Below are 72,089 nucleotides of genomic sequence, written 5' to 3'. Positions count from 1 at the left end.
TTTCTAAGTTCCGGGCAACCTAGGCTTCACCCTAGGGCGTCGCTCCAACAGATTGAATAGTTAGGGCCTTAGAAGTCAACGCCCGACACATAGAATGCAATAAAAATGCAACAGTTTTTCCATCGTATAAAAGGATTAATTGCAACCAGTTTGAAAGTGATGGTCATTTTTACGTTCCGGGCAACCTAGGCTTCACCCTAGGGCGTTGTTCCACCAGATGGAATAGTCAGGGCATAAGAAGTCAACGCCAGAAGCATAAAATACGGTATAAATACAACAGCTTTTCCATCGCATAAAACGAATAATAGCAACCAGTGTGAAAGTTATGGGCATTTCTGCGTTCCGGGCAACCTAGGCTTCACTCTACGGCGTTGTTCCACCAGATCGAATAGTTAGGGCCTAAGAAGTCAGCGCCAGAAGCATAAAATACAATATAAATATAACAGTTTTTCCATCGTAAAAATCGAATAATTGCTACCGATGTGAAGGTTGTGGTCATTTCTACGTTCCGGGCAACCTGGGCTTCAGCATATGGCGCTGTTCCACCGGATGGAATAGTTAGGGCATAAGAAGTCAATGCCAGAAGCATAAAATACAATATAAATACAACAGTTTTTCAATCGTATAAAACGAGTAATTGCAACCAGTACGAAAGTTAACGTCATTTCTATGTTCCGGGCAACCTAGGCTTCACCCTAGGGCGTTGCTCCAACAGATTGAATAGTTAGCGCCTTAGAAGTCAACGCCGGAAGCATAAAATGCAATAAAAATACATCAGTTTTTCCATCGTATAAAAGGATTAATTGCAACCAGTTTGAAAGTGATGGTCACTTCTACGTTCCGGGCATCCTAGGCTTTACTCTAGGGCGTTGTTCCACCAGATCGAATTGTTATGGCCTAAGAAGTCAACGCCAGAAGCATAAGATACAATATAAATATAACAGTTTTTCCATCGTATAGAACGAATAATAGCAACCAGTGTGAAAGTTATGGTCACTTCTACGTTCCAGGCAACCTAGGCTTCACTCTAGGTCGTTGCTCCACCAGATCAAACAGTGAGGGCCTTAGAAGTCAACGCCCGAAGAATAAAATACAAAATAAATAGAACAGTTTTTCCATTGTATAAAACGTATAATTGCTACCGGTGTGAAAGTTATGGTCATTTCTACGATCCGGGCAACCTAGGCTTCACCCTAGGTCGTTGTTCCACCAGATGGAATAGTTAGGGCCTTAGAAGTCAACGCCCGAAGTATAAAATACAGTATAAATACAACAGTTTTTCCATTGTATAGCATAACCAATTGCAACCAGTGCGAAAGTAACGATCATTTCGACGTTTCGGGCGTCCTAGACTCAACTCTGAGGCGTTGCTCCACCAGATCGAAGAGTTAGGGTCTAAGAAGTCAACACCGGAAGCATAAAATACAATATAAAAACAACAGCTTTTCCATCGTATAAAACGAATAATAGCAGCCAGTGTGAAAGTTATGCTCATTTCTACGTTCCGGGCAACCTAGGCTTCACTGTAGGGCGTTGCTCCACCAGATCAAACAGTTAGGGCCTTAGAAGCCAACGCCCGAAGCATTAAATACAAAATAAATAGAACAGTTTTTCCATCGTATAAAACGAATAATTGCAACCAGTGTGAAAGTTATGGTTATTTCTACGTTCCGGGCAACCTAGGCTTCACCCCAGGTCGTTGCTCCACCAGGTCGAATAGTTAGGGCCCAAGAAGTGAACGCCAGCAGCATAAAATACAATATAAATACAACAGTTCTTCAATCCTATAACAGGAATAATTGCAACCAGTTTGAAAGTGATAGTCATTTCTACGTTCCGGGCAAGCTTTGCTTCACTCTAGGGCGTTGCTCCACCACATCGAATAGCTACGGCCTCAGAAGTCAGCGCCAGAAGCATAAAATACAGTATAAACACAACTGTTGTTCCATCGTATAAAACGAATAATTGCTACCAGTATGGAAGTGATGGTCATTTCTACGTTCCGGGCAACCTAGGCCTCACTCTAGGGCGTTGTTCCACCAGATTGAGAAGTTAGGGCCTAAGAAATCAACGCCAGAAGCATAAAATACAATATAAATATAACAGTTTTTGCATCGTATAAAACGAATAATTTCAACCAGTGTGAATGTTATGGTCATTTCTACATTCCGAGCAACCTAGGCTTCACTCCAGGGCGTTGATCCACCAGATAGAATAGTTAGGGCCTTAGAAGTCAACGCCAGAAGCATAAAATTCAATAAAGATGCAACAGTTTTTCCATCGTATAGCAGGAATAACTGCAAACAGTGTGAAAGTACTGGTCATTTCTACGTTCCGGGTAACCTAGGCTTCACCCCAGGTCGTTGTTCCACCAGATCGAATAGTTAGTGCCTTAGAAGTCAACAGCCGAAGCATAAAATACAAAATAAATAGAACTGTTTTTCCATCGTATAAAAAGTATAATTGCAACCAGTATGAAAGTTAACGTCATTTCTACGTTTCGGGCAACCTAGGCTTCACTCTAGGGCGTTGTTCCACCAGATCGAATTGCTAGGGCCTAAGAAGTCAACGCCAGAAGCATAAGATACAATATAAATATAACAGTTTTTCCATCGTATAGAACGAATAATAGCAACCAGTGTGAAAGTTATGGTCACTTCTACGTTCCGGGCAACCTAGGCTTCACACTAGGGCGTTGATCCACCTGATAGAATAGTTAGGGCCTTAGAAGTCAACGCCAGAAGCATAAAATTCAATAAAGATGCAACAGTTTTTCCATCGTATAGCAGGACTAACTGCAAACAGTGAGAAAGTACTGGACATCTCTAACGTTCCGGGTAACCTAGGCTTCACTCTAGGGCGTTGTTCCACCAGATCGAACAGTTAGGGCCTAAGAAGGCAACGCCAGAAGCATAAAATACGATATAAATACAACAGTTTTTCAATCGTATAAAACGAGTAATTGCAACCAGTACGAAAGTTAACGTCATTTCTACGTTCCGGACAACCTAGGCTTCACCCTAGGGCGTTGCTCCAACAGATTGAATAGCTAGGGCCTTAGAAGTCAACGCCGGAAGCATAAAATGCAATAAAAATACATCAGTTTTTCCATCGTATAAAAGGATTAATTGCAACCAGTTTGAAAGTGATGGTCACTTCTACGTTCCGGGCAACCTAGGCTTTACTCTAGGGCGTTGCTCCATCAGATCGAATAGTTAGTGCCTTAGAAGTCAACGCCAGAAGCATAAAATACAATATAAACACAACAGTTTTTCCATCGTATAAAACGAATAATTGCAACCAGTTTGAAAGTGATGGTCACTTCTACGTTCCGGGCAACCTAGGCTTTACTCTAGGGCGTTGCTCTACCAGATCGAATCGTTAGGGCCTTAGAAGTCAACGCCAGAAACATAAAATACAATGAAGATGCAACAGCTTTTCTATCGTATTAAACGAATAATTTCAACCAGTGTGAATGTTATGGTCATTTCTACATTCCGAGCAACCTAGGCTTCACTCTAGGGCGTTGATCCAACAGATTGAATCGTTAGGGCCTTAGCAGTCAACGCCAGAAGCATAAAATTCTATAAAGATGCAACAGTTTTTCCATCGTATAGCAGGAATAACTGCAAACAGTGTGAAAGTACTGGTCATTTCTACGTTCCGGGTAACCTAGGCTTCACTCTAGGGCGGTGTTCCACCAGATCGAACAGTTAGGGCCTAAGAAGGCAACGCCAGAAGCATAAAATACAATATAAATACAACAGTTCTTCCATCATATAAAACGAATAATTGCAACCAGTCTGATAGTAATGGTCATTTCTACGTTCCGGGCAAAATAGGCTACACTCTATGGCGTTGTTCCACCAGATCGAATTGTTAGGGCCTAAGAAGTCAACGCCAGAAGCATAAGATACAATATAAATATAACAGTTTTTCCATCATATAACCGGAATAATTGCAACCAGTTTGAATGTGATGGTCATTTCTACGTTCCGGGCAACCTTGGCTTCACTCTATGGCGTTGCTCCACCAGATCGAATAGTTAGTGCCTTAGAAGTCAACGCCAGAAGCATAACATACAATATAAATACAACAGTTTTTCCAACGTATAAACCGAATAATTGCAACCAGTATGTTAGTTATGGTCATTTCTACGTTCCGGGCAACCTAGGCTTCACTCTATGGCGTTCTTCCACTACATCGAATAGCAACGGCCTCAGAAGTCAACGCCTGAAGCATAAAATACAATAAAAATACAACAGTCTTTCCGTCCTATAACAGGAATAATTGCAACCCTTGTGAAAGTGATGGTCATTTGTACGTTCCAGGCAACCTAGGCTTCACTCTAGGGCGTTGTTCCACCAGATCGAATTGTTAGGGCCTAAGAAGTCAACGCCAGAAGCATAAGATACAATATAAATGTAACAGTTTTTCCATCGTATAGAACGAATAATAGCAACCAGTGCGAAAGTTATGGACACTTCTACGTTCCGGGCTGCCTAGGCTTCACTCTAGGGCGGTGCTCCACCAGATCGAATAGTTAGGGCCTTAGAAGTCAATGCCCGAAGCATAAAATGCAATAAAAATACAACAGTGTTTCCATCATATAACAGAAATAATTGTAACCAGTTTGAAAGTGATGTCCAATTCTACGTTCCGCGCAACCTAGGCTTTACTCCAGGGCGTTGCTCCACCAGATCGAAAAGTTACGGCCTAAGAAGTCAACGCCCGAAGCATAAAATACAAAATAAATAGAACAGTTTTTCCATCGTATAAAACAAATAATTGCTACCGGTGTGAAAGTTATGGACATTTCTACGTTCCGGGCAACCTAGGCTTTACCATAGGGCGTTGTTCCACCAGATGGAATAGTTAGGACATAAGAAGTCAACGCCAGAAGCATAAAATACGATATAAATACAACAGTTTTTCAATCGTATAAAACGAGTATTTGCAACCAGTACGAAAGTTAACGTCATTTCTACGTTCCGGACAACCTAGGCTTCACCCTAGGGCGTTGCTCCAACAGATTGAATAGTCAGGGCCTTAGAAGTCAACGCCGGAAGCATAAAATGCAATAAAAATACATCAGTTTTTCCATCGTATAAAAGGACTAATTGGAACCAGTTTGAAAGTGATGGTCACTTCTACGTTCCGGGCAACCTAGGCTTTACTCTAGGGCGTTGCTCCACCAGATCGAATAGTTAGTGCCTTAGAAGTCAACGCCAGAAGCATAAAATACAATATAAACACAACAGTTTTTCCATCGTATAAAACCAATAATTGCTACCAGTAAGGAAGTGATGGTCATTTCTACGTTCCGGGCAACCTAGGCCTCACTCTAGGGCGTCGTTCCACCAGATTGAATAGCTAGGGCCTAAGAAATCAACGCCAGAAGCATAAAATACAATATAAATATAACAGTTTTTCCATTGTATAAAACGAATAATTTCAACCAGTGTGAATGTTATGGTCATTTCTACATTCCGAGCAACCTAGGCTACACTCTAGAGCGTTGATCCACCACATCGAATGGCTACGGCCTCAGAAGTCAACGCCTGAAGCATAAAATACAATAAAAATACAACAGTCTTTCAATCCGATAACAGGAATAATTGCAACCCGTGTGGAAGTGATGGTCATTTGTACGTTCCAGGCAACCTAGGCTTCACTCTAGGGCGTTGTTCCACCAGATCGAGTTGCTAGGGCCTAAGAAATCAACGCCAGAAGCATAAGATACAATATAAATATAACAGTTTTTCCTCCGTATAGAACGAATAATAGCAACCAGTGTGGAAGTTAACGTCATTTCTACTTTCCGGGCAACCTAGGCTTCACCCTAGGGCGTTGCTCCAACAGATTGAGTAGTTAGGGCCTTAGAAGTCAACGCCCGATGCATAAAATACAAAATAAATAGAACAGTTTTTCCATCGTGTAAAACGAATAATTGCTACCGGTGTGAAAATTATGGTCATTTCTACTTTCCGGGCAACCTAGGCTTCACGCAGGGCGTTGCTTCAACAGATTGAATATTTAGGGCCGTAGAAGTCAACGCCCGAAGCATAAAATACAAAATAAACAGAACAGTTTTTCCATCGTATAAAACGAATAATTGCTACCGGTGTGAAAGTTATGGACATTTCTATGTTCCGGGCAACCTAGGCTTTACCATAGGGCGTTGTTCCACCAGATGGGATAGTTAGGGCATAAGAAGTCAACACCAGAAGCATAAAATACAATATAAATACAACAGTTTTTCAATCGTATAAAACGAGTAATTGCAATCAGTACGTAAGTTAACGTCATTTCTACGTTCCGGACAACCTAGGCTTCACCCTAGGGCGTTGCTCCAACAGATTGAGTAGTTAGGGCCTTAGAAGTCAACGCCCGATGCATAAAATACAAAATAAATAGAACAGTTTTTCCATCGTGTAAAACGAATAATTGCTACCGGTGTGAAAATTATGGTCATTTCGACGTTCCGGGCAACCTAGGCTTCACTCTATGGCGTTCTTCCACCACATCGAATAGCTACGGCCTCAGAAGTCAACGCCTGAAGCATAAAATACAATAAAAATACAACAGTCTTTCCATCCTGTAACAGGAATAATTGCAACCCGTGTGAAAGTGATGGTCATTTGTACGTTCCAGGCAACCTAGGCATCACTCTAGGGCGTTGTTCCACCAGATCGAATTGTTAGGGCCTAAGAAGTCAACGCCAGCAGCATAAGATACAATATAAATATAACAGTTTTTCCATCGTATAGAACGAATAATAGCATCCAGTGTGAAAGTTATGGTCATTTCTACGTTCCGGGCAACCTAGGCTTCACTCTAGGGCGTTGCTCCACCAGATCAAACAGATAGTTCCTTAGAAGTCAACGCCCGAAGCATAAAATACAAAATAAATAGAACAGTTTTTCCATCGTATAAAACGAATAATAGCAACCAGTGTGAAAGTTATGGCCATTTCTACGTTCCGGCAACATAGGCTTCACCCCAGGGCGTTGTTCCACCAGATCGAGTAGTTAGGGCCTAAGAAGTGAACGCCAGAAGCATAAAATACAATATAAATGCAGCAGTTTTTCTATCATATAAAACGAGTAATTGCAACCAGTATGAAAGTTGTGGTCATTTCTACTTTCCGGGCAACCTAGGCTACACCCTAGGGCGATGCTCCAACAGATTGAATAGTTAGGGCCTTAGAAGCCAATGCCCGAAGCATAAAATGCAATAAAAATACAACAGTTTTTCCATCGTATAAAAGGATTAATTGCAACCAGTTTGAAAGTGATGCTCACTTCTACGTTCCGGGCAACCTAGGCTCTACTCTAGGGCGTTGCTCCACCAGATAAAACAGTTAGGGCCTTGGAAGTCAACGCCCGAAGCATAAAATACAAAATAAATAGAACAGTTTTTCCATCTTATAAAACGAATAATAGCAACCAGTGTGAAAGTTATGGTCATTTCTACGTTCCGGCAACCTAGGCTTCACCCCAGGGCGTTGTTCCAACAGATCGAATAGTTAGGGCCAAAGAAGTGAACGCCAGAAGCATAAAATACAATATAAATACAACAGTTTTTCTATCATATAAAACGAGTAATTGCAACCCGTATGAAAGTTGTGGTCATTTCGACTTTCCGGGCAACGTAGGCTACACCCTAGGGCGTTGCTCCAACAGATTGAATAGTTAGGGCCTTAGAAGTCAATGGCCGAACCATAAAATGCAATAAAAATACAACAGTTTTTCCATCGTATAAAAGTATTAATTGCAACCAGCTTGAAAGTGATGGTCATTTCTACGTTCCGGGCAACCTAGGCTTTACCATAGGGCGTTGTTCCACCAGATGGAATAGTTAGGGCATAAGAAGTCAACGCCAGAGGCATAAAATACAATATAAATACAACAGTTTTTCCATCGTATAGAACGACTAATAGCAACCAGTGTGAAAGTTATGGTCACTTCTACGTTCCGGGCAACCTAGGCTTCACTTTAGGGCGTTGCTCCACCAGATAAAACAGTTAGGGCCTTGGAAGTCAACGCCCGAAGCATAAAATACAAAATAAATACAACAGTTTTTGCATTGTATAAAACGAATAATAGCAACCAGTGTGAGAGATATGGTCATTTCTACGTTCCGGCAACCTAGGCTTCACCCCAGGGCGTTGATCCAACAGATTGAATAGTTAGGGCCTTAGAAGTCAACACCCGAAGCATAAAATACAAAATAAATAGAACAGTTTTACCATCGTATAAAACGAATAATTGCTACCGGTGTGAAAGTTATGGTCATTTCTATGATCCGGGCAACCTAGACTTCACCCTAGGTCGTTGTTCCACCAGATCGAATTGTTAGGGCCTAAGAAGTCAACGCCAGAAGCATAAGATACAATATAAATAGAACAGTTTTTCCATCGTATGAAACGATTAATTGCTACCGTTGTGAAAGTTATGGTCATTTCTACGTGCCGGGCAACCTAGGCTTCACCATAGGGCGTTGTTCCACCAGATGGAATAGTTAGGGCATAAGAAGTCAACGCCAGAAGCATAAAATACAATACAAATACAACAGTTTTTCAATCGTATAAAACGAGTAATTGCAACCAGTATGAAAGTTAACGTCATTTCTACGTTCCGAGCAACCTAGGCTTCACCCTAGGGCGTCGCTCCAACAGATTGAATAGTTAGGGCCTTAGAAGTCAACCCCCGACGCATAAAATGCAAAAAAATGCAACAGCTTTTCCATCGTATAAAAGGATTAATTGCAACCAGTTTGAAAGTGATGGTCACTTCTACGTTCCGGGCAACCTAGGCTTCACTCTAGGGCGTTGCTCCACCAGATCGAATAGCTAGGGCCTTAGAAGTCAACGCCCGAAGCATAAAATACAAAGTAAATAGTACAGTTTTTCCATTGTATAAAACGTATAATTGCTACCGGTGTGAAAGTTATGGTCATTTCTACGTTCCGGCAACATAGGCTTCACCCCAGGGCGTTGTTCCACCAGATCGAGTAGTTAGGGCCTAAGAAGTGAACGCCAGAAGCATAAAATACAATATAAATGCAGCAGTTTTTCTATCATATAAAACGAGTAATTGCAACCAGTATGAAAGTTGTGGTCATTTCTACTTTCCGGGCAACCTAGGCTACACCCTAGGGCGATGCTCCAACAGATTGAATAGTTAGGGCCTTAGAAGCCAATGCCCGAAGCATAAAATGCAATAAAAATACAACAGTTTTTCCATCGTATAAAAGGATTAATTGCAACCAGTTTGAAAGTGATGCTCACTTCTACGTTCCGGGCAACCTAGGCTCTACTCTAGGGCGTTGCTCCACCAGATAAAACAGTTAGGGCCTTGGAAGTCAACGCCCGAAGCATAAAATACAAAATAAATAGAACAGTTTTTCCATCGTATAAAACGAATAATAGCAACCAGTGTGAAAGTTATGGTCATTTCTACGTTCCGGCAACCTAGGCTTCACCCCAGGGCGTTGTTCCAACAGATCGAATAGTTAGGGCCAAAGAAGTGAACGCCAGAAGCATAAAATACAATATAAATACAACAGTTTTTCTATCATATAAAACGAGTAATTGCAACCCGTATGAAAGTTGTGGTCATTTCGACTTTCCGGGCAACGTAGGCTACACCCTAGGGCGTTGCTCCAACAGATTGAATAGTTAGGGCCTTAGAAGTCAATGGCCGAACCATAAAATGCAATAAAAATACAACAGTTTTTCCATCGTATAAAAGTATTAATTGCAACCAGCTTGAAAGTGATGGTCATTTCTACGTTCCGGGCAACCTAGGCTTTACCATAGGGCGTTGTTCCACCAGATGGAATAGTTAGGGCATAAGAAGTCAACGCCAGAGGCATAAAATACAATATAAATACAACAGTTTTTCCATCGTATAGAACGACTAATAGCAACCAGTGTGAAAGTTATGGTCACTTCTACGTTCCGGGCAACCTAGGCTTCACTCTAGGGCGTTGCTCCACCAGATAAAACAGTTAGGGCCTTGGAAGTCAACGCCCGAAGCATAAAATACAAAATAAATACAACAGTTTTTGCATTGTATAAAACGAATAATAGCAACCAGTGTGAGAGATATGGTCATTTCTACGTTCCGGCAACCTAGGCTTCACCCCAGGGCGTTGATCCAACAGATTGAATAGTTAGGGCCTTAGAAGTCAACACCCGAAGCATAAAATACAAAATAAATAGAACAGTTTTACCATCGTATAAAACGAATAATTGCTACCGGTGTGAAAGTTATGGTCATTTCTATGATCCGGGCAACCTAGACTTCACCCTAGGTCGTTGTTCCACCAGATCGAATTGTTAGGGCCTAAGAAGTCAACGCCAGAAGCATAAGATACAATATAAATAGAACAGTTTTTCCATCGTATGAAACGATTAATTGCTACCGTTGTGAAAGTTATGGTCATTTCTACGTGCCGGGCAACCTAGGCTTCACCATAGGGCGTTGTTCCACCAGATGGAATAGTTAGGGCATAAGAAGTCAACGCCAGAAGCATAAAATACAATACAAATACAACAGTTTTTCAATCGTATAAAACGAGTAATTGCAACCAGTATGAAAGTTAACGTCATTTCTACGTTCCGAGCAACCTAGGCTTCACCCTAGGGCGTCGCTCCAACAGATTGAATAGTTAGGGCCTTAGAAGTCAACCCCCGACGCATAAAATGCAAAAAAATGCAACAGCTTTTCCATCGTATAAAAGGATTAATTGCAACCAGTTTGAAAGTGATGGTCACTTCTACGTTCCGGGCAACCTAGGCTTCACTCTAGGGCGTTGCTCCACCAGATCGAATAGCTAGGGCCTTAGAAGTCAACGCCCGAAGCATAAAATACAAAGTAAATAGTACAGTTTTTCCATTGTATAAAACGTATAATTGCTACCGGTGTGAAAGTTATGGTCATTTCTACGTTCCGGGCAACCTAGGCTTCACCCTAGGTCGTTGTTCCACCAGATGGAATAGTTAGGGCCTTAGAAGTCAACGCCCGAAGTATAAAATACAGTATAAATACAACAGTTTTTCCATTGTATAGCATAACCAATTGCAACCAGTGCGAAAGTAACGATCATTTCGACGTTTCGGGCGTCCTAGACTCAACTCTGAGGCGTTGCTCCACCAGATCGAAGAGTTAGGGTCTAAGAAGTCAACACCGGAAGCATAAAATACAATATAAAAACAACAGCTTTTCCATCGTATAAAACGAATAATAGCAGCCAGTGTGAAAGTTATGCTCATTTCTACGTTCCGCGCAACATAGGCTTCACTGTAGGGCGTTGCTCCACCAGATCAAACAGTTAGGGCCTTAGAAGCCAACGCCCGAAGCATTAAATACAAAATAAATAGAACAGTTTTTCCATCGTATAAAACGAATAATTGCAACCAGTGAGAAAGTTATGGTTATTTCTACGTTCCGGGCAACCTAGGCTTCACCCCAGGTCGTTGCTCCACCAGGTCGAATAGTTAGGGCCCAAGAAGTGAACGCCAGCAGCATAAAATACAATATAAATGCAACAGTTCTTCCATCCTATAACAGGAATAATTGCAACCAGTTTGAAAGTGATGGTCATTTCTACGTTCCGGGCAACCTTTGCTTCACTCTAGGGCGTTGCTCCACCACATCCAATAGCTACGGCCTCAGAAGTCAGCGCTAGAAGCATAAAATACAGTATAAACACAACTGTTTTTCCATCGTATAAATCGAATAATAGCAACCAGTGTGAAAGTTATGGTCATTTCTACGTTCCGGGCAACCTAGGCTTCACCCTAGGGCGTCGCTCCAACAGATTGAATAGTTAGGGCCTTAGAAGTCAACGCCCGACGCATAAAATGCAAAAAAATGCAACAGTTTTTCCATCGTATAAAAGGATTAATTGCAACCAGTTTGAAAGTGATGGTCACTTCTACGTTCCGGGCAACCTAGGCTTCACTCTAGGGCGTTGCTCCACCAGATCGAATAGCAAGTGCCTTAGAAGTCAACGCCCGAAGCATAAAATACAAAGTAAATAGTACAGTTTTTCCATTGTATAAAACGTATAATTGCTACCGGTGTGAAAGTTATGGTCATTTCTACGATCCGGGCAACCTAGGCTTCACCCTAGGCCGTTGTTCCACCAGATGGAATAGTTAGGGCCTTAGAAGTCAACGCCCGAAGTATAAAATACAGTATAAATACAACAGTTTTTCCATTGTATAGCATAACCAATTGCAACCAGTGCGAAAGTAACGATCATTTCGACGTTTCGGGCGTCCTAGACTCAACTCTGAGGCGTTGCTCCACCAGATCGAAGAGTTAGGGTCTAAGAAGTCAACACCGGAAGCATAAAATACAATATAAAAACAACAGCTTTTCCATCGTATAAAACGAATAATAGCAGCCAGTGTGAAAGTTATGCTCATTTCTACGTTCCGGGCAACCTAGGCTTCACTGTAGGGCGTTGCTCCACCAGATCAAACAGTTAGGGCCTTAGAAGCCAACGCCCGAAGCATTAAATACAAAATAAATAGAACAGTTTTTCCATCGTATAAAACGAATAATTGCAACCAGTGTGAAAGTTATGGTTATTTCTACGTTCCGGGCAACCCAGGCTTCACCCCAGGTCGTTGCTCCACCAGGTCGAATAGTTAGGGCCCAAGAAGTGAACGCCAGCAGCATAAAATACAATATAAATACAACAGTTCTTCCATCCTATAACAGGAATAATTGCAACCAGTTTGAAAGTGATGGTCATTTCTACGTTCCGGGCAAGCTTTGCTTCACTCTAGGGCGTTGCTCCACCACATCGAATAGCTACGGCCTCAGAAGTCAGCGCCAGAAGCATAAAATACAGTATAAACACAACTGTTGTTCCATCGTATAAAACGAATAATTGCTACCAGTATGGAAGTGATGGTCATTTCTACGTTCCGGGCAACCTAGGCCTCACTCTAGGGCGTTGTTCCACCAGATTGAGAAGTTAGGGCCTAAGAAATCAACGCCAGAAGCATAAAATACAATATAAATATAACAGTTTTTGCATCGTATAAAACGAATAATTTCAACCAGTGTGAATGTTATGGTCATTTCTACATTCCGAGCAACCTAGGCTTCACTCCAGGGCGTTGATCCACCAGGTAGAATAGTTAGGGCCTTAGAAGTCAACGCCAGAAGCATAAAATTCAATAAAGATGCAACAGTTTTTCCATCGTATAGCAGGAATAACTGCAAACAGTGTGAAAGTACTGGTCATTTCTACGTTCCGGGTAACCTAGGCTTCACTCTAGGGCGGTGTTCCACCAGATCGAACAGTTAGGGCCTAAGAAGGCAACGCCAGAAGCATAAAATACAATATAAATACAACAGTTCTTCCATCATATAAAACGAATAATTGCAACCAGTCTGATAGTAATGGTCATTTCTACGTTCCGGGCAAAATAGGCTACACTCTATGGCGTTGTTCCACCAGATCGAATTGTTAGGGCCTAAGAAGTCAACGCCAGAAGCATAAGATACAATATAAATATAACAGTTTTTCCATCATATAACCGGAATAATTGCAACCAGTTTGAATGTGATGGTCATTTCTACGTTCCGGGCAACCTTGGCTTCACTCTATGGCGTTGCTCCACCAGATCGAATAGTTAGTGCCTTAGAAGTCAACGCCAGAAGCATAACATACAATATAAATACAACAGTTTTTCCAACGTATAAAACGAATAATTGCAACCAGTATGTTAGTTATGGTCATTTCTACGTTCCGGGCAACCTAGGCTTCACTCTATGGCGTTCTTCCACTACATCGAATAGCAACGGCCTCAGAAGTCAACGCCTGAAGCATAAAATACAATAAAAATACAACAGTCTTTCCGTCCTATAACAGGAATAATTGCAACCCTTGTGAAAGTGATGGTCATTTGTACGTTCCAGGCAACCTAGGCTTGTCTCTAGGGCGTTGTTCCACCAGATCGAATTGTTAGGGCCTAAGAAGTCAACGCCAGAAGCATAAGATACAATATAAATATAACAGTTTTTCCATCGTATAGAACGAATAATAGCAACCAGTGCGAAAGTTATGGACACTTCTACGTTCCGGGCTGCCTAGGCTTCACTCTAGGGCGTTGCTCCACCAGATCGAATAGTTAGGGCCTTAGAAGTCAATGCCCGAAGCATAAAATGCAATAAAAATACAACAGTGTTTCCATCATATAACAGAAATAATTGTAACCAGTTTGAAAGTGATGTCCAATTCTACGTTCCGCGCAACCTAGGCTTTACTCCAGGGCGTTGCTCCACCAGATCGAAAAGTTACGGCCTAAGAAGTCAACGCCCGAAGCATAAAATACAAAATAAATAGAACAGTTTTTCCATCGTATAAAACAAATAATTGCTACCGGTGTGAAAGTTATGGACATTTCTACGTTCCGGGCAACCTAGGCTTTACCATAGGGCGTTGTTCCACCAGATGGAATAGTTAGGGCATAAGAAGTCAACGCCAGAAGCATAAAATACGATATAAATACAACAGTTTTTCAATCGTATAAAACGAGTATTTGCAACCAGTACGAAAGTTAACGTCATTTCTACGTTCCGGACAACCTAGGCTTCACCCTAGGGCGTTGCTCCAACAGATTGAATAGTCAGGGCCTTAGAAGTCAACGCCGGAAGCATAAAATGCAATAAAAATACATCAGTTTTTCCATCGTATAAAAGGACTAATTGGAACCAGTTTGAAAGTGATGGTCACTTCTACGTTCCGGGCAACCTAGGCTTTACTCTAGGGCGTTGCTCCACCAGATCGAATAGTTAGTGCCTTAGAAGTCAACGCCAGAAGCATAAAATACAATATAAACACAACAGTTTTTCCATCGTATAAAACCAATAATTGCTACCAGTAAGGAAGTGATGGTCATTTCTACGTTCCGGGCAACCTAGGCCTCACTCTAGGGCGTCGTTCCACCAGATTGAATAGCTAGGGCCTAAGAAATCAACGCCAGAAGCATAAAATACAATATAAATATAACAGTTTTTCCATCGTATAAAACGAATAATTTCAACCAATGTGAATGTTATGGTCATTTCTACATTCCGAGCAACCTAGGCTACACTCTAGAGCGTTGATCCACCACATCGAATGGCTACGGCCTCAGAAGTCAACGCCTGAAGCATAAAATACAATAAAAATACAACAGTCTTTCCATCCTATAACAGGAATAATTGCAACCCGTGTGGAAGTGATGGTCATTTGTACGTTCCAGGCAACCTAGGCTTCACTCTAGGGCGTTGTTCCACCAGATCGAGTTGCTAGGGCCTAAGAAATCAACGCCAGAAGCATAAGATACAATATAAATATAACAGTTTTTCCTCCGTATAGAACGAATAATAGCAAACAGTGTGGAAGTTAACGTCATTTCTACTTTCCGGGCAACCTAGGCTTCACCCTAGGGCGTTGCTCCAACAGATTGAGTAGTTAGGGCCTTAGAAGTCAACGCCCGATGCATAAAATACAAAATAAATAGAACAGTTTTTCCATCGTGTAAAACGAATAATTGCTACCGGTGTGAAAATTATGGTCATTTCTACTTTCCGGGCAACCTAGGCTTCACGCAGGGCGTTGCTTCAACAGATTGAATATTTAGGGCCGTAGAAGTCAACGCCCGAAGCATAAAATACAAAATAAACAGAACAGTTTTTCCATCGTATAAAACGAATAATTGCTACCGGTGTGAAAGTTATGGACATTTCTATGTTCCGGGCAACCTAGGCTTTACCATAGGGCGTTGTTCCACCAGATGGGATAGTTAGGGCATAAGAAGTCAACGCCAGAAGCATAAAATACAATATAAATACAACAGTTTTTCAATCGTATAAAACGAGTAATTGCAATCAGTACGTAAGTTAACGTCATTTCTACGTTCCGGACAACCTAGGCTTCACCCTAGGGCATTGCTCCAACAGATTGAATAGTTAGGGCCTTAGAAGTCAACGCCGGAAGCATAAAATGCAATAAAAATAAATCAGTTTTTCCATCGTATAAAACGAATAATTGCTACCGGTGTGAAAGTTATGGACATTTCTACGTTCCGGGCAACCTAGGCTTTACCATAGGGCGTTGTTCCACCAGATGGAATAGTTAGGGCATAAGAAGTCAACGCCAGAAGCATAAAATACAATATAAATACAACAGTTTTTCAATCGTATAAAACGAGTAATTGCAACCAGTACGAAAGTTAACGTCATTTCTACGTTCCGGACAACCTAGGTTTGACTCTAGGGCGTTGCTCCACCAGATCGAATAGTTAGTGCCTTAGAAGACAACGCCAGAAGCATAAAATACAATATAAATACAACAGTTTTTCCAACGTATAAAACGAATAATTGCAACCAGTATGAAGGTTATGGTCATTTCGACTTTCCGGGCAACCTAGGCTTCACTCTATGGCGTTCTTCCACCACATCGAATAGCTACGGCCTCAGAAGTCAACGCCTGAAGCATAAAATACAATAAAAATACAACAGTCTTTCCATCCTGTAACAGGAATAATTGCAACCCGTGTGAAAGTGATGGTCATTTGTACGTTCCAGGCAACCTAGGCATCACTCTAGGGCGTTGTTCCACCAGATCGAATTGTTAGGGCCTAAGAAGTCAACGCCAGCAGCATAAGATACAATATAAATATAACAGTTTTTCCATCGTATAGAACGAATAATAGCATCCAGTGTGAAAGTTATGGTCATTTCTACGTTCCGGGCAACCTAGGCTTCACTCTAGGGCGTTGCTCCACCAGATCAAACAGATAGTTCCTTAGAAGTCAACGCCCGAAGCATAAAATACAAAATAAATAGAACAGTTTTTCCATCGTATAAAACGAATAATAGCAACCAGTGTGAAAGTTATGGCCATTTCTACGTTCCGGCAACATAGGCTTCACCCCAGGGCGTTGTTCCACCAGATCGAATAGTTAGGGCCTAAGAAGTGAACGCCAGAAGCATAAAATACAATATAAATGCAGCAGTTTTTCTATCATATAAAACGAGTAATTGCAACCAGTATGAAAGTTGTGGTCATTTCTACTTTCCGGGCAACCTAGGCTACACCCTTGGGCGATGCTCCAACAGATTGAATAGTTAGGGCCTTAGAAGCCAATGCCCGAAGCATAAAATGCAATAAAAATACAACAGTTTTTCCATCGTATAAAAGGATTAATTGCAACCAGTTTGAAAGTGATGCTCACTTCTACGTTCCGGGCAACCTAGGCTCTACTCTAGGGCGTTGCTCCACCAGATAAAACAGTTAGGGCCTTGGAAGTCAACGCCCGAAGCATAAAATACAAAATAAATAGAACAGTTTTTCCATCGTGTAAAACGAATAATTGCTACCGGTGTGAAAATTATGGTCATTTCTACGTTCCGGTCAACCTAGGCTTCACCATAGGGCGTTACTCCACCAGATCGAATAGTTAGGGCCTAAGAAGTGAACGCCAGAAGCAAAAAATACAATATAAATACAACAGTTTTTCCATCATACAAAACGAATAATTGCAACCAGTATGAAAGCTAGGGTCATTTCTACTTTACGGGCAACCTGGGCGACACCATAGGGCGTTGCTCTTACAGATTAAATAGTTGGGGCCTTAGAAGTTAATGCCCGAAGCATAAAGTGCAATAAAAATACAACAGTTTTTCCATTATATAACAGGAATATTTGCAACCAGTTTGAAAGTGATGGTAATTGCTACGTTCCGGGCAACTTAGGCTTCACTCTAGGGCGTTGCTCCACCAGATCAAACAGTTAGTTCCTTAGAAGTCAACGCCCGAAGCATAAAATACAAAATAAATAGAACAGTTTTTCCATCGTATAAAACGAATAATAGCAACCAGTGTGAAAGTTATGGTCATTTCTACGTTCCGGCAACCTAGGCTTCACCCCAGGGCGTTGATCCAACAGATTGAATAGTTAGGGCCTTAGAAGTCAACACCCGAAGCATAAAATACAAAATAAATAGAACAGTTTTACCATCGTATAAAACGAATAATTGCTACCGGTGTGAAAGTTATGGTCATTTCTATGATCCGGGCAACCTAGACTTCACCCTAGGTCGTTGTTCCACCAGATCGAATTGTTAGGGCCTAAGAAGTCAACGCCAGAAGCATAAGATACAATATAAATAGAACAGTTTTTCCATCGTATGAAACGATTAATTGCTACCGTTGTGAAAGTTATGGTCATTTCTACGTGCCGGGCAACCTAGGCTTCACCATAGGGCGTTGTTCCACCAGATGGAATAGTTAGGGCATAAGAAGTCAACGCCAGAAGCATAAAATACAATACAAATACAACAGTTTTTCAATCGTATAAAACGAGTAATTGCAACCAGTATGAACGTTAACGTCATTTCTACGTTCCGAGCAACCTAGGCTTCACCCTAGGGCGTCGCTCCAACAGATTGAATAGTTAGGGCCTTAGAAGTCAACGCCCGACGCATAAAATGCAAAAAAATGCAACAGCTTTTCCATCGTATAAAAGGATTAATTGCAACCAGTTTGAAAGTGATGGTCACTTCTACGTTCCGGGCAACCTAGGCTTCACTCTAGGGCGTTGCTCCACCAGATCGAATAGCTAGGGCCTTAGAAGTCAACGCCCGAAGCATAAAATACAAAGTAAATAGTACAGTTTTTCCATTGTATAAAACGTATAATTGCTACCGGTGTGAAAGTTATGGTCATTTCTACGTTCCGGGCAACCTAGGCTTCACCCTAGGTCGTTGTTTCACCAGATGGAATAGTTAGGGCCTTAGAAGTCAACGCCCGAAGTATAAAATACAGTATAAATACAACAGTTTTTCCATTGTATAGCATAACCAATTGCAACCAGTGCGAAAGTAACGATCATTTCGACGTTTCGGGCGTCCTAGACTCAACTCTGAGGCGTTGCTCCACCAGATCGAAGAGTTAGGGTCTAAGAAGTCAACACCGGAAGCATAAAATACAATATAAAAACAACAGCTTTTCCATCGTATAAAACGAATAATAGCAGCCAGTGTGAAAGTTATGCTCATTTCTACGTTCCGGGCAACATAGGCTTCACTGTAGGGCGTTGCTCCACCAGATCAAACAGTTAGGGCCTTAGAAGCCAACGCCCGAAGCATTAAATACAAAATAAATAGAACAGTTTTTCCATCGTATAAAACGAATAATTGCAACCAGTGTGAAAGTTATGGTTATTTCTACGTTCCGGGCAACCTAGGCTTCACCCCAGGTCGTTGCTCCACCAGGTCGAATAGTTAGGGCCCAAGAAGTGAACGCCAGCAGCATAAAATACAATATAAATACAACAGTTCTTCCATCCTATAACAGGAATAATTGCAACCAGTTTGAAAGTGATGGTCATTTCTACGTTCCGGGCAACCTTTGCTTCACTCTAGGGCGTTGCTCCACCACATCCAATAGCTACGGCCTCAGAAGTCAGCGCCAGAAGCATAAAATACAGTATAAACACAACTGTTTTTCCATCGTATAAAACGAATAATTGCTACCAGTATGGAAGTGATGGTCATTTCTACGTTCCGGGCAACCTAGGCCTCACTCTAGGGCGTTGTTCCACCAGATTGAGTAGTTAGGGCCTAAGAAATCAACGCCAGAAGCATAAAATACAATATAAATATAACAGTTTTTGCATCGTATAAAACGAATAATTTCAACCAGTGTGAATGTTATGGTCATTTCTACATTCCGAGCAACCTAGGCTTCACTCCAGGGCGTTGTTCCACCAGATCGAATAGTTAGTGCCTTAGAAGTCAACGGCCGAGGCATAAAATACAAAATAAATAGAACTGTTTTTCCATCGTATAAAAAGAATAAAGGCAACCAGTATGAAAGTTAACGTCATTTCTACGTTTCGGGCAACCTAGGCTTCACTCTAGGGCGTTGTTCTACCAGATCGAATTGTTAGGGCCTAAGAAGTCAACGCCAGAAGCATAAGATACAATATAAATATAACAGTTTTTCCATCGTATAGAACGGATAATAGCAACCAGTGTGAAAGTTATGGTCACTTCTACGTTCCGGGCAACCTAGGCTTCACACTAGGGCGTTGATCCACCTGATAGAATAGTTAGGGCCTTAGAAGTCAACGCCAGAAGCATAAAATTCAATAAAGATGCAACAGTTTTTCCATCGTATAGCAGGACTAACTGCAAACAGTGAGAAAGTACTGGACATCTCTACGTTCCGGGTAACCTAGGCTTCACTCTAGGGCGTTGTTCCACCAGATCGAACAGTTAGGGCCTAAGAAGGCAACGCCAGAAGCATAAAATACGATATAAATACAACAGTTTTTCAATCGTATAAAACGAGTAATTGCAACCAGTACGAAAGTTAACGTCATTTCTACGTTCCGGACAACCTAGGCTTCACCCTAGGGCGTTGCTCCAACAGATTGAATAGTTAGGGCCTTAGAAGTCAACGCCGGAAGCATAAAATGCAATAAAAATACATCAGTTTTTCCATCGTATAAAAGGATTAATTGCAACCAGTTTGAAAGTGATGGTCACTTCAACGTTCCGGGCCACCTAGGCTTTACTCTAGGGCGTTGCTCCACCAGATCGAATAGTTAGTGCCTTAGAAGTCAACGCCAGAAGCATAAAATACAATATAAACACAACAGTTTTTCCGTCGTATAAAACGAATAATTGCTTCCAGTAAGGAAGTGATGGTCATTTCTACGTTCCGGGCAACCTAGGCCTCACTCTAGGGCGTCGTTCCACCAGATTGAATAGTTAGGGTCTATGAAATCAACGCCAGAAGCATAAAATACAATATAAATATAACAGATTTTCCATCGTATAAAACGAATAATTTCAACCAGTGTGAAAGTTGTGGTCATTTCTGCTTTCCGGGCAACCTAGGCTACACCCTAGGGCGTTGCTCCAACAGATTGAATAGTTCGGGCCTTAGAAGTCAATGGCCGAAGCATAAAATGCAATAAAAATACAACAGTTTTTCCATCGTATAAAAAGATTAATTGCAACCAGCTTGAATGTGATGGTCATTTCTACGTTCCGGGCAACCTAGGCTTCACTCTAGGGCGTTGCTCCACCACATCGAATAGTTAGGGCCTTAGAAGTCAACGCCAGAAACATAAAATACAATGAAGATGCAACAGCTTTTCTATCGTATTAAACGAATAATTTCAACCAGTGTGAATGTTATGGTCATTTCTACATTCCGAGCAACCTAGGCTTCACTCTAGGGCGTTGATCCAACAGATTGAATCGTTAGGGCCTTAGCAGTCAACGCCAGAAGCATAAAATTCTATAAAGATGCAACAGTTTTTCCATCGTATAGCAGGAATAACTGCAAACAGTGTGAAAGTACTGGTCATTTCTACGTTCCGGGTAACCTAGGCTTCACTCTATGGCGATCTTCCACCAGATCGAACAGTTAGGGCCTAAGAAGGCAACGCCAGAAGCATAAAATACAATATAAATATAACAGTTTTTCCACCGTATAAAACGAATAATAGCAACCAGTGTGAATGTTATGGTCATTTCTACATTCCGAGCAACCTAGGCTTCACTCTAGGGCGTTGATCCAACAGATTGAATCGTTAGGGCCTAAGAAGTCAACGCCAGAAGCATAAGATACAATATAAATATAACAGTTTTTCCATCATATAACCGGAATAATTGCAACCAGTTTGAAAGTGATGGTCATTTCTACGTTCCGGGCAACCTTGGCTTCACTATATGGCGTTGCTCCACCAGATCGAATAGTTAGTGCCTAAGAAGTGAACGCCAGAAGCATAAAATACAATATATATACAACAGTTTTTCTATCATATAAAACGAGTAATTGCAACCAGTATGAAAGTTGTGGTCATTTCTACTTTCCGGGCAAACTAGGCTACACCCTAGGGCGTTCCTCCAACAGATTGAATAGTTAGGGCCTTAGAAGCCAACGCCGGAAGCATAAAATGCAATAAAAATACAACAGCTTTTCCATCGTACAAAAGGATTAATTGCAACCAGTTTGAAAGTGATGGTCATTTCTACGTTCCGGGCAACCTAGGCTTTACTCTAGGGCGTTGCTCCACCAGATCGAATAGTTAGTGCCTTAGAAGTCAACGCCAGAAGCATAAAACACAATATAAACACAACAGTTTTTCCATCGTATAAAACGAATAATTGCTACCAGTATGGAAGTGATGGTCATTTCTATGTTCCGGGCAACCTAGGCTTCACTCTAGGGCGTTGCTCCACCAGATCGAATAGATAGGGCCTTAGAAGTCAACGCCCGAAGCATAAAATACAAAGTAAATAGTACAGTTTTTCCATTGTATAAAACGTATAATAGCTACCGGTGTGAAAGTTATGGTCATTTCTACGTTCAGGGCAACCTAGGCTTCACCCTAGGTCGTTGTTCCACCAGATGGAATAGTTAGGGCCTTAGAAGTCAACGCCCGAAGTATAAAATACAGTATAAATACAACAGTTTTTCCATTGTATAGCATAACCAATTGCAACCAGTGCGAAAGTAACGATCATTTCGACGGTTCGGGCGTCCTAGACTCAACTCTGAGGCGTTGCTCCACCAGATCGAAGAGTTAGGGTCTAAGAAGTCAACACCGGAAGCATAAAATACAATATAAAAACAACAGCTTTTCCATCGTATAAAACGAATAATAGCAGCCAGTGTGAAAGTTATGCTCATTTCTACGTTCCGGGCAACCTAGGCCTCACTCTAGGGCGTTGTTCCACCGGATTGAGTAGCTAGGGCCTAAGAAATCAACGCCAGAAGCATAAAATACAATATAAATATAACAGTTTTTGCATCGTAAAAAACGAATAATTTCAACCAGTGTGAATGTTATGGTCATTTCTACATTCCGAGCAACCTAGGCTTCACTCCAGGGCGTTGATCCACCAGATAGAATAGTTAGGGCCTTAGAAGTCAACGCCAGAAGCATTAAATTCAATAAAGGTGCAACAGTTTTTCCATCGTATAGCAGGACTAACAGCAAACAGTGAGAAAGTACTGGACACCTCTACGTTCCGGGTAACCTAGGCTTCACTCCAGGGCGTTGATCCACCAGATAGAATAGTTACGGCCTTAGAAGTCAACGCCAGAAGCATAAAATTCAATAAAGATGCAACAGTTTTTCCATCGTATAGCAGGAATAACTGCAAACAGTGTGAAAGTACTGGTCATTTCTACGTTCCGGGTAACCTAGGCTTCACCCCAGGTCGTTGTTCCACCAGATCGAATAGTTAGTGCCTTAGAAGTCAACGCCAGAAGCATAAAATACAATATAAACACAACAGTTTTTCCGTCGTATAAAACGAATAATTGCTACCAGTAAGGAAGTGATGGTCATTCCTACGTTCCGGGCAACCTAGGCCTCACTCTAGGGCGTCGTTCCACCAGATTGAATAGTTAGGGTCTATGAAATCAACGCCAGAAGCATAAAATACAATATAAATATAACAGTTTTTCCATCGTATAAAACGAATAATTTCAACCAGTGTGGAAGTTGTGGTCATTTCTACTTTCCGGGCAACCTAGGCTACACCCTAGGGCGTTGCTCCAACAGATTGAATAGTTAGGGCCTTAGAAGTCAATGGCCGAAGCATAAAATGCAATAAAAATACAACAGTTTTTCCATCGTATAAAAGGATTAATTGCAACCAGCTTGAATGTGATGGTCATTTCTACGTTCCGGGCAACCTCGGCTTCACTCTAGGGCTTTGCTCCACCAGATCGAATAGTTAGGGCCTTAGAAGTCAGCGCCAGAATCATAAAATACAATGAAGATGCAACAGCTTTTCTATCGTATTAAACGAATAATTTCAACCAGTGTGAATGTAATGGTCATTTCTACATTCCCAGCAACCTAGGCTTCACTCTAGGGCGTTGATCCAACAGATTGAATCGTTAGGGCCTTAGCAGTCAACGCCAGAAGCATAAAATTCTATAAAGATGCAACAGTTTTTCCATCGTATAGCAGGAATAACTGCAAACAGTGTGAAAGTACTGGTCATTTCTACGTTCCGGGTAACCTAGGCTTCACCCCAGGTAGTTGTACCACCAGATCGAATAGTTAGTGCCTTAGAAGTCAACGGCCGAAGCATAAAATACAAAATAAATAGAACTGTTTTTCCATCGTATAAAACGAATAATTGCAACCAGTATGAAAGTTAACGTCATTTCTACGTTTCGGGCAACCTAGGCTTCACTCTAGGGCGTTGTTCCACCAGATCGAATTGTTAGGGCCTAAGAAGTCAACGCCAGAAGCATAAGATACAATATAAATATAACAGTTTTTCCATCGTATAGAACGAATAATAGCAACCAGTGTGAAAGTTATGGTCACTTCTACGTTCCGGGCAACCTAGGCTTCACTCTACGGCGTTGCTCCACCAGATCAAACAGTTAAGGCCTTAGAAGCCAACGCCCGAAGCATTAAATACAAAATAAATAGAACAGTTTTTCCATCGTATAAAACGAATAATTGCACCCAGTGTGAAAGTTATGGTTATTTCTACGTTCCGGGCAACCTAGGCTTCACCCCAGGTCGTTGCTCCACCAGGTCGAATAGTTAGGGCCCAAGAAGTGAACGCCAGCAGCATAAAATACAATATAAATACAACAGTTCTTCCATCCTATAACAGGAATAATTGCAACCAGTTTGAAAGTGATGGTCATTTCTACGTTCCGGGCAAGCTTTGCTTCACTCTAGGGCGTTGCTCCACCACATCGAATAGCTACGGCCTCAGAAGTCAGCGCCAGAAGCATAAAATACAGTATAAACACAACTGTTGTTCCATCGTATAAAACGAATAATTGCTACCAGTATGGAAGTGATGGTCATTTCTACGTTCCGGGCAACCTAGGCCTCACTCTAGGGCGTTGTTCCACCAGATTGAGAAGTTAGGGCCTAAGAAATCAACGCCAGAAGCATAAAATACAATATAAATATAACAGTTTTTGCATCGTATAAAACGAATAATTTGAACCAGTGTGAATGTTATGGTCATTTCTACATTCCGAGCAACCTAGGCTTCACTCCAGGGCGTTGATCCACCAGATAGAATAGTTAGGGCCTTAGAAGTCAACGCCAGAAGCATAAAATTCAATAAAGATGCAACAGTTTTTCCATCGTATAGCAGGAATAACTGCAAACAGTGTGAAAGTACTGGTCATTTCTACGTTCCGGGTAACCTAGGCTTCACTCTAGGGCGGTGTTCCACCAGATCGAACAGTTAGGGCCTAAGAAGGCAACGCCAGAAGCATAAAATACAATATAAATACAACAGTTCTTCCATCATATAAAACGAATAATTGCAACCAGTCTGATAGTAATGGTCATTTCTACGTTGAGGGCAAAATAGGCTACACTCTATGGCGTTGTTCCACCAGATCGAATTGTTAGGGCCTAAGAAGTCAACGCCAGAAGCATAAGATACAATATAAATATAACAGTTTTTCCATCATATAACCGGAATAATTGCAACCAGTTTGAATGTGATGGTCATTTCTACGTTCCGGGCAACCTTGGCTTCACTCTATGGCGTTGCTCCACCAGATCGAATAGTTAGTGCCTTAGAAGTCAACGCCAGAAGCATAACATACAATATAAATACAACAGTTTTTCCAACGTATAAAACGAATAATTGCAACCAGTATGTTAGTTATGGTCATTTCTACGTTCCGGGCAACCTAGGCTTCACTCTATGGCGTTCTTCCACTACATCGAATAGCAACGGCTTCAGAAGTCAACGCCTGAAGCATAAAATACAATAAAAATACAACAGTCTTTCCGTCCTATAACAGGAATAATTGCAACCCTTGTGAAAGTGATGGTCATTTGTACGTTCCAGGCAACCTAGGCTTCACTCTAGGGCGTTGTTCCACCAGATCGAATTGTTAGGGCCTAAGAAGTCAACGCCAGAAGCATAAAATACAAAATAAATAGAACAGTTTTTCCATCGTATAAAACAAATAATTGCTACCGGTGTGAAAGTTATGGACATTTCTACGTTCCGGGCAACCTAGGCTTTACCATAGGGCGTTGTTCCACCAGATGGAATAGTTAGGGCATAAGAAGTCAACGCCAGAAGCATAAAATACGATATAAATACAACAGTTTTTCAATCGTATAAAACGAGTATTTGCAACCAGTACGAAAGTTAACGTCATTTCTACGTTCCGGACAACCTAGGCTTCACCCTAGGGCGTTGCTCCAACAGATTGAATAGTCAGGGCCTTAGAAGTCAACGCCGGAAGCATAAAATGCAATAAAAATACATCAGTTTTTCCATCGTATAAAAGGACTAATTGGAACCAGTTTGAAAGTGATGGTCACTTCTACGTTCCGGGCAACCTAGGCTTTACTCTAGGGCGTTGCTCCACCAGATCGAATAGTTAGTGCCTTAGAAGTCAACGCCAGAAGCATAAAATACAATATATACACAACAGTTTTTCCATCGTATAAAACCAATAATTGCTACCAGTAAGGAAGTGATGGTCATTTCTACGTTCCGGGCAACCTAGGCCTCACTCTAGGGCGTCGTTCCACCAGATTGAATAGCTAGGGCCTAAGAAATCAACGCCAGAAGCATAAAATACAATATAAATATAACAGTTTTTCCATCGTATAAAACGAATAATTTCAACCAGTGTGAATGTTATGGTCATTTCTACATTCCGAGCAACCTAGGCTACACTCTAGAGCGTTGATCCACCACATCGAATGGCTACGGCCTCAGAAGTCAACGCCTGAAGCATAAAATACAATAAAAATACAACAGTCTTTCCATCCTATAACAGGAATAATTGCAACCCGTGTGGAAGTGATGGTCATTTGTACGTTCCAGGCAACCTAGGCTTCACTCTAGGGCGTTGTTCCACCAGATCGAGTTGCTAGGGCCTAAGAAATCAACGCCAGAAGCATAAGATACAATATAAATATAACAGTTTTTCCTCCGTATAGAACGAATAATAGCAACCAGTGTGGAAGTTAACGTCATTTCTACTTTCCGGGCAACCTAGGCTTCACCCTAGGGCGTTGCTCCAACAGATTGAGTAGTTAGGGCCTTAGAAGTCAACGCCCGATGCATAAAATACAAAATAAATAGAACAGTTTTTCCATCGTGTAAAACGAATAATTGCTACCGGTGTGAAAATTATGGTCATTTCTACTTTCCGGGCAACCTAGGCTTCACGCAGGGCGTTGCTTCAACAGATTGAATATTTAGGGCCGTAGAAGTCAACGCCCGAAGCATAAAATACAAAATAAACAGAACAGTTTTTCCATCGTATAAAACGAATAATTGCTACCGGTGTGAAAGTTATGGACATTTCTATGTTCCGGGCAACCTAGGCTTTACCATAGGGCGTTGTTCCACCAGATGGGATAGTTAGGGCATAAGAAGTCAACGCCAGAAGCATAAAATACAATATAAATACAACAGTTTTTCAATCGTATAAAACGAGTAATTGCAATCAGTACGTAAGTTAACGTCATTTCTACGTTCCGGACAACCTAGGCTTCACCCTAGGGCATTGCTCCAACAGATTGAATAGTTAGGGCCTTAGAAGTCAACGCCGGAAGCATAAGATACAATATAAATATAACAGTTTTTCCATCGTATAGAACGAATAATAGCAACCAGTGCGAAAGTTATGGACACTTCTACGTTCCGGGCTGCCTAGGCTTCACTCTAGGGCGGTGCTCCACCAGATCGAATAGTTAGGGCCTTAGAAGTCAATGCCCGAAGCATAAAATGCAATAAAAATACAACAGTGTTTCCATCATATAACAGAAATAATTGTAACCAGTTTGAAAGTGATGTCCAATTCTACGTTCCGCGCAACCTAGGCTTTACTCCAGGGCGTTGCTCCACCAGATCGAAAAGTTACGGCCTAAGAAGTCAACGCCCGAAGCATAAAATACAAAATAAATAGAACAGTTTTTCCATCGTATAAAACAAATAATTGCTACCGGTGTGAAAGTTATGGACATTTCTACGTTCCGGGCAACCTAGGCTTTACCATAGGGCGTTGTTCCACCAGATGGAATAGTTAGGGCATAAGAAGTCAACGCCAGAAGCATAAAATACGATATAAATACAACAGTTTTTCAATCGTATAAAACGAGTATTTGCAACCAGTACGAAAGTTAACGTCATTTCTACGTTCCGGACAACCTAGGCTTCACCCTAGGGCGTTGCTCCAACAGATTGAATAGTCAGGGCCTTAGAAGTCAACGCCGGAAGCATAAAATGCAATAAAAATACATCAGTTTTTCCATCGTATAAAAGGACTAATTGGAACCAGTTTGAAAGTGATGGTCACTTCTACGTTCCGGGCAACCTAGGCTTTACTCTAGGGCGTTGCTCCACCAGATCGAATAGTTAGTGCCTTAGAAGTCAACGCCAGAAGCATAAAATACAATATATACACAACAGTTTTTCCATCGTATAAAACCAATAATTGCTACCAGTAAGGAAGTGATGGTCATTTCTACGTTCCGGGCAACCTAGGCCTCACTCTAGGGCGTCGTTCCACCAGATTGAATAGCTAGGGCCTAAGAAATCAACGCCAGAAGCATAAAATACAATATAAATATAACAGTTTTTCCATCGTATAAAACGAATAATTTCAACCAGTGTGAATGTTATGGTCATTTCTACATTCCGAGCAACCTAGGCTACACTCTAGAGCGTTGATCCACCACATCGAATGGCTACGGCCTCAGAAGTCAACGCCTGAAGCATAAAATACAATAAAAATACAACAGTCTTTCCATCCTATAACAGGAATAATTGCAACCCGTGTGGAAGTGATGGTCATTTGTACGTTCCAGGCAACCTAGGCTTCACTCTAGGGCGTTGTTCCACCAGATCGAGTTGCTAGGGCCTAAGAAATCAACGCCAGAAGCATAAGATACAATATAAATATAACAGTTTTTCCTCCGTATAGAACGAATAATAGCAACCAGTGTGGAAGTTAACGTCATTTCTACTTTCCGGGCAACCTAGGCTTCACCCTAGGGCGTTGCTCCAACAGATTGAGTAGTTAGGGCCTTAGAAGTCAACGCCCGATGCATAAAATACAAAATAAATAGAACAGTTTTTCCATCGTGTAAAACGAATAATTGCTACCGGTGTGAAAATTATGGTCATTTCTACTTTCCGGGCAACCTAGGCTTCACGCAGGGCGTTGCTTCAACAGATTGAATATTTAGGGCCGTAGAAGTCAACGCCCGAAGCATAAAATACAAAATAAACAGAACAGTTTTTCCATCGTATAAAACGAATAATTGCTACCGGTGTGAAAGTTATGGACATTTCTATGTTCCGGGCAACCTAGGCTTTACCATAGGGCGTTGTTCCACCAGATGGGATAGTTAGGGCATAAGAAGTCAACGCCAGAAGCATAAAATACAATATAAATACAACAGTTTTTCAATCGTATAAAACGAGTAATTGCAATCAGTACGTAAGTTAACGTCATTTCTACGTTCCGGACAACCTAGGCTTCACCCTAGGGCATTGCTCCAACAGATTGAATAGTTAGGGCCTTAGAAGTCAACGCCGGAAGCATAAGATACAATATAAATATAACAGTTTTTCCATCGTATAGAACGAATAATAGCAACCAGTGCGAAAGTTATGGACACTTCTACGTTCCGGGCTGCCTAGGCTTCACTCTAGGGCGGTGCTCCACCAGATCGAATAGTTAGGGCCTTAGAAGTCAATGCCCGAAGCATAAAATGCAATAAAAATACAACAGTGTTTCCATCATATAACAGAAATAATTGTAACCAGTTTGAAAGTGATGTCCAATTCTACGTTCCGCGCAACCTAGGCTTTACTCCAGGGCGTTGCTCCACCAGATCGAAAAGTTACGGCCTAAGAAGTCAACGCCCGAAGCATAAAATACAAAATAAATAGAACAGTTTTTCCATCGTATAAAACAAATAATTGCTACCGGTGTGAAAGTTATGGACATTTCTACGTTCCGGGCAACCTAGGCTTTACCATAGGGCGTTGTTCCACCAGATGGAATAGTTAGGGCATAAGAAGTCAACGCCAGAAGCATAAAATACGATATAAATACAACAGTTTTTCAATCGTATAAAACGAGTATTTGCAACCAGTACGAAAGTTAACGTCATTTCTACGTTCCGGACAACCTAGGCTTCACCCTAGGGCGTTGCTCCAACAGATTGAATAGTCAGGGCCTTAGAAGTCAACGCCGGAAGCATAAAATGCAATAAAAATACATCAGTTTTTCCATCGTATAAAAGGACTAATTGGAACCAGTTTGAAAGTGATGGTCACTTCTACGTTCCGGGCAACCTAGGCTTTACTCTAGGGCGTTGCTCCACCAGATCGAATAGTTAGTGCCTTAGAAGTCAACGCCAGAAGCATAAAATACAATATATACACAACAGTTTTTCCATCGTATAAAACCAATAATTGCTACCAGTAAGGAAGTGATGGTCATTTCTACGTTCCGGGCAACCTAGGCCTCACTCTAGGGCGTCGTTCCACCAGATTGAATAGCTAGGGCCTAAGAAATCAACGCCAGAAGCATAAAATACAATATAAATATAACAGTTTTTCCATCGTATAAAACGAATAATTTCAACCAGTGTGAATGTTATGGTCATTTCTACATTCCGAGCAACCTAGGCTACACTCTAGAGCGTTGATCCACCACATCGAATGGCTACGGCCTCAGAAGTCAACGCCTGAAGCATAAAATACAATAAAAATACAACAGTCTTTCCATCCTATAACAGGAATAATTGCAACCCGTGTGGAAGTGATGGTCATTTGTACGTTCCAGGCAACCTAGGCTTCACTCTAGGGCGTTGTTCCACCAGATCGAGTTGCTAGGGCCTAAGAAATCAACGCCAGAAGCATAAGATACAAAATAAATATAACAGTTTTTCCTCCGTATAGAACGAATAATAGCAACCAGTGTGGAAGTTAACGTCATTTCTACTTTCCGGGCAACCTAGGCTTCACCCTAGGGCGTTGCTCCAACAGATTGAGTAGTTAGGGCCTTAGAAGTCAACGCCCGATGCATAAAATACAAAATAAATAGAACAGTTTTTCCATCGTGTAAAACGAATAATTGCTACCGGTGTGAAAATTATGGTCATTTCTACTTTCCGGGCAACCTAGGCTTCACGCAGGGCGTTGCTTCAACAGATTGAATATTTAGGGCCGTAGAAGTCAACGCCCGAAGCATAAAATACAAAATAAACAGAACAGTTTTTCCATCGTATAAAACGAATAATTGCTACCGGTGTGAAAGTTATGGACATTTCTATGTTCCGGGCAACCTAGGCTTTACCATAGGGCGTTGTTCCACCAGATGGGATAGTTAGGGCATAAGAAGTCAACGCCAGAAGCATAAAATACAATATAAATACAACAGTTTTTCAATCGTATAAAACGAGTAATTGCAATCAGTACGTAAGTTAACGTCATTTCTACGTTCCGGACAACCTAGGCTTCACCCTAGGGCATTGCTCCAACAGATTGAATAGTTAGGGCCTTAGAAGTCAACGCCGGAAGCATAAAATGCAATAAAAATAAATCAGTTTTTCCATCGTATAAAACGAATAATTGCTACCGGTGTGAAAGTTATGGACATTTCTACGTTCCGGGCAACCTAGGCTTCACTCTAGGGCGTTGCTCCACCAGATCAAACAGATAGTTCCTTAGAAGTCAACGCCCGAAGCATAAAATACAAAATAAATAGAACAGTTTTTCCATCGTATAAAACGAATAATAGCAACCAGTGTGAAAGTTATGGCCATTTCTACGTTCCGGCAACATAGGCTTCACCCCAGGGCGTTGTTCCACCAGATCGAATAGTTAGGGCCTAAGAAGTGAACGCCAGAAGCATAAAATACAATATAAATGCAGCAGTTTTTCTATCATATAAAACGAGTAATTGCAACCAGTATGAAAGTTGTGGTCATTTCTACTTTCCGGGCAACCTAGGCTACACCCTAGGGCGATGCTCCAACAGATTGAATAGTTAGGGCCTTAGAAGCCAATGCCCGAAGCATAAAATGCAATAAAAATACAACAGTTTTTCCATCGTATAAAAGGATTAATTGCAACCAGTTTGAAAGTGATGCTCACTTCTACGTTCCGGGCAACCTAGGCTCTACTCTAGGGCGTTGCTCCACCAGATAAAACAGTTAGGGCCTTGGAAGTCAACGCCCGAAGCATAAAATACAAAATAAATAGAACAGTTTTTCCATCGTATAAAACGAATAATAGCAACCAGTGTGAAAGTTATGGTCATTTCTACGTTCCGGCAACCTAGGCTTCACCCCAGGGCGTTGTTCCAACAGATCGAATAGTTAGGGCCAAAGAAGTGAACGCCAGAAGCATAAAATACAATATAAATACAACAGTTTTTCTATCATATAAGACGAGTAATTGCAACCAGTATGAAAGTTGTGGTCATTTCTACTTTCCGGGCAACGTAGGCTACACCCTAGGGCGTTGCTCCAACAGATTGAATAGTTAGGGCCTTAGAAGTCAATGGCCGAACCATAAAATGCAATAAAAATACAACAGTTTTTCCATCGTATAAAAGTATTAATTGCAACCAGCTTGAAAGTGATGGTCATTTCTACGTTCCGGGCAACCTAGGCTTTACCATAGGGCGTTGTTCCACCAGATGGAATAGTTAGGGCATAAGAAGTCAACGCCAGAAGCATAAAATACAATATAAATACAACAGTTTTTCCATCGTATAGAACGACTAATAGCAACCAGTGTGAAAGTTATGGTCACTTCTACGTTCCGGGCAACCTAGGCTTCACTCTAGGGCGTTGCTCCACCAGATAAAACAGTTAGGGCCTTGGAAGTCAACGCCCGAAGCATAAAATACAAAATAAATACAACAGTTTTTGCATTGTATAAAACGAATAATAGCAACCAGTGTGAGAGATATGGTCATTTCTACGTTCCGGCAACCTAGGCTTCACCCCAGGGCGTTGATCCAACAGATTAAATAGTTAGGGCCTTAGAAGTCAACACCCGAAGCATAAAATACAAAATAAATAGAACAGTTTTACCATCGTATAAAACGAATAATTGCTACCTTGTGAAAGTTATGGTCATTTCTATGATCCGGGCAACCTAGACTTCACCCTAGGTCGTTGTTCCACCAGATGGAATAGTTAGGGCATAAGAAGTCAACGCCAGAAGCATAAAATACAATACAAATACAACAGTTTTTCAATCGTATAAAACGAGTAATTGCAACCAGTATGAAAGTTAACGTCATTTCTACGTTCCGAGCAACCTAGGCTTCACCCTAGGGCGTCGCTCCAACAGATTGAATAGTTAGGGCCTTAGAAGTCAACGCCGGAAGCATAAAATGCAATAAAAATAAATCAGTTTTTCCATCGTATAAAACGAATAATTGCTACCGGTGTGAAAGTTATGGACATTTCTACGTTCCGGGCAACCTAGGCTTTACCATAGGGCGTTGTTCCACCAGATGGAATAGTTAGGGCATAAGAAGTCAACGCCAGAAGCATAAAATACAATATAAATACAACAGTTTTTCAATCGTATAAAACGAGTAATTGCAACCAGTACGAAAGTTAACGTCATTTCTACGTTCCGGACAACCTAGGTTTGACTCTAGGGCGTTGCTCCACCAGATCGAATAGTTAGTGCCTTAGAAGACAACGCCAGAAGCATAAAATACAATATAAATACAACAGTTTTTCCAACGTATAAAACGAATAATTGCAACCAGTATGAAGGTTATGGTCATTTCGACGTTCCGGGCAACCTAGGCTTCACTCTATGGCGTTCTTCCACCACATCGAATAGCTACGGCCTCAGAAGTCAACGCCTGAAGCATAAAATACAATAAAAATACAACAGTCTTTCCATCCTGTAACAGGAATAATTGCAACCCGTGTGAAAGTGATGGTCATTTGTACGTTCCAGGCAACCTAGGCATCACTCTAGGGCGTTGTTCCACCAGATCGAATTGTTAGGGCCTAAGAAGTCAACGCCAGCAGCATAAGATACAATATAAATATAACAGTTTTTCCATCGTATAGAACGAATAATAGCATCCAGTGTGAAAGTTATGGTCATTTCTACGTTCCGGGCAACCTAGGCTTCACTCTAGGGCGTTGCTCCACCAGATCAAACAGATAGTTCCTTAGAAGTCAACGCCCGAAGCATAAAATACAAAATAAATAGAACAGTTTTTCCATCGTATAAAACGAATAATAGCAACCAGTGTGAAAGTTATGGCCATTTCTACGTTCCGGCAACATAGGCTTCACCCCAGGGCGTTGTTCCACCAGATCGAATAGTTAGGGCCTAAGAAGTGAACGCCAGAAGCATAAAATACAATATAAATGCAGCAGTTTTTCTATCATATAAAACGAGTAATTGCAACCAGTATGAAAGTTGTGGTCATTTCTACTTTCCGGGCAACCTAGGCTACACCCTAGGGCGATGCTCCAACAGATTGAATAGTTAGGGCCTTAGAAGCCAATGCCCGAAGCATAAAATGCAATAAAAATACAACAGTTTTTCCATCGTATAAAAGGATTAATTGCAACCAGTTTGAAAGTGATGCTCACTTCTACGTTCCGGGCAACATAGGCTCTACTCTAGGGCGTTGCTCCACCAGATAAAACAGTTAGGGCCTTGGAAGTCAACGCCCGAAGCATAAAATACAAAATAAATAGAACAGTTTTTCCATCGTATAAAACGAATAATAGCAACCTGTGTGAAAGTTATGGTCATTTCTACGTTCCGGCAACCTAGGCTTCACCCCAGGGCGTTGTTCCAACAGATCGAATAGTTAGGGCCAAAGAAGTGAACGCCAGAAGCATAAAATACAATATAAATACAACAGTTTTTCTATCAGATAAAACGAGTAATTGCAACCAGTATGAAAGTTGTGGTCATTTCGACTTTCCGGGCAACGTAGGCTACACCCTAGGGCGTTGCTCCAACAGATTGAATAGTTAGGGCCTTAGAAGTCAATGGCCGAACCACAAAATGCAATAAAAATACAACAGTTTTTCCATCGTATAAAAGTATTAATTGCAACCAGCTTGAAAGTGATGGTCATTTCTACGTTCCGGGCAACCTAGGCTTTACCATAGGGCGTTGTTCCACCAGATGGAATAGTTAGGGCATAAGAAGTCAACGCCAGAAGCATAAAATACAATATAAATACAACAGTTTTTCCATCGTATAGAACGACTAATAGCAACCAGTGTGAAAGTTATGGTCACTTCTACGTTCCGGGCAACCTAGGCTTCACTCTAGGGCGTTGCTCCACCAGATAAAACAGTTAGGGCCTTGGAAGTCAACGCCCGAAGCATAAAATACAAAATAAATACAACAGTTTTTGCATTGTATAAAACGAATAATAGCAACCAGTGTGAGAGATATGGTCATTTCTACGTTCCGGCAACCTAGGCTTCACCCCAGGGCGTTGATCCAACAGATTGAATAGTTAGGGCCTTAGAAGTCAACACCCGAAGCATAAAATACAAAATAAATAGAACAGTTTTACCATCGTATAAAACGAATAATTGCTACCAGTGTGAAAGTTATGGTCATTTCTATGATCCGGGCAACCTAGACTTCACCCTAGGTCGTTGTTCCACCAGATCGAATTGTTAGGGCCTAAGAAGTCAACGCCAGAAGCATAAGATACAATATAAATAGAACAGTTTTTCCATCGTATGAAACGATTAATTGCTACCGTTGTGAAAGTTATGGTCATTTCTACGTGCCGGGCAACCTAGGCTTCACCATAGGGCGTTGTTCCACCAGATGGAATAGTTAGGGCATAAGAAGTCAACGCCAGAAGCATAAAATACAATACAAATACAACAGTTTTTCAATCGTATAAAACGAGTAATTGCAACCAGTATGAAAGTTAACGTCATTTCTACGTTCCGAGCAACCTAGGCTTCACCCTAGGGCGTCGCTCCAACAGATTGAATAGTTAGGGCCTTAGAAGTCAACCCCCGACGCATAAAATGCAAAAAAATGCAACAGCTTTTCCATCGTATAAAAGGATTAATTGCAACCAGTTTGAAAGTGATGGTCACTTCTACGTTCCGGGCAACCTAGGCTTCACTCTAGGGCGTTGCTCCACCAGATCGAATAGCTAGGGCCTTAGAAGTCAACGCCCGAAGCATAAAATACAAAGTAAATAGTACAGTTTTTCCATTGTATAAAACGTATAATTGCTACCGGTGTGAAAGTTATGGTCATTTCTACGTTCCGGGCAACCTAGGCTTCACCCTAGGTCGTTGTTCCACCAGATGGAATAGTTAGGGCCTTAGAAGTCAACGCCCGAAGTATAAAATACAGTATAAATACAACAGTTTTTCCATTGTATAGCATAACCAATTGCAACCAGTGCGAAAGTAACGATCATTTCGACGTTTCGGGCGTCCTAGACTCAACTCTGAGGCGTTGCTCCACCAGATCGAAGAGTTAGGTTCTAAGAAGTCAACACCGGAAGCATAAAATACAATATAAAAACAACAGCTTTTCCATCGTATAAAACGAATAATAGCAGCCAGTGTGAAAGTTATGCTCATTTCTACGTTCCGGGCAACATAGGCTTCACTGTAGGGCGTTGCTCCACCAGATCAAACAGTTAGGGCCTTAGAAGCCAACGCCCGAAGCATTAAATACAAAATAAATAGAACAGTTTTTCCATCGTATAAAACGAATAATTGCAACCAGTGTGAAAGTTATGGTTATTTCTACGTTCCGGGCAACCTAGGCTTCACCCCAGGTCGTTGCTCCACCAGGTCGAATAGTTAGGGCCCAAGAAGTGAACGCCAGCAGCATAAAATACAATATAAATACAACAGTTCTTCCATCCTATAACAGGAATAATTGCAACCAGTTTGAAAGTGATGGTCATTTCTACGTTCCGGGCAACCTTTGCTTCACTCTAGGGCGTTGCTCCACCACATCCAATAGCTACGGCCTCAGAAGTCAGCGCCAGAAGCATAAAATACAGTATAAACACAACTGTTTTTCCATCGTATAAAACGAATAATTGCTACCAGTATGGAAGTGATGGTCATTTCTACGTTCCGGGCAACCTAGGCCTCACTCTAGGGCGTTGTTCCACCAGATTGAGTAGTTAGGGCCTAAGAAATCAACGCCAGAAGCATAAAATACAATATAAATATAACAGTTTTTGCATCGTATAAAACGAATAATTTCAACCAGTGTGAATGTTATGGTCATTTCTACATTCCGAGCAACCTAGGCTTCACTCCAGGGCGTTGTTCCACCAGATCGAATAGTTAGTGCCTTAGAAGTCAACGGCCGAGGCATAAAATACAAAATAAATAGAACTGTTTTTCCATCGTATAAAAAGAATAAAGGCAACCAGTATGAAAGTTAACGTCATTTCTACGTTTCGGGCAACCTAGGCTTCACTCTAGGGCGTTGTTCCACCAGATCGAATTGTTAGGGCCTAAGAAGTCAACGCCAGAAGCATAAGATACAATATAAATATAACAGTTTTTCCATCGTATAGAACGGATAATAGCAACCAGTGTGAAAGTTATGGTCACTTCTACGTTCCGGGCAACCTAGGCTTCACATTAGGGCGTTGATCCACCTGATAGAATAGTTAGGGCCTTAGAAGTCAACGCCAGAAGCATAAAATTCAATAAAGATGCAACAGTTTTTCCATCGTATAGCAGGACTAACTGCAAACAGTGAGAAAGTACTGGACATCTCTACGTTCCGGGTAACCTAGGCTTCACTCTAGGGCGTTGTTCCACCAGATCGAACAGTTAGGGCCTAAGAAGGCAACGCCAGAAGCATAAAATACGATATAAATACAACAGTTTTTCAATCGTATAAAACGAGTAATTGCAACCAGTACGAAAGTTAACGTCATTTCTTCGTTCCGGACAACCTAGGCTTCACCCTAGGGCGTTGCTCCAACACATTGAATAGTTAGGGCCTTAGAAGTCAACGCCGGAAGCATAAAATGCAATAAAAATACATCAGTTTTTCCATCGTATAAAAGGATTAATTGCAACCAGTTTGAAAGTGATGGTCACTTCTACGTTCCGGGCCACCTAGGCTTTACTCTAGGGCGTTGCTCCACCAGATCGAATAGTTAGTGCCTTAGAAGTCAACGCCAGAAGCATAAAATACAATATAAACACAACAGTTTTTCCGTCGTATAAAACGAATAATTGCTTCCAGTAAGGAAGTGATGGTCATTTCTACGTTCCGGGCAACCTAGGCCTCACTCTAGGGCGTCGTTCCACCAGATTGAATAGTTAGGGTCTATGAAATCAACGCCAGAAGCATAAAATACAATATAAATACAACAGTTTTTCCATCGTATAAAACGAATAATTTCAACCAGTGTGAATGTTATGGTCATTTCTACATTCCGAGCAGCCTAGGCTTCACTCTAGGGCGTTGGTCCTCCAGATAGAATAGTTAGGGCCTTAGAAGTCAACGCCAGAAGCATAAAATTCAATAAAGATGCAACAGTTTTTCCATCGTATAGCAGGAATAACTGCAAACAGTGTGAAAGTACTGGTCATTTCTACGTTCCGGGTAACCTAGGCTTCACTCTAGGGCGATGTTCCACCAGATCGAACAGTTAGGGCCTAAGAAGTCAACGCCAGAAGCATAAAATACAATATAAATACAACAGCTTTTCCATCGTATAAAAGGATTAATTGCAACCAGTTTGAAAGTGATGGTCACTTCTACGTTCCGGGCAACCTAGGCTTCACTCTAGGGCGTTGCTCCACCAGATCGAATAGCTAGGGCCTTAGAAGTCAACGCCCGAAGCATAAAATACAAAGTAAATAGTACAGTTTTTCCATTGTATAAAACGTATAATAGCTACCGGTGTGAAAGTTATGGTCATTTCTACGTTCAGGGCAACCTAGGCTTCACCCTAGGTCGTTGTTCCACCAGATGGAATAGTTAGGGCCTTAGAAGTCAACGCCCGAAGTATAAAATACAGTATAAATACAACAGTTTTTCCATTGTATAGCATAACCAATTGCAACCAGTGCGAAAGTAACGATCATTTCGACGTTTCGGGCGTCCTAGACTCAACTCTGAGGCGTTGCTCCACCAGATCGAAGAGTTAGGGTCTAAGAAGTCAACACCGGAAGCATAAAATACAATATAAAAACAACAGCTTTTCCATCGTATAAAACGAATAATAGCAGCCAGTGTGAAAGTTATGCTCATTTCTACGTTCCGGGCAACCTAGGCCTCACTCTAGGGCGTTGTTCCACCGGATTGAGTAGTTAGGGCCTAAGAAATCAACGCCAGAAGCATAAAATACAATATAAATATAACAGTTTTTGCATCGTAAAAAACGAATAATTTCAACCAGTGTGAATGTTATGGTCATTTCTACATTCCGAGCAACCTAGGCTTCACTCCAGGGCGTTGATCCACCAGATAGAATAGTTAGGGCCTTAGAAGTCAACGCCAGAAGCATTAAATTCAATAAAGGTGCAACAGTTTTTCTATCGTATAGCAGGACTAACTGCAAACAGTGAGAAAGTACTGGACATCTCTACGTTCCGGGTAACCTAGGCTTCACTCCAGGGCGTTGATCCACCAGATAGAATAGTTAGGGCCTTAGAAGTCAACGCCAGAAGCATAAAATTCAATAAAGATGCAACAGTTTTTCCATCGTATAGCAGGAATAACTGCAAACAGTGTGAAAGTACTGGTCATTTCTACGTTCCGGGTAACCTAGGCTTCACCCCAGGTCGTTGTTCCACCAGATCGAATAGTTAGTGCCTTAGAAGTCAACGGCCGAAGCATAAAATACAAAATAAATAGAACTGTTTTTCCATCGTATAAAAAGAATAATTGCAACCAGTATGAAAGTTAACGTCATTTCTACGTTTCGGGCAACCTAGGCTTCACTCTAGGGCGTTGTTCCACCAGATCGAATTGTTAGGGCCTAAGAAGTCAACGCCAGAAGCATAAGATACAATATAAATATAACAGTTTTTCCATCGTATAAAACGGATAATAGCAACCAGTGTGAAAGTTATGGTCACTTCTACGTTCCGGGCAACCTAGGCTTCACACTAGGGCGTTGATCCACCTGATAGAATAGTTAGGGCCTTAGAAGTCAACGCCAGAAGCATAAAATTCAATAAAGATGCAACAGTTTTTCCATCGTATAGCAGGACTAACTGCAAACAGTGAGAAAGTACTGGACATCTCTACGTTCCGGGTAACCTAGGCTTCACTCTAGGGCGTTGTTCCACGAGATCGAACAGTTAGGGCCTAAGAAGGCAACGCCAGAAGCATAAAATACGATATAAATACAACAGTTTTTCAATCCTATAAAACGAGTAATTGCAACCAGTACGAAAGTTAACGTCATTTCTACGTTCCGGACAACCTAGGCTTCACCCTAGGGCGTTGCTCCAACAGATTGAATAGTTAGGGCCTTAGAAGTCAACGCCGGAAGCATAAAATGCAATAAAAATACATCAGTTTTTCCATCGTATAAAAGGATTAATTGCAACCAGTTTGAAAGTGATGGTCACTTCTACGTTCCGGGCAACCTAGGCTTTACTCTAGGGCGTTGCTCCACCAGATCGAATAGTTAGTGCCTTAGAAGTCAACGCCAGAAGCATAAAATACAATATAAACACAACAGTTTTTCCATCGTATAAAACGAATAATTGCTACCAGTAGGGAAGTGATGGTCATTTCTACGTTCCGGGCAACCTAGGCCTCACTCTAGGGCGTCGTTCCACCAGATTGAATAGTTAGGGCCTAAGAAATCAACGCCAGAAGCATAAAATACAATATAAATATAACAGTTTTTCCATCGTATAAAACGAATAATTTCAACCAGTGTGAAAGTTGTGGTCATTTCTACTTTCCGGGCAACCTAGGCTACACCCTAGGGCGTTGCTCCAACAGATTGAATAGTTAGGGCCTTAGAAGTCAATGGCCGAAGCATAAAATGCAATAAAAATACAACAGTTTTTCCATCGTATAAAAGGATTAATTGCAACCAGCTTGAAAGTGATGGTCATTTCTACGTTCCGGGCAACCTAGGCTTCACTCTAGGGCGTTGCTCCACCAGATCGAATAGTTAGGGCCTTAGAAGTCAACGCCAGAATCATAAAATACAATGAAGATGCAACAGCTTTTCTATCGTATTAAACGAATAATTTCAACCAGTGTGAATGTTATGGTCATTTCTACATTCCGAGCAACCTAGGCTTCACACTAGGGCGTTGATCCAACAGATTGAATCGTTAGGGCCTTAGCAGTCAACGCCCGAAGCATAAAATACAATATATATACAACAGTTTTTCCATCATATAACAGGAATAATTGCAACCAGTTTGAAAGTGATGGTCATTTCTACGTTCCGGGCAACCTAGGCTTCACTCTAGGGCGGTGCTCCACCAGATCGAATAGTTAGGGCCTTAGAAGTCAACGCCCGAAGCATAAAATGCAATAAAAATACAACAGTGTTTCCATCATATAACAGGAACAATTGCAACCAGTTTGAAAGTGATGGTCATTTCTACGTTCCGGGCAACCTAGGCTTCACTCTAGGGCGGTGCTCCACCAGATCGAATAGTTAGGGCCTTAGAAGTCAATGCCCGAAGCATAAAATGCAATAAAAATACAACAGTGTTTCCATCATATAACAGGAATAATTGCAACCAGTTTGAAAGTGATGTCCAATTCTACGTTCCGCGCAACCTAGGCTTTACTCCAGGGCGTTGCTCCACCAGATCGAAAAGTTACGGCCTAAGAAGTCAACGCCCGAAGCATAAAATGTAAAATAAATAGAACAGTTTTTCCATCGTATAAAACAAATAATTGCTACCGGTGTGAAAGTTATGGACATTTCTACGTTCCGGGCATCCTAGGCTTTACCATAGGGCGTTGTTCCACCAGATGGAATAGTTAGGGCATAAGAAGTCAACGCCAGAAGCATAAAATACGATATAAATACAACAGTTTTTCAATCGTATAAAACGAGTAATTGCAACCAGTACGAAAGTTAACGACATTTCTACGTTCCGGACAACCTAGGCTTCACCCTAGGGCGTTGCTCCAACAGATTGAATATTTAGGGCCTTAGAAGTCAACGCCGGAAGCATAAAATGCAATAAAAATAAATCAGTTTTTCCATCGTATAAAAGGATTAATTGCAACCAGTTTGAAAGTGATGGTCACTTCTACGTTCCGGGCAACCTAGGCTTTACTCTAGGGCGTTGCTCCACCAGATCGAATAGTTAGTGCCTTAGAAGTCAACGCCCGAAGCATAAAATACAAAATAAATAGAACAGTTTTTCCATCGTATAAAACGAATAATTGCTACCGGTGTGAAAGTTATGGACATTTCTACGTTCCGGGCAACCTAGGCTTTACCATAGGGCGTTGTTCCACCAGATGGAATAGTTAGGGCATAAGAAGTCAACGCCACAAGCATAAAATACAATATAAATACAACAGTTTTTCAATCGTATAAAACGAGTAATTGCAACCAGTACGAAAGTTAACGACATTTCTACGTTCCGGACAACCTAGGCTTCACCCTAGGGCGTTGCTCCAACAGACTGAATATTTAGGGCCTTAGAAGTCAACGCCGGAAGCATAAAATGCAATAAAAATAAATCAGTTTTTCCATCGTATAAAAGGATTAATTGCAACCAGTTTGAAAGTGATGGTCACTTCTACGTTCCGGGCAACCTAGGCTTTACTCTAGGGCGTTGCTCCACCAGATCGAATAGTTAGGGCCTTAGAAGTCAACGCCAGAATCATAAAATACAATGAAGATGCAACAGCTTTTCTATCGTATTAAACGAATAATTTCAACCAGTGTGAATGTTATGGTCATTTCTACATTCCGAGCAACCTAGGCTTCACACTAGGGCGTTGATCCAACAGATTGAATCGTTAGGGCCTTAGCAGTCAACGCCCGAAGCATAAAATACAATATATATACAACAGTTTTTCCATCATATAACAGGAATAATTGCAACCAGTTTGAAAGTGATGGTCATTTCTACGTTCCGGGCAACCTAGGCTTCACTCTAGGGCGGTGCTCCACCAGATCGAATAGTTAGGGCCTTAGAAGTCAACGCCCGAAGCATAAAATGCAATAAAAATACAACAGTGTTTCCATCATATAACAGGAACAATTGCAACCAGTTTGAAAGTGATGGTCATTTCTACGTTCCGGGCAACCTAGGCTTCACTCTAGGGCGGTGCTCCACCAGATCAAACAGATAGTTCCTTAGAAGTCAACGCCCGAAGCATAAAATACAAAATAAATAGAACAGTTTTTCCATCGTATAAAACGAATAATAGCAACCAGTGTGAAAGTTATGGCCATTTATACGTTCTGGCAACCTAGGCTGCACCCCAGGGCGTTGTTCCACCAGATCGAATAGTTAGGGCCTAAGAAGTGAACGCCAGAAGCATAAAATACAATATAAATACAGCAGTTTTTCTATCATATAAAACGAGTAATTGCAACCAGTATGAAAGTTGTGGTCATTTCTACTTTCCGGGCAACCTAGGCTACACCCTAGGGCGATGCTCCAACAGATTGAATAGTTAGGGCCTTAGAAGCCAATGCCCGAAGCATAAAATGCAATAAAAATACAACAGTTTTTCCATCGTATAAAAGGATTAATTGCAACGAGTTAGAAGGTGATGGTCATTTCTACGTTCCGGGCAACCTCGGCTTCACTCTAGGGCGTTGCTCCACCAGATCGAATAGTTAGGGCCTTAGAAGTCAACGCCAGAATCATAAAATACAATGAAGGTGCAACAGCTTTTCCATCGTATTAAACGAATAATTTCAACCAGTGTGGATGTTATGGTCATTTCTACATTCCGAGCAACCTAGGCTTCACTCTAGGGCGTTGATCCAACAGATTGAATAGTTAGGGCCTTAGCAGTCAACGCCCGAAGTTTAAAATTCAATATAAATACAACAGTTTTTCCATCATATAACAGGAATAATTGCAACCAGTTTGAAAGTGATGGTCATTTCTACGTTCCGGGCAACCGAGGCTTCACTCTAGGGCGTTGTTCCACCAGATCGAATTGTTAGGGCCTAAGAAGTCAACGCCAGAAGCATAAGACACAATATAAATATAACAGTTTTTCCATCGTATAGAACGAATAATAGCAACCAGTGTGAAAGTTATGGTCACTTCTACGTTCCGGGCAACCTAGGCTTCACTCTAGGGCGTTGCTCCACCAGATAAACCAGTTAGGGCCTTAGAAGTCAACGCCAGAATCATAAAATACAATGAAGATGCAACAGCTTTTTCATCATATTAAACGAATAATTTCCACCAGTGTGAATGTTATGGTCATTTCTACATTCCGAGCAACCTAGGCTTCACTCTAGGGCGTTGATCCAACAGATTGAATAGTTAGGGCCTTAGCAGTCAACGCCCGAAGTTTAAAATGCAATATAAATACAACAGTTTTTCCATCATATAACAGGAATAATTGCTACCGGTGTGAAAATTATGGTTATTTCTACGTTCCGGTCAACCTAGGCTTCACCATAGGGCGTTACTCCACCAGATCGAATAGTTAGGGCCTAATAAGTGAACGCCAGAAGCATAAAATACAATATAAATACAACAGTTTTTCCATCATACAAAACGAATAATTGCAACCAGTATGAAAGCTAGGGTCATTTCTACTTTACGGGCAACCTAGGCTACACACTAGGGCGTTGCTCTCACAGATTGAATAGTTAGGGCCTTAGAAGTCAACGCCCGAAGCATAAAATGCAATAAAAATACAACAGTGTTTCCATCATATAACAGGAATAATTGCAACCAGTTTGAAAGTGATGTCCAATTCTACGTTCCGCGCAACCTAGGCTTTACTCCAGGGCGTTGCTCCACCAGATCGAATAACTAGGGCCTTAGAAGTCAACGCCAGAAGCATAAAATACAATATAAATACAACAGCTTTTCCATCGCATAAAACGAATAATTGCAACCAGTATGAAAGTTATGGTCATTTCTACTTTCCGGGCAACCTAGGCTTCACCCTAGGGCGTTGCTTCAACAGATTGGATATTTAGGGCCTTAGAAGTCAACGCCAGAAGCATAAAATACAAAATAAATACAACAGTTTTTCAATCGTATAAAACGAGTAATTGCAATCAGTACGAAAGTTAACGTCATTTCTACGTTCCGGACAACCTAAGCTTCACCCTAGGGCGTTGCTCCAACAGATTGAATAGTTAGGGCCTTAGAAGTCAACGCCGGAAGCATAAAATACAAAATAAATAGAACAGTTTTACCATCGTATAAAACGAATAATTGCTACCGGTGTGAAAGTTATGGACATTTCTACGTTCCGGGCAACCTAGGCTTTACCATAGGGCGTTGTTCCACCAGACGGAATAGTTAGGGCATAAGAAGTCAACGCCAGAAGCATAAAATACGATATAAATACAACAGTTTTTCAATCGTATAAAACGAGTAATTGCAACCAGTACGAAAGTTAACGTCATTTCTACGTTCCGGACAACCTAGGTTTGACTCTAGGGCGTTGCTCCACCAGATCGAATAGTTAGTGCCTTAGAAGTCAACGCCAGAAGCATAAAATACAATATAAATACAACAGTTTTTCCAACGTATAAAACGAATAATTGCAGCCAGTATGAAGGTTATGGTCATTTCTACGTTCCGGGCAACCTAGGCTTCACTCTATGGCGTTCTTCCACCACATCGAATAGCTGCGGCCTCAGAAGTCAACGCCTGAAGCATAAAATACAATAAAAATACAACAGTCTTTCAATCCTGTAACAGGAATAATTGCAACCCGTGTGAAAGTGATGGTCATTTGTACGTTCCAGGCAACCTAGGCATCACTCTAGGGCGTTGTTCCACCAGATCGAATTGTTAGGGCCTAAGAAGTCAACGCCAGCAGCATAAGATACAATATAAATATGACAGTTTTTCCATCGTATAGAACGAATAATAGCATCCAGTGTGAAAGTGATGGTCATTTCTACGTTCCGGGCAACCTAGGCTTCACTCTAGGGCGTTGCTCCACCAGATCGAATAGTTAGTGCCTTAGAAGTCAACGCCAGAAGCATAAAATACAATATAAATACAACAGTTTTTCCAACTTATAAAACGAATAATTGCAACCAGTATGAATGTTATGGTCATTTCTAAGTTCCGGGCAACCTAGGCTTCACTCTATGGCGTTCTTCCACTACACCGAATAGCAACGGCCTCAGAAGTCAACGCCTGAAGCATAAAATACAATAAAAATACAACAGTCTTTCCGTCCTATAACAGGAATAATTGCAACCCGTGTGAAAGTGATGGTCATTTGGACGTTCCAGGCAACCTAGGCTTCACTCTAGGGCGTTGTTCCACCAGATCGAATTGTTAGGGCCTAAGAAGTCAACGCCAGAAGCATAAGATACAATATAAATATAACAGTTTTTCCACCGTATAGAACGAATAATAGCAACCAGTGTGAAAGCTATGGTCACTTCTACGTTCCGAGCAACCTAGGCTTCACTCTAGGGCGTTGCTCCACCAGATAAAACAGCTGGGGCCTTAGAAGTCAACGCCCGAAGCATAAAATACAAAATAAATATAACAGTTTTTCCATTGTGTAAAACGAATAATAGCAACCAGTGTGAGAGTTATGGTCATTTCTACGTTCCGGGCAACCTAGGCTTCACTCTAGGGCGTTGCTCCACCAGATCAAACAGCTAGGGCCTTAGAAGTCAACGCCCGAAGCATAAAATACAATATAAATATAACAGTTTTTCCATCGTATAGAACGAATAATAGCAACCAGTGTGAAAGTTAACGTCATTTCTACTTTCCGGGCAACCTAGGCTTCACCCTAGGGCGTTGCTCCAACAGATTGAGTAGTTAGGGCTTTAGAAGTCAACGCCCGATGCATAAAATACAAAATACATAGAACAGTTTTTCCATCGTGTAAAACGAATAATTGCAACCGGTGCGAAAATTATGGTCATTTCTACGTTCCGGTCAACCTAGGCTTCACCATAGGGCGTTACTCCACCAGATCGAATAGTTAGGGCCTAAGAAGTGAACGCCAGAAGCATAAAATACAATATAAATACAACAGTTTTTCCATCATACAAAACGAATAATTGCAACCAGTATGAAAGCTACGGTCATTTCTACTTTACGGGCAACCTAGGCTACACCCTAGGGCGTTGCTCCAACAGATTGAGTAGTTAGGGCTTTAGAAGTCAACGCCCGATGCATAAAATACAAAATACATAGAACAGTTTTTCCATCGTGTAAAACGAATAATTGCAACCGGTGCGAAAATTATGGTCATTTCTACGTTCCGGTCAACCTAGGCTTCACCATAGGGCGTTACTCCACCAGATCGAATAGTTAGGGCCTAAGAAGTGAACGCCAGAAGCATAAAATACAATATAAATACAACAGTTTTTCCATCATACAAAACGAATAATTGCAACCAGTATGAAAGCTACGGTCATTTCTACTTTACGGGCAACCTAGGCTACACCCTAGGGCGTTGCTCCTACAGATTGAATAGTTAGGGCCTTATAAGTTAATGCCCGAAGCATAAAATGCAATAAAAATACAACAGTTTTTCCATCGTATAAAAGGATTAATTGCAACCAGTTTGAAAGTGACGGTCATTTCTACGTTCCGGTCAACCTAGGCTTCACCATAGGGCGTTACTCCACCAGATCGAATAGTTAGGGCCTAAGAAGTGAACGCCAGAAGCATAAAATACAATATAAATACAACAGTTTTTCCATCATACAAAACGAATAATTGCAACCAGTATGAAAGCTACGGTCATTTCTACTTTACGGGCAACCTAGGCTACACCCTAGGGCGTTGCTCCTACAGATTGAATAGTTAGGGCCTTATAAGTTAATGCCCGAAGCATAAAATGCAATAAAAATACAACAGTTTTTCCATCGTATAAAAGGATTAATTGCAACCAGTTTGAAAGTGACGGTCATTTCTACGTTCCGGGCAACCTCGGCTTCACTCTAGGGCGTTGCTCCACCAGGTCGAATAGTTAGGGCCTTAGAAGTCAACACCAGAAGCATAAAATACAATAAAGTTGCAACAGTTTTTCCATCGAATAACAGGAATAACTGCAAACAGCGTGAAACTACTGGTCATTTCTACGTTCCGGGTAACCGAGGTTTCACTCTAGGGCGTAGCTCCACCAGATCTAATAGCTAGGGACTTAGAATTCAACGCCAGATGGATAAAATACAATATAAGTACAACAGTTTTTCCATTGTATAAAATGAATGATTGCAAACATTCTGAAAGTAATGGTCATTTCTACGTTTCCGGCAACCTAGCCGTCACTCTAGGACGTTGCTCCACCACATCTAATAGCTACGGCCTTAGATGTCAACGCCAGAAGCATAAAGTACAATATAAATACAACAGCTTTTCCATCGTATAAAATGAATAATTGCAACCAGTGTGAAAGTAATGGTTATTTCTACGTTCCGGGCAACCTAGGTTTCACTCTAGGGCGTTGCTACACCAGCTCGAGTAGCTAGATCCTCAGCAGTCTACGCATGAAGCATAAAATACGATATAAATACAACAGTTTTTCCATCGTATAACAGGGATAATTGCAACCAGTGTGAAGGTAAAGGTATGTCCTACGCTCTGGGCAACCTAGGCTTCACTCCAGGGCGTTGCTCCACCAGATCGTATAGTTGGGCCTTAGAAGTCAACGCCAGAGGCATCAAATACAATAAATATACAAGAGTTTTTCCATCGTATAAAAGGAATAATTGCAACCAGTGTGAATGTGGTGGTCATTTCTACGTTCCGGGCAACCTAGGCTGCACTCTAGGGCGTTGTTCCACCAGTTAGAGTAGTTAGGGCTTAAGAAGTCAACGCCAGTAGCATAAAATACGATATAAGTATAACAGGTTTTCCATCGTATAAAACGAATAATAGCAACCAGTGTGAAAGTTATGGTTATTTCTCCGTTCCAGGCAACCTAGGCTTCACTCTAGTGCGTTGCACCACCAGATCGAAGAGTTAGGGGCTTAGAAGTCAACGCCCGAAGCATAAAATACAAAATAAATAGAACAGCTTTTCCATCGTATAAAATGAATAATTGCAAACAGTCTGAAAGTAATGGTCATTTCTACGTTCCGAGCACCCTAGGCGTCACTCTAGGGCGATGCTCCACCACATCTAATAGCTACGGCCTTAGAAGTCAACGCCAGATGGATAAAATACAATATAAGCACAACAGTTTTTCCATCGTATAAAATGAATAATTGCAAACATTGTGAAAGTAATGGTCATTTTTACGTTTCCGGCAACCTAGGCTTCACCCTAGGGCGTTGCTCCACCAGATCGAATAGTTAGGTCCTTAGAAGTCAACGCCAGGAGCATAAAATACGATATAAATACAACAGCTTTTCCATCGTATAAAAGGAATAATTGCAAACAGTGGGAAAGTAATGGTCATTTCTACGATCCGGGCAACCTAGGCTTCACTCTACGGCGTTGTTCCACCAGATCGAATAGTTACGGCCTAAGAAGTCAACGCCAGAAGTATAAAATACGATATAAATACAACAGCTTTTCCATCGTATAAAACAAATAATTGCAACCAGTGTGAAAGTAATGTTCATTTCTACGTTCCCATTACCCTAGTTGTCACTCTAGGGCGTTGGTCCACCACATCTAATAGCTACGGCCTTAGAAGTCAACTCCAGAGGCATAAAATACAATATAAATACAACAGCTCCTCCATCGTATAAAACGAATAATTGCTACCAGTGTAAAAGCTATGGTCACTTCTACGTTCCGGGCAACCTAGGCTTCACCCAAGGGCGTTGCTCCACCAGATCGAAATGTTAGGGCCTAAGAAGTCAACGCCAGAAGGATAAAATACAACATAAATACAACAGTTTTTCCATCGTATAGAATGAATAATTGCAACCAGTGTGAAAGTTTTGGCCATTTCTAGATTTCGAGCAACCTAGGCTTCACTCTAGGGCGTTGTTCCACCAGATCGAATAGTTAGCGCCTAAGAAGTGAACGCTAGAAGCATAAAATACAATATAAGTACAACAGTTTTTCCATCGTATAAAACGAATAATTGCAACCAGTTTGAAAGTTATGGTCATTTCTACGTTCCGGGCAACCTAGGCTTCACCCAAGGGCGTTGCTCCAACAGATTGAATAGTTAGGGCCTTAGAAGTCAATGCCCGAAGCATAAAATGCAATAAATATACAACAGTTTTTCCATCGTATAGCAGGAATAATTTGCAACCAGTGTGAAAGTTATTGTCACTACTACGTTCCGGGCAACCTAGGCTTCACCCTAGGGCGTTGTTCCACCAGATGGAAAAGTTAGGGCCTAAGAAGTCAACGCCAGAAACATAAAACACGATATAAATACAACAGCTTTCCATCGTATAAAACGAATTATTGCAACCAGTGTGAAAGTTATGGTCATTTCTCCGTTCCGGGCATCCTAGACTTAACTCTGAGGCATTGCTCCACCAGGTGGAATAGCTACGACCTTAGAAGTCAAAGCCAGAAGCAGAAAATACAATAAAAATGCAACAGTTTTTTCATCGTATAGCATGACAAATTGCAAGCAGTATGAAAGTAATGATCATTTCGACGTTTCGGGCATCCTAGACTTAGCTCTGATGCGTTGCTCCACCAGATCGAAGAGTTAGGGCCGTAGAAGTCAGCGCCTGAAGCATAAACTACAAAATAAATGGAACAGCCTTTCCATCGTATAAAACGAATAATTGCAACCTGTGTGTAGGTTATGGTCATACATACGTTCCTGGCAACCTAGGCTCCTCTGTAGGGTGTTGCTCCACCAGATCGAATAGGTAGGACCATATAAGTCAACGCCCGAAGCATAAAATACAATAAATATACAAGAGTTTTTCCATCGTATAACAGGAATAATTGCAACCAGTGTGAAAGTGATGATCATTTCTACGTTCCGGGCAACCTAGGCTTCACTCTAGGGCGTTACTCCACCAGATCGAATAGTTAGGGCCTTAGAAGTCAACACCAGAAGCATAAAATACAATAAAGTTGCAACAGTTTTTCCATCGAATAACAGGAATAACTGCAAACAGCGTGAAACTACTGGTCATTTCTACGTTCCGGGTAACCGAGGTTTCACTCTAGGGCGTAGCTCCACCAGATCTAATAGCTAGGGACTTAGAATTCAACGCCAGATGGATAAAATACAATATAAGTACAACAGTTTTTCCATCGTATAAAATGAATGATTGCAAACATTCTGAAAGTAATGGTCATTTCTACGTTCCCGGCAACCTAGCCGTCACTCTAGGACGTTGCTCCACCACATCTAATAGCTACGGCCTTAGAAGTTAACGCCAGAAGCATAAAGTACAATATAAATACAACAGCTTTTCCATCGTATAAAATGAATAATTGCAACCAGTGTGAAAGTAATGGTCATTTCTACGATCCGGGCAACCTAGGCTTCACTCTAGGGCATTGCTCCACCATATCGAATAGCTAGGGACTTAGAATTAAACGCCAGAAGCATAAAATACAATAAAAGTACAACAGTTTTTCCATTGTATAACAGGAATAATTGCAACCAGTGTGAGAGTAATGGTTATTTCTACGTTCCGGGCAACCTAGGTTTCACTCTAGGGCGTTGCTCCACCAGCTCCAGTAGCTAGATCCTCAGCAGTCTACGCATGAAGCATAAAATACGATATAAATACAACAGTTTTTCCATCGTATAACAGGAATAATTGCAACCAGTGTGAAGGTAAAGGTATGTCCTACGCTCTGGGCAACCTAGGCTTCACTCCAGGGCGTTGCTCCACCAGATCGTATAGCTAGGGCCTTAGAAGTCAACGCCAGAGGCATAAAATACAATAAATATACAACAGTTTTTCCATCGTATAACAGGAATAATTGCAACCAGTGTGAATGTGGTGGTCATTTCTACGTTCCGGGCAACCTAGGCTTCACTCTAGGGCGTTGCTCCACCACAACTAATTGCTACGGCCTTAGAAGTCAACGACAGAAGCATAAAATACAATATAAATACAACAGCTTTTCCATCGTATAACAGGAATAATTGCAACCAGTGTGAAAGTAAAGGTCATTTCTACGTTCCGGGCAACCCATGCTTCACTCTACGGCGATGCTCCACCAGATCGAGTAGTTAGGGCCTTAGAAGTCCACGGCCGAAGCATAAAATGCAAAATAAATAGAACAGTTTTTCCATCGTATAAAATGAATAATTGCAAACAGTCTGAAAGTAATGGTCATTTCTACGTTCCGAGCACCCTAGGCGTCACTCTAGGGCGATGCTCCACCACATCTAATAGCTACGGCCTTAGAAGTCAACGCCAGATGGATAAAATACAATATAAGCACAACAGTTTTTCCATCGTATAAAATGAATAATTGCAAACATTGTGAAAGTAATGGTCATTTTTACGTTTCCGGCAACCTAGGCTTCACTCTAGGGCGTTGCTCCACCAGATCGAATAGTTAGGTCCTTAGAAGTCAACGCCAGGAGCATAAAATACGATATAAATACAACAGCTTTTCCATCGTATAAAAGGAATAATTGCAAACAGTGTGAAAGTAATGGTCATTTCTACGATCCGGGCAACCTAGGCTTCACTCTACGGCGTTGTTCCACCAGATCGAATAGTTACGGCCTAAGAAGTCAACGCCAGAGGTATAAAATACGATATAAATACAACAGCTTTTCCATCGTATAAAACAAATAATTGCAACCAGTGTGAAAGTAATGTTCATTTCTACGTTCCCATTACCCTAGGTGTCACTCTAGGGCGTTGGTCCACCACATCTAATAGCTACGGCCTTAGAAGTCAACTCCAGAGGCACAAAATACAATATAAATACAACAGCTCTTCCATCGTATAAAACGAATAATTGCTACCAGTGTAAAAGTTATGGTCATTTCTACGTTCCGGACAACCTAGGCTTCACCCTAGGGCGTTGATCCACCAGATCGAATCGTTAGGACCTAAGAAGTGAACGCCAGAAGCATAAAATCCAATATAAATACAACAGTTTATCCATCATATAAAACGAATAATTGCAAACAGTATGAAAGTTATGATCATTTCTACTTTCTGGGCTACCTAGGCTTCACTCTAGGTTAGTGCTCCACCAGATTAAATAGTTAGGGTCTAAGAAGTCAACGCCCGAAGCATAAAATACAACATAAATACAACAGACTTTCCATCGTATATAATGTATATGTGCAAACAGTGTGAAAGTAATGGTCATTTCTACGTACCGGGCAACCTAGATTCCACTCTAGGGCGTTGGTCCACCAAATCGAATAGCTAGGGCCTTATAAGTCAATGCCCGAAGCATAAAATGCAATAAAAATACAACAGCTTTTCCATAATATAACAGCAATAATTGCAACCAGTTTGAAAGTGATGGTCATTTCTACGTTCCGGGCAACCTAGGCTTCACTCTAGGGCGTTGTTCCACCAGATGGAATAGTTAGGGCCTAAGAAGTCAAGGCCAGAAGCATAAAATACAATAAAGATGCAACAGTTATTCCATTGTATAGCATGGACAGTTGCAACCAGTGTGAAAGTTATGGTCATTTCTACGTTCCGGGCAACCTAGGCTTCACCCTAGGGCGTTGTTCCACCAGATGGAAAAGTTAGGGCCTAAGAAGTCAACGCCAGAAACATAAAACACGATATAAATACAACAGCTTTCCATCGTATAAAACGAATTATTGCAACAAGTGTGAAAGTTATGGTCATTTCTCCGTTCCGGGCATCCTAGACTTAACTCTGAGGCATTGCTCCACCAGATGGAATAGCTACGACCTTAGAAGTCAAAGCCAGAAGCAGAAAATACAACAAAAATGCAACAGTTTTTCCATCGTATAGCATGACAAATTGCAACCAGTATGAAAGTAATGATCATTTCGACGTTTCGGGCATCCTAGACTTAACTCTGATGCGTTGCTCCACCAGATCGAAGAGCTAGGGCCGTAGAAGTCAGCGCCAGAAGCATAAACTACAAAATAAATGGAACAGCCTTTCCATCGTATAAAACGAATAATTGCAACCTGTGTGTAGGTTATGGTCATATATACGTTCCGGGCAACCTAGGCTTCACTGTAGGGTGTTGTTCCACCAGATCGTATAGCTAGGGACTCAGAATTAAACGCCTGAAGCACAAAATACAATAAAAATACAACAGATTTTCCATCGTATAACAGGAGTAATTGCAGCCAGTGTGAAAGTAATGGTCATTTCTACGTTCCGGGCAACCTAGGCTTCACCCTAGGGCGTTGTTCCACCTGATCGAATAGTTGGGGTCTAAGAAGTGAACGCCAGAAGCATAAAATACAATATAAGTACAACAGTTTTTCCAACGTATAAAATGAATAATTGCAAGCATTGCGAAAGTAATGGTCATTTCTACGATCCGGGCAACCTAGGCTTCACTCTAGGGCATTGCTCCACCATATCGAATTGCTAGGGACTTAGAATTAAACGCCAGAAGCAAAAAATACAATAAAAATACAACAGTTTTTCCATTGTATAACAGGAATAATCGCAATCAGTGTGAAAGTAATGGTTATTTCTACGTTCCGGGCAACCTAGGCTTCACCCTAGTGCGTTGCTCCAACAGATTGAATAGTTAGGACCTTAGAAGTCAATGCCCGAAGCATAAAATACAATTTAAATATAACAGTTTTTCCATCGTATAAAACGAATAATTTCAACCAGTGTGAATGTTATGGTCATTTTTACATTCCGAGCAACCTAGGCTTCACTCTAGGGCGTTGATACACCAGATAGAATAGTCAGGGCCTTAGAAGTCTACGCCAGAAGCATAAAATTCAATAAAGATGCAACAGTTTTTCCATCGTATAAAAGGATTAATTGCAACCAGTTTGAAAGTGATGGTAATTTCTACGTTCCGGGCAACCTTGGCTTCACCCTAGGGCGTTGTTCCACCAGATGGAATAGTTAGGGCATAAGAAGTCTACGCCAGAAGCATAAAATACGGTATAAATACAACAGCATTTCCATCGTATAAAACGAATAATTGCGACGAGTGTGAAACTTATGGCCATTTCTACTTTCCGGGCAAACCAGGCTTCACTCTAGGGCGTTGCTCCACCAGATCGAATAGTGAGGGCCTTAGGAGTCAACGCCAGAAGCATAAAATACAATAAAGATGCAACAGTTTTTCCATCGTATATCAGGAATAATTGCAACCAGTGTGAAAGTAATGGCATATCATTGTTCCGGGCAACCTAGGCTTCACTCTACTGCGTTGCTCCACCAGATCAAACTGTTAGGGCCTTAGAAGTCAACGCCAGAAGCATAAAATACAATATAAATACAACAGTCTTTCCATCGTATAAAACGAATAATTGCAACCAGTATGAAAGTAAACGTCATTTCTACGTTCCGGGCAACCTAGTCTTCACCCAAGCGCGTTGTTCCACCAGATCGAATAGTTAGGGCCTAAGAAGTGACCGCCAGAAGCATAAAATACAATATAAATACAACAGTTTTTCCATCATATAAAACGAATAATTGCAACCAGTATGAAAGCTATGGTCATTTCTACTTTACGGGCAGCCTAGGCTACACCCTAGGGCGTTGCTACAACAGATTGAATAGTTAGGGCCTTATAAGTCAATGCCCGAAGCATAAAATGCAATAAAAATACAACAGCTTTTCCATAATATAACAGCAATAATTGCAACCAGTTTGAAAGTGATGGTCATTTCTACGTTCCGGGCAACCTAGGCTTCACTCTAGGGCGTTGCTCCACAAGATCGAATAGTTAGTGCCTTAGAAGTCAGCGCCAGAAGCATAATATACAATATAAATACAACAGTTTTTCCATCGTATAAAACGAATAATAGCAACCAGTGTGAAAGTTATGGTCATTTCTCCGTTCCCGGCAACCTAGGCTTCACCCCAGGGCGTTGTTCCACCAGATGGAATAGTTAGGGCATAAGAAGTCAACGCCAGAAGCATAAAATACGGTATAAATACAACAGCTTTTCCATCGTATAAAACGAATAATTGCGACCAGTGTGAAAGTTATGGTCATTTCTACTTTCCGGGCAACCTAGGCTTCACTCTAGGGCGTTGCTCCAACAGATTGAATAGTTAGGGCCTTAGAAGTCAACGCCGGAAGCATAAAGTGCAATAAAAATGCAACAGTTTTTCCATCGTATAAAAGGATTAATTGCAACCAGTTTGAAAGTGATGGTCATTTCTACGTTCCGGGCAACCTAGGCTTCACCCTAGGGCGTTGTTCGACCAGATCGAATAGTTAGGGCCTAAGAAGTCAACGCCAGAAGCATAAAATACAATATAAATGCAACAGTTTTTCCATCATATAAAACGAGTAATTGCAACCAGTATGAAAGTTGTGGTCATTTCTACTTTCCGGGCAACCTAGGCTACACCCTAGGGCGTTGCTCCAACAGGTTGAATAGTTAGGGCCTTAGAAGTCAATGCCCGAAGCATAAAATGCAATAAAAATACAACAGTTTTCCCATCATATAACCGGAATAATTGCAACCAGTTTGAAAGTGATGGTCATTTCTACGTTCCGGGCAACCTCGGCTTCACTCTAGGGCCTTGCTCCACCACATCGCATAGTTAGTGTCTTAGAAGTCAACGCCAGACGCATAAAAAACAATATAAATACAACAGTTTTTCCATCGTATAAAACGAATAATTGCAACCAGTATGAAGATTAGCCTCATTTCTACTTTCCGGGCAACCTAGGCTTCACTCTAGGGCGTTGCTCCACCAGATCGAATAGTTAGGGCCTTAGAAGACAACGCCAGAAGCATAAAATACAATAAAGATGCAACAGTTTTTCCATCGTATATCAGGAATAATTGCAACCAGTGTGAAAGTAATGGCATATCATTGTTCCGGGCAACCTAGGCTTCACTCTACTGCGTTGCTCCACCAGATCAAACAGTTAGGGCCTTAGAAGTCAACGCCAGAAGCATAAAATACAATATAAATACTACAGTCTTTCCATCGTATAAAACGAATAATTGCAACCAGTATGAAAGTAAACGTCATTTCTACGTTCCGGGCAACCTAGGCTTCACCCAAGGGTGTTGTTCCACCAGATCGAATAGTTAGGGCCTAAGAAGTGAACGCCAGAAGCATAATATACAATATAAATCCAACAGTGTTTCCATCATATAAAACGAATAATTGCAACCAGTATGAAAGCTATGGTCATTTCTACTTTACGGGCAACCTAGGCTACACCCTAGGGCGTTGCTACAACAGATTGAATAGTTAGGGCCTTATAAGTCAATGCCCGAAGCATAAAATGCAATAAGAATACAACAGCTTTTCCATCATATAACAGCAATAATTGCAACCAGTTTGAAAGTGATGGTCATTTCTACGTTCCGGGCAACCTAGGCTTCACTCTAGGGCGTTGTTCCAGCAGATGGAATAGTTACGGCATAAGAAGTCAACGCCAGAAGTTTAAAATACGGTATAAATACAACAGTTTTTCCATCGTATAAAACGAATAATTACAACCAGTATGAAAGTTATGGTCATTTCTACTTTCCGTGCAACCTAGGCTTCACCCTAGGGCGTTGCTCCAACAGATTGAATAGTTAGGGCCTTAGAAGTCAACGCCCGTAGCATAAAATACAAAATAAATGCAACAGTTTTTCCATCGTAGAAAACGAATAATTGCAACCTGTGTGAAAGTTGTGGTTATATCTGCGTTCCGGGCAACCTAGGCTTCACTGCAGGGTGTTGCTCCACCAGATCGAACAGCTAGGGACTTAGAATTAAACGCCAGAAGCATAAAATACAATAAAAATACAACAGTTTTTCCATCGTATAACAGGAGTAATTGCAGCCAGTGTGAATGTAATGGTATGTCCTACGTTCCGGGCAACCTAGGCTTCACTCTAGGGCGTTGTTCCACCAGATCGAATAGTCAGGGCCTAAGCAGTTAACGCCAGAAGCATAAAATACAATATATATACCTCAGCTTTGCCATCGCATAAAATGAAAAATTGCAAACAGTGTGAAAGTTATGTTCATTTCCACGTTCCGGTCAACCTAGGCTTCACTCTAGGGCGTTGCTCCACCAGATCGAATAGCTATGGACTTAGAATTCAACGCCGGAAGCATAAAATACAATAAAAATACAACAGCTTTTCCATCGTATAAGAGGAATAATTGCAACCAGTGTGAAAGTAATGGTCATTTCTACGTTCTGGGCAACCTACGTTGCACTCTATGGCACTGCTCCACCACATCGAATAGCTACGGCCTTAGAAGTCAACGCCCGAAGCATAAAATACATTAAATATACAAGAGCTTTTCCATCGCATAACAGGAATAATTGCAACCAGTGTGAAAGTGATGGTCATTTCTACGTTCCGGGCAACCTAGGCTTCACTCTAGGGCGTTGTTCCACCAGATCGAAAAGTTAGGGCCTAAGAAATCAACGCCAGAAGCATAAAATACAATATAAATATAACAGTTTTTCCATCGTATAAAACGAATAATAGCAAACAGTGCGAATGTTCTGGTCATTTCTACGTTCCAGGCAACCTAGGCTTCACTCTAGGGCGTTGCTCCACCAGATCGAATAGTTAGGGCCTATGAAGTCAACGCCAGAAACATAAAATACGATATAAATACCACAGCTTTTCCGTCGTATAAAACGAATAATTGCAACCAGTGTGAAACTTATGGTCATTTCTACGTTCCGGGCAACTTAGGCTTCACTCTAGGGCGTTGCTCCACTAGATCGAATAGTTAGTGCCTTAGAAGTCAACGCCAGAAGCATAAAATACAATATAAATACAACAGTTTTTCCATCGTATAAAACGAATAATTGCAACCAGTATGGAAGTCAACGTCATTTCTACTTTCCAGGCAACCTAGGCTTCACCCTAGGGCGTTGCTCCAACAGATTGAATAGTTAGGGCCTTAGAAGTCAACGCCGGAAGCATAAAATGCAATAAAAATACAACAGTTTTTCCATCGTATAAAAGGATTAATTGCAACCAGTTTGAAAGTGATGGTAATTTCTACGTTCCGGGCAACTTAGGCTTCACTCTAGGGCGTTGCTCCACTAGATCGAATAGTTAGTGCCTTAGAAGTCAACGCCAGAAGCATAAAATACAATATAAATACAACAGTTTTTCCATCGTATAAAACGAATAATTGCAACCAGTATGGAAGTCAACGTCATTTCTACTTTCCGGGCAACCTAGGCTTCTCCCTAGGGCGTTGCTCCAACAGATTGAATAGTTAGGGCCTTAGAAGTCAACGCCGGAAGCATAAAATTCAATAAAAATACAACAGTTTTTCCATCGTATAAAAGGATTAATTGCAACCAGTTTGAAAGTGATGGTCATTTCTACGTTCCGGGCAACCTAGGCTTCACCCTAGGGCGCTGTTCGACCAGATCGAATAGTTAGGGCCTAAGAAGTGAACGCCAGAAGCATAAAAAACAATATAAATACAACAGTTTTTCCATCGTATAAAACGAATAATTGCAACCAGTATGAAGATTAACCTCATTTCTACTTTCCGGGCAACCTAGGCTTCACCCTAGGGCGTTGCTCCACCAGATCGGATAGTTAGGGCCTAAGAAGTGAACGCCAGCAGCATAAAATACAATATAAATACAACAGTTCTTCCATCATATAAAACGAATAATTGCAACCAGTTTGAAAGTTATGGTCATTTCTACGTTCCGGGCAACCTAGGCTTCACTCTATGGCGTTCTTCCGCCACATCGAATAGCTACGGCCTCGGAAGTCAACGCGTGAAGCATAAAATACAATAAAAATACAACAGTCTTTCCATCCTATAACAGGAATAATTGCAACCCGTGTGAAAGTGATGGTCATTTGTACGTTCCAGGCAACCTAGGCTTCACTCTGGGGCGTTCTTCCACCAGATCTTATTTTTAGGGCCTAAGAAGTCAACGCCAGAAGCATAAGATACAATATAAATACAACAGCTTTTCCATCATATAAAACGAATAATTTCAACCAGTGTGAATGTTATGGTCATTTCTACATTCCGAGCAACCTTGGCTTCACTCTAGCGCGTTGCTCCAACAGATTGAATAGTTAGGGCTTTAGAAGTCAACGCCGGAAGCATAAAATGCAATAAAAATACAACAGTTTTTCCATCGTATAAAAGGATTAATTGCAACCAGTTTGAAAGTGATGGTCATTTCTACGTTCCGGGCAACCTAGGCTTCACCCTAGGGCGTTGTTCGACCAGATCGAATAGTGAGGGCCTTAGAAGTCAACGCCAGAAGCATAAAATACAATAAAGATGCAACAGTTTTTCCATCGTATATCAGGAATAATTGCAACCAGTGTGAAAGTAATGGCATATCATTGTTCCGGGCAACCTAGGCTTCACTCTACTGCGTTGCTCCACCAGATCAAACTGTTAGGGCCTTAGAAGTCAACGCCAGAAGCATAAAATACAATATAAATACAACAGTCTTTCCATCGTATAAAACGAATAATTGCAACCAGTATGAAAGTAAACGTCATTTCTACGTTCCGGGCAACCTGGGCTTCACTCTAGGGCGTTGTTCCACCAGATCGAGAAGTTAGGGCCTAAGAAGTCAACGCCAGAAGCATAAAATACAATATAAATGTAACAGTTTTTCCATCGTATAAAACGAATAATAGCAACCAGTGTGAAAGTTCTGGTCATTTCTACGTTCCGGGCAACCTAGGCTTCACTCTAGGGCGTTGCTCCACCAGATCGAATAGTTAGGGCCTTAGAAGTCAACCCCCGAAGCGTAAAATACAAAATAAATAGAACAGTTTTTCCATTGTATATAACGAATAATTGCTACCAGTGTGAAAGTTATGGTCATTTGTACGTTCCGGCAACCTAGGCTTCACCCTAGGGCGTTGTTCCACCAGATCGAATAGTTAGGGCCTAAGAAGTTAACGCCAGAAGCATAAAATACAATATAAATACAACAGCCTTTCCATCCTATAAAACGAATAATTGCGGCCAGTACGAAAGTTATGGTCATTTCTACTTTCCGGGCAGCCTAGGCTACACCCTAGGGCGTTGCTACAACAGATTGAATAGTTAGGGCCTTACAAGTCAATGCCCGAAGCATAAAATGCAATAAAAATACAACAGCTTTTCCATAATATAACAGCAATAATTGCAACCAGTTTGAAAGTGATGGTCATTTCTACGTTCCGGGCAACGTAGGCTTCACTCTAGGGCGTTGTTCCAGCAGATGGAATAGTTACGGCATAAGAAGTCAACGCCAGAAGAATAAAATACGGTATAAATACAACAGTTTTTCCATCGTATAAAACGAATAATTGCAACTAGTATGAAAGTTATGGTCTTTTCTACTTTCCGTGCAACCTAGGCTTCACCCTAGGCCGTTGCTCCAACAGATTGAATAGTTAGGGCCTTAGAAGTCAACGCCCCTAGCATAAAATACAACATAAATACAACAGTTTTTCCATCGTAGAAAACGAATAATTGCAACCTGTGTGAAGGTTGTGGTCATGTCTGCGTTCCGGGCAACCTAGGCTTCACTGTAGGGTGTTGCTCCACCAGATCGAATAGGTAGGGCAATAGAAGTCTACGCCCGAAGCACAAAATACAATAAATGTAAAAGAGTTTTTCCATCGTATATCAGGAATAATTGCAACCAGTGTGAAAGTGATGGTCATTTCTACGTTCCGGGCAACCTAGGCTTCACTCTAGGGCGTTGTTCCACCAGATCGAACACTTAGGGCCTAAGAAGGCACCGCCAGAAGCATAAAATACAATATAAATACAACAGTTTTTCTATCGTATAAAACGAATAATTGCAACCAGTATGAAAGTTATGGTCATTTCTACTTTCCGGGCAACCTACACTTCACCCTAGGGCGTTGCTCCACCAGATGGAATAGTTAGGGCCTAAGAAGTCAAGGCCAGAAGCATAAAATACAACAAAGATGCAACAGTTATTCCATTGTATAGCATGGACAGTTGCAACCAGTGTGAAAGTTATGGTCATTTCTACGTTCCGGGCAACCTAGGCTTCACCCTAGGGTGTTGTTCCACCAGATGGAAAAGTTAGGGCCTAAGAAGTCAACGCCAGAAACATAAAACACGATATAAATACAACAGCTTTCCATCGTATAAAACGAATTATTGCAACCAGTGTGAAAGTTATGGTCATTTCTCCGTTCCGGGCATCCTAGACTTAACTCTGAGGCATTGCTCCACCAGATGGAATAGCTACGACCTTAGAAGTCAAAGCCAGAAGCAGAAAATACAACAAAAATGCAACAGTTCTTCCATCGTATAGTATGACAAATTGCAACCAGTATGAAAGTAATGATCATTTCGACGTTTCGGGCATCCTAGACTTAACTCTGATGCGTTGCTCCACCAGATCGAAGAGCTAGGGCCGTAGAAGTCAGCGCCAGAAGCATAAACTACAAAATAAATGGAACAGCCTTTCCATCGTATAAAACGAATAATTGCAACCTGTGTGTAGGTTATGGTCATATATACGTTCCGGGCAACCTAGGCTTCACTGTAGGGTGTTGCTCCACCAGATCGTATAGCTAGGGACTTAGAATTAAACGCCTGAAGCATAAAATACAATAAAAATACAACAGATTTTCCATCGTATAACAGGAGTAATTGCAGCCAGTGTGAAAGTAATGGTCAGTTCTACGTTCCGGGCAAACTAGGTTTCACTCTAGGGCGTTGCTCCACCAGATCGAATAGTCAGGGCCTAAGAAGTTAACGCCAGAAGCATAAAATACAATATAAATACAACAGCTTTGCCAGCATAAAATGAAAAATTGCAAACAGTGTGAAAGTTATGTTCATTTCTACGTTCCGGTCAACCTAGGCTTCACTGTAGGGCGTTGCTCCACCAGATCGAATAGTGAGGGCCTTAGAAGTCAACGCCAGAAGCATAAAATACAATAAAGATGCAACAGTTTTTCCATCGTATAACAGGAACAATTGCAACCATTGTGAAAGGGATGGTCATTTCTACGTTCCGGGCATCCTGGGCGTCACCCTACGGCGTTGCTCCACCACATCTAATAACAACGGCCTTAGAAGTCAACGCCAGAAGCATAAAATGCAGTAAAGATGCAACAGTTTTTCCATCGAATAACAGGAATAACTGCAAACGGGTGTGAAAGTACTGGTCTTTTCTACGTTCCGGGTAACCTAGGTTTCATTGTGGGGCGTAGCTCCACCAGGTCGAATAGCTAGGGACATAGAATTCAACGCCAGAAGAATAAAATACAATATAAGTACAACAGTTTTTCCATCGTATAAAATGAATAATTGCAGACATTGTGAAAGTAATGGTCATTTCTAAGTTCCGGCAACCTAGGCGTCACTCTAGGGCGTTGCTCCACCACAACTAATTGCTACGGCCTTAGAAGTCAACGACAGAAGCATAAAATACAATATAAATACAACAGCTTTTCCATCGTATAACAGGAATAATTGCAACCAGTGTGAAAGTAAAGGTCATTTCTACGTTCCGGGCAACCTATGCTTCACTCTAGGGCGTTGTTCCACCAGATCGAATAGTTAGGGCCTAAGAAGTGAACGCCAGAAGCATAAAATGAAATATAAATACAACAGTTTTTCCATCGTATAAAACGAATAATTGCAACCAGTATGAAACTTATGGTCATTTCTACGTTCCGGGCAACCTAGGCTTCACTCTATGGCGTTCTTCCACCACACCGAATAGCTACAGCCTCAGAAGTCGACGCCTGAATTATAAAATACCATAAAAATACAACAGTCTTTCCATCCTATAACAGGAATAATGGCAACCCGTGTGAAAGTGATGGTCATTTCTACGTTCCAGGCTACCTAGGCTTCAATGTAGGGCGTTGTTCCTCCAGATCGGATAGTTAGGGCCTAAGAAGTCAACGCCTGAAGCATAAAATACAATACAAATATAACATTTTTTCCATCGTATAAAACGAACAATAGCAGCCAGTGTGAAAGTTATGATCATTTCTACGTTCCGGGCAACCTAGGCTACACTCTAGGGCGTTGCTCCACCAGATCAAACAGTTAGGGCCTTAGAAGCCAACGCCCTAAGCAAAAAATACAAAATAAATAGAACAGTATTTCCATTGTATAAAACGAATAATTGCTACCAGTGTGAAAGTTATGTTCATTTCTACGTTCCTGACAACCTAGGCTTGACTGTAGGGTGTTGCTCCACCAAATCGAATTGGTAGGGCCATAGAAGTCAACGCCATAAGAATAAAATACAATATAAGTACAACAGTTTGTCCATCGTATAAAATGAATAATTGGAAACATTGTGAAAGTAATGGTCATTTCTACGTTCCAGGCAACCTAGGCGTCACTCTAGGGCGTTGCACCACCACATCGAATAGCTACGGCCATAGAAGTCAACGCCCGAAGCATAAAATACAATAAATATACAAGAGTTTTTCCATCGTATAACAGCAATAATTGCAACCAGTGTGAAAGTGATGGTCATTTCTACGTTCCGGGCAACCTAGGCTTCACTCTAGGGCGTTGTTCCACCAGATGGAACACTTAGGGCCTAAGAAGGCACCGCCAGAAGCATAAAATACAATATAAATACAACAGTTTTTCTATCGTATAAAACGAATAATTGCAACCAGTATGAAAGTTATGGTCATTTCTACTTTCCGGGCAACCTACACTTCACCCTAGGGCGTTGCTCCACCAGATGGAATAGTTAGGGCCTAAGAAGTCAAGGCCAGAAGCATAAAATACAACAAAGATGCAACAGTTATTCCATTGTATAGCATGGACAGTTGCAACGAGTGTGAAAGTTATGGTCATTTCTACGTTCCGGGCAACCTAGGCTTCACCCTAGGGTGTTGTTCCACCAGATGGAAAAGTTAGGGCCTAAGAAGTCAACGCCAGAAACATAAAACACGATATAAATACAACAGCTTTCCATCGTATAAAACGAATTATTGCAACCAGTGTGAAAGTTATGGTCATTTCTCCGTTCCGGGCATCCTAGACTTAACTCTGAGGCATTGCTCCACCAGATGGAATAGCTACGACCTTAGAAGTCAAAGCCAGAAGCAGAAAATACAACAAAAATGCAACAGTTCTTCCATCGTATAGCATGACAAATTGCAACCAGTATGAAAGTAATGATCATTTCGACGTTTCGGGCATCCTAGACTTAACTCTGATGCGTTGCTCCACCAGATCGAAGAGCTAGGGCCGTAGAAGTCAGCGCCAGAAGCATAAACTACAAAATAAATGGAACAGCCTTTCCATCGTATAAAACGAATAATTGCAACCTGTGTGTAGGTTATGGTCATATATACGTTCCGGGCTACCTAGGCTTCACTGTAGGGTGTTGCTCCACCAGATCGTATAGCTAGGGACTTAGAATTAAACGCCTGAAGCATAAAATACAATAAAAATACAACAGATTTTCCATCGTATAACAGGAGTAATTGCAGCCAGTGTGAAAGTAATGGTCAGTTCTACGTTCCGGGCAAACTAGGTTTCACTCTAGGGCGTTGCTCCACCAGATCGAATAGTCAGGGCCTAAGAAGTTAACGCCAGAAGCATAAAATACAATATAAATACAACAGCTTTGCCAGCATAAAATGAAAAATTGCAAACAGTGTGAAAGTTATGTTCATTTCTACGTTCCGGTCAACCTAGGCTTCACTGTAGGGCGTTGCTCCACCAGATCGAATAGTGAGGGCCTTAGAAGTCAACGCCAGAAGCATAAAATACAATAAAGATGCAACAGTTTTTCCATCGTATAACAGGAACAATTGCAACCATTGTGAAAGGGATGGTCATTTCTACGTTCCGGGCATCCTGGGCGTCACCCTACGGCGTTGCTCCACCACATCTAATAACTACGGCCTTAGAAGTCAACGCCAGAAGCATAAAATGCAGTAAAGATGCAACAGTTTTTCCATCGAATAACAGGAATAACTGCAAACGGGTGTGAAAGTACTGGTCATTTCTACGTTCCGGGTAACCTAGGTTTCATTGTGGGGCGTAGCTCCACCAGGTCGAATAGCTAGGGACATAGAATTCAACGCCAGAAGAATAAAATACAATATAAGTACAACAGTTTTTCCATCGTATAAAATGAATAATTGCAGACATTGTGAAAGTAATGGTCATTTCTAAGTTCCGGCAACCTAGGCGTCACTCTAGGGCGTTGCTCCACCACAACTAATTGCTACGGCCTTAGAAGTCAACGACAGAAGCATAAAATACAATATAAATACAACAGCTTTTCCATCGTATAACAGGAATAATTGCAACCAGTGTGAAAGTAAAGGTCATTTCTACGTTCCGGGCAACCTATGCTTCACTCTAGGGCGTTGTTCCACCAGATCGAATAGTTAGGGCCTAAGAAGTGAACGCCAGAAGCATAAAATGAAATATAAATACAACAGTTTTTCCATCGTATAAAACGAATAATTGCAACCAGTATGAAACTTATGGTCATTTCTACGTTCCGGGCAACCTAGGCTTCACTCTATGGCGTTCTTCCACCACACCGAATAGCTACAGCCTCAGAAGTCGACGCCTGAATTATAAAATACCATAAAAATACAACAGTCTTTCCATCCTATAACAGGAATAATGGCAACCCGTGTGAAAGTGATGGTCATTTCTACGTTCCAGGCTACCTAGGCTTCAATGTAGGGCGTTGTTCCTCCAGATCGAATAGTTAGGGCCTAAGAAGTCAACGCCTGAAGCATAAAATACAATACAAATATAACATTTTTTCCATCGTATAAAACGAACAATAGCAGCCAGTGTGAAAGTTATGATCATTTCTACGTTCCGGGCAACCTAGGCTACACTCTAGGGCGTTGCTCCACCAGATCAAACAGTTAGGGCCTTAGAAGCCAACGCCCGAAGCACTAAATACAAGATAAATAGAACAGTTTTTCCATTGTATAAAACGAATAATTGCTACCAGTGTAAAAGTTATGGTCATTTCTACGTTCCGGGCAACCTAGGCTTCACCCTAGGCCGTTGTTCCACCAGATCGAATAGTTAGGGCATAGGAAGTGAACGCCAGAAGCATAAAATGCAATATAAATACAACAGTTTTTCCATCGTATAACAGGATTAATTCCAACCAGTGTGAGAGTTCTGGTCATTTCTACGTTCCGGGCAACCTAGGCTTCACTCTAGGGCGTTGCTCTACCAGATCGAAAAGTTAGGGCCTTAGAAGTCAACGCCCTAAGCAAAAAATACAAAATAAATAGAACAGTATTTCCATTGTATAAAACGAATAATTGCTACCAGTGTGAAAGTTATGTTCATTTCTACGTTCCTGACAACCTAGGCTTGACTGTAGGGTGTTGCTCCACCAAATCGAATTGGTAGGGCCATAGAAGTCAACGCCATAAGAATAAAATACAATATAAGTACAACAGTTTGTCCATCGTATAAAATGAATAATTGGAAACATTGTGAAAGTAATGGTCATTTCTACGTTCCAGGCAACCTAGGCGTCACTCTAGGGCGTTGCACCACCACATCGAATAGCTACGGCCATAGAAGTCAACGCCCGAAGCATAAAATACAATAAATATACAATAGTTTTTCCATCGTATAGCAGGAATAATTTGCAACCAGTGTGATAGTAGTGGTCATTTCTACGTTCCGGGCTACCTAGGTTTCTCTCCAGGGCGTTGCTCCACCAGATCGAATAGTTACGGCCTAAGAAGTCAACGCCAGAAGCATAAAATACGATAAAGATGCAACAGTTTTTCCATCGTATAAAACGAATAATTGCAACCAGTGTGAAAGTTATGGTCATTTCTACATTCCGAGCAACCTAGGCTTCACTCTAGGGCGGTGCTCCACCATATCGAATAGCTACGGCCTTAGAAGCCTGCGCCTGAAGCACAAAATACAATAAAAATACAACAGGCTTTTCATGGTATAACAGGAATAATTGCAACAAGCGTGAAAGTAATGATCATTTCGGCGTTTCGGGCATCCTAGACTTAGCTCTGCGGCATTGCTCCACCAGATCGAATAGCTAGGGCCTAAGAAGTCAACGCCAGAAGCATAAAATACAATATAAATGTAACAGTTTTTCCATCGTATAAAACGAATAATTGCAACCTGTGTGAAAGTTGTGGTTATATCTGCGTTCCGGGCAACCTAGGCTTCACTGCAGGGTGTTGCTCCACCAGATCGAATAGCTAGGGACTTAGAATTAAACGCCAGAAGCATAAAATACAATAAAAATACAACAGTTTTTCCATCGTATAACAGGAGTAATTGCAGCCAGTGTGAATGTAATGGTATGTCCTACGTTCCGGGCAACCTAGGCTTCACTCTAGGGCGTTGTTCCACCAGATCGAATAGTCAGGGCCTAAGCAGTTAACGCCAGAAGCATAAAATACAATATATATACCTCAGCTTTGCCATCGCATAAAATGAAAAATTGCAAACAGTGTGAAAGTTATGTTCATTTCCACGTTCCGGTCAACCTAGGCTTCACTCTAGGGCGTTGCTCCACCAGATCGAATAGCTATGGACTTAGAATTCAACGCCGGAAGCATAAAATACAATAAAAGTACAACAGCTTTTCCATCGTATAAGAGGAATAATTGCAACCAGTGTGAAAGTAATGGTCATTTCTACGTTCTGGGCAACCTACGTTGCACTCTATGGCACTGCTCCACCACATCGAATAGCTACGGCCTTAGAAGTCAACGCCCGAAGCATAAAATACATTAAATATACAAGAGCTTTTCCATCGCATAACAGGAATAATTGCAACCAGTGTGAAAGTGATGGTCATTTCTACGTTCCGGGCAACCTAGGCTTCACTCTAGGGCGTTGCTCCACCAGATCGAATAGTTAGGGCCTATGAAGTCAACGCCAGAAACATAAAAACGAATAATTGCAACCAGTGTGAAACTTATGGTCATTTCTACGTTCCGGGCAACTTAGGCTTCACTCTAGGGCGTTGCTCCACTAGATCGAATAGTTAGTGCCTTAGAAGTCAACGCCAGAAGCATAAAATACAATATAAATACAACAGTTTTTCCATCGTATAAAACGAATAATTGCAACCAGTATGGAAGTCAACGTCATTTCTACTTTCCGGGCAACCTAGGCTTCACCCTAGGGCGTTGCTCCAACAGATTGAATAGTTAGGGCCTTAGAAGTCAACGCCGGAAGCATAAAATGCAATAAAAATACAACAGTTTTTCCATCGTATAAAAGGATTAAATGCAACCAGTTTGAAAGTGATGGTAATTTCTACGTTCCGGGCAACTTAGGCTTCACTCTAGGGCGTTGCTCCACTAGATCGAATAGTTAGTGCCTTAGAAGTCAACGCCAGAAGCATAAAATATAATATAAATACAACAGTTTTTCCATCGTATAAAACGAATAATTGCAACCAGTATGGAAGTCAACGTCATTTCTACTTTCCGGGCAACCTAGGCTTCACCCTAGGGCGTTGCTCCAACAGATTGAATAGTTAGGGCCTTAGAAGTCAACGCCGGAAGCATAAAATGCAATAAAAATACAACAGTTTTTCCATCGTATAAAAGGATTAATTGCAACCAGTTTGAAAGTGATGGTCATTTCTACGTTCCGGGCAACCTAGGCTTCACCCTAGGGCGCTGTTCGACCAGATCGAATAGTTAGGGCCTAATAAGTGAACGCCAGTAGCATAAAATACAATATAAATACAACAGTTTTTCCATCATATAAAACGAGTAATTGCAACCACTATGAAAGTTGTGGTCATTTCCACTTTCCGGGCAACCTAGGCTACACCCTAGGGCGTTGCTCCAACAGGTTGAATAGTTAGGGCCTTAGAAGTCAATGCCCGAAGCATAAAATGCAATAAAAATACAACAGTTCTTCCATCATATAACCGGAATAATTGCAACCAATTTGAAAGTGATGGTCATTTCTACGTTCCGGGCAACCTCGGCTTCACTCTAGGACGTTGCTCCACCAGATCGAATAGTTAGTGTCTTAGAAGTCAACGCCAGAAGCATAAAAAACAATATAAATACAACAGTTTTTCCATCGTAGAAAACGAATAATTGCAACCAGTATGAAGATTAACCTCATTTCTACTTTCCGGGCAACCTAGGCTTCACCCTAGGACGTTGCTCCACCAGATCGAATAGTTAGGGCCTTAGAAGACAACGCCAGAAGCATAAAATACAATAAAGATGCAACAGTTTTTCCATCGTATATCAGGAATAATTGCAACCAGTGTGAAAGTAATGGCATATCATTGTTCCGGGCAACCTAGGCTTCACTCTACTGCGTTGCTCCACCAGATCAAACAGTTAGGGCCTTAGAAGTCAACGCCAGAAGCATAAAATACAATATAAATACTACAGTCTTTCCATCGTATAAAACGAATAATTGCAACCAGTATGAAAGTAAACGTCATTTCTACGTTCAGGGCAACCTAGGCTTCACCCAAGGGTGTTGTTCCACCAGATCGAATAGTTAGGGCCTAAGAAGTGAACGCCAGAAGCATAATATACAATATAAATCCAACAGTTTTTCCATCATATAAAACGAATAATTGCAACCAGTATGAAAGCTATGGTCATTACCTACTTTACGGGCAACCTAGGCTACACCCTAGGGCGTTGCTACAACAGATTGAATAGTTAGGGCCTTATAAGTCAATGCCCGAAGCATAAAATGCAATAAGAATACAACAGCTTTTCCATCATATAACAGCAATAATTGCAACCAGTTTGAAAGTGATGGTCATTTCTACGTTCCGGGCAACCTAGGCTTCACTCTAGGGCGTTGTTCCAGCAGATGGAATAGTTACGGCATAAGAAGTCAACGCCAGAAGTTTAAAATACGGTATAAATACAACAGTTTTTCCATCGTATAAAACGAATAATTACAACCAGTATGAAAGTTATGGTCATTTCTACTTTCCGTGCAACCTAGGCTTCACCCTAGGGCGTTGCTCCAACAGATTGAATAGTTAGGGCCTTAGAAGTCAACGCCCGTAGCATAAAATACAAAATAAATACAACAGTTTTTCCATCGAAGAAAACGAATAATTGCAACCTGTGTGAAAGTTGTGGTTATATCTGCGTTCCGGGCAACCTAGGCTTCACTGCAGGGTGTTGCTCCACCAGATCGAATAGTTAGGGCCTTAGAAGTCAACACCAGAAGCATAAAATACAATAAAGATGCAACAGTTTTTCCATCGAATAACAGGAATGACTGCAAACAGTGTGAAAGTGATGGTCATTTCAACGTTCTCGGCAACCTAGGCTTCACTCTAGGGCGTCCTTCCACCAGATGGAATAGTTAGGGCCTAAGAAGTCAACGCCAGAAGCATAAAATACAATAAAGATGCAACAGTTATTCCATTGTATAGCATGGATAGTTGCAACCAGTGTGAAAGTTATGGTCATTTCTACGTTCCGGGCAACCTAGGCTTCACCCTAAGGCGTTGTTCCACCAGATGGAAAAGTTAGGGCCTAAGAAGTCAACGCCAGAAGCATAAAATACGATATAAATACAACAGCTTTTCCATAGTATAAAAGGAATAATTGCAAACAGTGTGAAAGTAATGGTCATTTCTACGTTCCGGGCAACCTCGATTCCACTCTAGGGCGTTGCTCCACCAGATCGAATAGTTAGGGCCTAAGAAGTCAACGCCAGAAGCATAAAATACAATATAAATATAACTGATTTTCCATCGTTTATATCGAATAATAGGAACCAGTGCGAAAGTTATGGTCATTTCTACGTTCCGGGCAACCTAGGCTTCACCCTAGGGCGCTGTTCGACCAGATCGAATAGTTAGGGCCTAAGAAGTGAACGCCAGTAGCATAAAATACAATATAAATACAACAGTTT

This window comes from Calliopsis andreniformis, unplaced genomic scaffold (assembly GCF_051401765.1).
Source record: "Calliopsis andreniformis isolate RMS-2024a unplaced genomic scaffold, iyCalAndr_principal scaffold0008, whole genome shotgun sequence".
In the NCBI taxonomy this organism is placed as follows: domain Eukaryota; kingdom Metazoa; phylum Arthropoda; class Insecta; order Hymenoptera; family Andrenidae; genus Calliopsis; species Calliopsis andreniformis.
Note: the sequence above shows the minus strand (reverse complement) of the source record.